The sequence below is a fragment of the Heteronotia binoei genome, chromosome 2 (assembly GCF_032191835.1).
Source record: "Heteronotia binoei isolate CCM8104 ecotype False Entrance Well chromosome 2, APGP_CSIRO_Hbin_v1, whole genome shotgun sequence".
Classification (NCBI taxonomy): domain Eukaryota; kingdom Metazoa; phylum Chordata; class Lepidosauria; order Squamata; family Gekkonidae; genus Heteronotia; species Heteronotia binoei.
The window spans coordinates 127,331,140-127,403,228 of NC_083224.1; the positions used below are offsets into that span (position 1 = coordinate 127,331,140).

General features: G+C 44.7%; 1 protein-coding gene across 1 annotated transcript; it reads left to right on the plus strand.

The window, feature by feature from the left end:
- Positions 1–5,016: 5,016 nt before the first annotated feature.
- Positions 5,017–45,523, plus strand: CTH (cystathionine gamma-lyase). Its single transcript, XM_060232016.1, has 12 exons — positions 5,017–5,370; positions 9,780–9,861; positions 11,839–11,934; positions 17,838–17,947; positions 20,286–20,417; positions 25,235–25,292; positions 27,112–27,189; positions 28,045–28,197; positions 28,918–29,039; positions 32,314–32,366; positions 40,129–40,267; positions 43,607–45,523. The coding sequence occupies exons 1-12, from the start codon at positions 5,203–5,205 to the stop codon at positions 43,631–43,633; spliced, it is 1,218 nt and encodes a 405-aa protein (XP_060087999.1). The 5' UTR covers positions 5,017–5,202; the 3' UTR covers positions 43,634–45,523.
- Positions 45,524–72,089: the final 26,566 nt, after the last annotated feature.

The window sequence follows — 72,089 nt, forward strand, 5'->3', positions numbered from 1 at the left end:
TCATTACAGTAGTCTAGCCTTGAGGTCACCATAAAATAGATCCATATGGCTAGGTCAGCAGAATCAAGGTAGGAGACCATCTTCTGGACTAAGTGAAGTTGCTAGAATGCCTTTTCTGCAGCTGCATTGGCCTGCTTCTCCAGCAGCATCAAGTATCATCCCTAGTCAATGAAAGTTATCTAGCCCCAACAAAAGTGGAGAGCACCATGACCTTCAGGACTGTGGCCTTCCTAACCAACATTACCTCCATCTTGTAAGGATTCTGTTTCAGCTTGGTTCCCATAGCCGTTTAACTCCAGACATCAGTTCAGAGTCTCTACTGCACCATCAGTAATAAAGAAACATAGAGCTTCACACTCCATGGATCAACATTTGCTGGTGATCCCTGGCCCAAAAGAAGTCCACTTAGCCTCAACCCGGGCCAGGGCATTTTCTGCCTGGCCCCTAGCTGGTGGAACAAGCTCCCACTGGAGATTAGGACCCTGCAGGGACTGTTGAAGTTCCGCAGGGCCTGTAAGGCAGAGCTGTTCTGCCAGGCTTTTAACTAAGGCCGTGGACATTTGTCAGTCTAGGGCCTCCCTGCTGCAGTGGTCCTGTTGAAATCATTCTGTTGACTTGACCAACTACATTAAGGCTATGTAATCTGTTTTATACCAGCTGGAGGATGTATGGGAAGAGTGGATGCAATTTGATATTGCCATCTGCAGAATTTGACTTGTTTTTAAGAGTGTCATATTGCTTTGTCATATGAATTAATTTTAACTTTTTAAATTGTTGTTCCCGCCCTGAGCCCATTGAGGGAAAGGGTGGGTTATAAATAAAAAAAATAAAAAAATAATTGGCATACATATAGCATTCTATTCTAAGTCCACGAATTATTTGTTCTTTTGAATTCTCTGATAAGGGAGGTCACACACTATAGAAAACATGTCCCTAGTGGTAACCTTCTAAGGCCTCCTTTAAGGAACAATTTGAACCAATCCAAAGCACATCCCTTAATCCCTACTTCTAGCTCCATGCATTTCAACAGGATAGCATGGTCATAGAATCACAGTTGGAAGGAGCCATACTGGCCATCTAGTCCAACCCCCAACTCAATGCAGGATCAGCCAAAAAGCATGCATGACAAGTTTTCATCCAGCTGCTGCTTGAAGACTGCCAGTGAGGGGGAGCCATCTCCCTAGGCAGCCAATTCCACTGCTGAACTATTTCTCCCAAATTTCTCTCCAGCCTGTGCCTTTCCATCCATAATTTAAACCCATTATTGTGAGTCCTTTCCTCTGCTGCCAACAGGAAGAGCTCCCTGCCCTCCTCTGAGCAACAGCCTTTTAAATACAAAAAAAAGAGCAATCATGTTCCCCCTCAGCCTCCTCTTCTCCAGACTGAACATTCCCAAGTCCTTCAGCCTTTCCTCATGGGGCTTGGTTTCCAGGCCCCTGATCATCCTCATCGCTGTGTTCTGCATCCGCACCATTCTGTCCACATCCTTTTTGAAGTGAGGCCTCCAGAACTGCATGTAGTACTCCAGGTGCAATTCAATGTACAGAGGTACTGTGACATCTTATGATTTGGTTCTATTCTGTGCAGCTGATAAGTCTAGTAAGAGCATGTTCATTTCTATTAATTGTATTTATATGTTCTTGCACAGCTGCCTGGACAAAAATGTATTCAGTTCTGAGCATAAATTGTACTGAATGCTACCAACTGATTAATGTCATTGCACAGGTATAAAGCAATGCATGTATCCTACTTAGCTGATTTTAAATTATGCATGACCTGGGACATATGTCCTACAAACACACGAGTCATAGTCAATGTGTCACCAGTTGGGTATCTGGCACTCACCATAAGGAGTGGAACAACTCCACAGATGCAGCAAGACTTGAAATTCCATTTGTTTTTAATTGTGAGTAATCATCAACATGAGGTGTTCAACACAAAGCAGCCAATGCAAGCAAGGTAAATCTGAATTCCAATCACATTTTCTGTTACATTCTCCAACATTCCTTGTAAACATGGTTGTGTAAGCATGACAAGATTATCAAATGACTATGAATAAGGCCCATTGTGGAAATAAATACAATGGGCTCTAGAAATAGACTCTGGGCATGTGCCCCATCCTTGGGTACTCAGCATCAATTTGTGTGGTGTCATAGCATGACGATGATCATGCAGACAGTGAAACTCAGCATTTCTTTCATCTGCAGTGCATTGTCACCTCTTCCTAACCCCCTGACAATTCAGCCCCAGAACAGCTCTGCCAGTCCCAGGGGCTGGCAGTCTATCCTGTCTGCTGGCAATCCAGTCCCAGAACACCTGTGGTAGCCCCAGGGGCTGGCAAGCTCCCCTGTACCCTGGCAATCCCATCCCAGAACTTGTAGGTTACCTGGGCTTAATTCTGGGAAATCCATCCCACATTTTGTTTGCAACCGTTTTTGTGCTGCAATATATTTCAGTGAAGTTCAAGCAAGTCAATTGGCAATTTTGGCTCACATTATATCCAATGACTTCAATGCCAGGAAAGTCTGACTTCAATACCAGGAAAGTTGGTGAAAACCGTTATTAAAGAGAGAATTAGTAGACACATTGATGAACAAAAGTTATTGAGGAAGACTCATGGGTTTTGTAAGGGAAGATCTTATCTCACTAACCTGTTAGAGTTCTTTGAGGGGGTGAACAAACATGTGGACAAAGGGGACCTGAAAGATGTTTATTTTGACTTCCAAAACCTTTTGATAAAGTTCCTCATCAAAGGCTTCTAAGTAAGTCATGGGGTAAAAGGACAAGTCCTCTTGTGGAACAAAACCTGGCTAATTAATAGGAAACAGAGAATGAGTATAAATGAGCAATTTTCAGAGTGGAAGGTGGTAAACAGTGGGGTACCACAGGGCTCAGTACTGGGTCCAATGCTTTTTAACTTGTTCATTAATGATTTGGAGTTGGGAGTAGGCAGTGAAGTGGTTAAGTTTGCGGATGACACTAAATTGTGACAATCAGAGAGAATTGTAAGACACTCCAAAGGGATCTGTTGAGACTGGACAAGTGGGTGTCAACTTGGCAAATGAGGTTCAACATGGCCAAGTGCAAAGTAATGCACATTGGGGCCAAAAATCCTAACTATAAATACAAGTTGATGGGGTGTGAACTGGCAGAGACTGACCAAGAGAGAGATCTTGGGGTTCTGATAGATCAGCGTTTCCCATTTGCAGGGTTACGACCCGGTACTGGGCCACGGAAGCCTCAACACTAGGCCGCCAGGGGCGGCCCGACACCCCCTACCCTCTCTATTCAGTGCTGCATGCCATGCTGCGGTCCAGCCTCTGCCTCCCAAGCCGCTGCTGCCTGTAGCAGACACTGTGCTGTAGCAGACACTGTGCTCTGGCCAGAAGCCCTCCCTCATCCCTCTCTGATGTTCAGAAACATCAGAGAGGGCAGGGGAAGCTCCTGGCTAGCGCACAGTCTCAGTATTGCTCCCTGATTGTCCTCCGCCTGGAGGACAATCAGAGAGCGATACTGAGACTGTGTGCTGGCCAGAAGCCCTCCTCTATCCCTCTCTGATGTTTGAAAACATCAGAGAGGGCGGGGAAAGTTCCTGGCCAGTGTGCAGTCTCTGTATCACTCCCTGAGTGTCCTCAGCCCAGACCACTGGGAGAGAACCGGGCCACGGAGGGAAAAAGTTTGGGATACCCTGTGGTACATAACTCACTGAAAATGTCAAGACAGTGTGTGACTGCAATAATAATAAAAAAAGGCCAACGCTATGCTGGGAATTATTAGGAAGGGAATTGAAAACAAATCAGCCACTATCATAATGCCCTTGTATAAATCGATGGCTCAGCCTCATTTGGAGTACTATGTACAATTCTGGTCACACCTCAAAAAAAAAAAATATAGCATTGGGAAAAGTCCAGAAAAGGGCAACTGGAATGATTAAAGGATTGGAACACTTTCGCTATGAAGAAAGGTTAAAATGCTTGGGACTCTTGAGCTTGGAGAAACATCGACTGAGGAGTGACATGATAGAGGTTTACAAGATTTTGCATGGGATAGAGAAGGCAGAGAAAGAAGTACTTTTCTCTCTTTCTCACAATACAAGAACTCATGGACACTCAATGAAACTGCTAGGCAGTTGGGTTAGAACAGATAAAAGGAAGTACTTCATCAAAAAGGTGATTAACACATGGAATTCATTGCCACAGGAGGTGGCGGCGGCTACAAGCACTGACGACTTCAAGAGGGGATTGGATAAACATATGCAGCAGAGGTCCATCGGTGACTATTAGCCACAGCGTATTGTTGGAACTCTCTGAGGCAGTGATGCTCTGTATTCCTCATGGTTGGAGGGGGCAACAGTGGGAGCACTTCTAGTGTCCTGGCTCCACTGATGGGACCTCGTGATGGCACCTGGGTGTTTGGGTTTTTTGCCACTGTGTGACACAGAGTGTTGGGCTGGATGGGCCATTGGCATGATCCAACATGACTTCTCTTTGTTCTCATGTTCAATGGGCAATCCAGCCTCTCCCATTGTTTCCAAGGGGCAATCTTGTCATTCATTTTACAATGTCCCAGCATGAGTACGAGTGAGATGCACGTGCATTTAGAATGGGCAAGTGCCGAGAATTCTAAATCTAAAGTATAAAAGTAGCAATTCCGCTTCTCAGCTCACTTTCAGTGAACGAGCAAGCCCTATTGATTTCGGTGGAATAATTAATCCAGACCCAAAAGTTGTTTTCTGGCACTAATAGCGATTTGCTGAACTGGTCCTTGACCAGCTGAGTGCGTAGAGCTTCCTATTGAGGATTTAACCGAGGAGACGCCCTATGCGACGCGGACGACGCCACCCTCTGGATCCGCATGCTCGCCAGTTCCTTGACCTCACTACCCCAGCGCTCGGCGTGACACTCCTCCGTTTTACGCCAATGAAGGGCCTTCGTTCACCCTCCATCCGGGGGATAGGTCCTCCTGGTCTCCACCCCCCTGCTGGATAGCGTGGCTATGCGCTGGCCGGCCGGCCTGGGCGGAGTTTGCCTACATTAAGGCCGCTGCCCTTGTCAGCCACGCCAGAGCCGGTGAATGAGCAACGCGTTGTGAGTTTGCATCAGCAGCATCGCCGGCGCTTCAACCTCAGACCCGCCGCTTCGCGTCTGTGTGTCTCGAGGGACCAGTTTGCTGCTGCTGCTGCTGCTCCTCCACCACCACCTGATGGAAAAGGCAAAGGAGAACATTCCCGGCTTCTTGCCTCCTTTCAAGCATTTTGCTACACAGGCCATCCACGTGGGGCAGGAGCCTGAACAATGGAAGTCTATGGCTGTGGTGCCCCCTATTTCCCTCTCAACGACGTTCAAGCAGCGTGCGCCGGGAGAGCACTGTGTGAGTTGAGGGGTGGGGGGATATAAGACTGGGATGTGGTTTAAGTGGGGGGGGGGAGACTGTGTTGGGGTCCCATTTTTTCTTTTCCCAGGCTACTGCCCTGCCTCCAGCCTGCTCATTCCAGTCCTCCTTTCATTGACTCTTTGCTCACTTCATTAATTCTTTCCTTTACTGCACTGTACAATCTACTTATTTCCTCTCCTCCCCCAACCTGCTTCTACACACACAGTGCCCTGTGGGTGTATCTTTTGAAAATACAAGTTTCAGTTTTGCATTAATTAGAATCGTAAATCGTCTGAAGTCACAACACTGATTATAAGAGATTGTTTTTGACCTAATAATAATCTTTTAATTTTTAATCACACTAGGGAAAAACCTAGAGTCAAAATAGCTGTGAGGTAAACTTCCATCCTTCTGAGTTTGGTAAAATGAGTACCCAGCTTGCTGGAGGTAAAGTGTAGATGACTTGGGAAGGCAATGGCAAACCACCCTGTAAAAAGTCTGCCATAAAAATGTTGTGAAAGCAAAGTCACCCCAGAGTAAGAAACGACTGGTGCTTGCACCTTTAGCTTTTTTAATCCCACTCTGTTCAATGGGACACTCTCTTAAGTAAGAGTATCAGAGAGGTGAAATGATGATGGTGATGTTCCCTATTTTGGCTAATTTTTCTTTATCATTTTTACATTATGAAGTTCAGAGAAGTTGTAGCTACTTTGATCCCAGGAAGCTTTTAGGAGTAAAAAATTGCTGTGTATTACAAAATCAGGAAGTGAGAAATTTCCTGAGACATGTTAACGTTTGGATAACTGTAGCACACTTGAAAGCAAGCATTCCTTAATTTTCAGGAAAACTCACTGTGAAGAGGATTTGTATTTGGGGAGGTTATTCACTTCCAAAGCAACCAATCATGTATATCTAATTAAAGTTAAATGAACAGGTTTTTAATTACCACAGAAGGAAAAAAAATATGGATTATTCACATTCCCCTTGAAATGGCAGACCTTAAAATACACCCCCTACCTGGATTCATGTTTAGAGAAACTCCATGTCAAAGAAGCTTTTCCTCTTTGAAATTATTGAAAATATTTTTGCCATTTCTTTCTTACTCCAGAAATGTTTATTTATTTATTTTATGATTTATATCCCGCCCTTCCCACAAAAGTGGCTCAGGGCGGCTCACAACAGATAATTGAACATAATTTAAACTAGCATTAAAATATAAAGATTTAAAACATTCAAGAATTTAAAACCTAAAAACATTAAACAGTACAGGAATGTGCATAACAGAGAACTGGTAAAGCTACATATAATTTCCCGTATCAGTTAGATGTGGAATAGGTATAAGCTAGCCGGAAGAGGGTTGTCTTACAGGCCCTGCGGAACTGAATAAGGTCCCGCAGAGCCCTCACCTCCTCCGGCAGCTGATTCCACCATGTAGGGGCCATAGCAGAGAAGGCCCTGTCCCTAGTTGATTTTAGGCGGGCTTCTTTTGGCCCAGGGATAGCGAGAAGATTTTGAGTTCCCATGGAGCAATGTTGCCATGGAGCAATGTCTGCCGTGCATGAGGTTTCATTAAAATGGGATTATGGAGACCTTTCACTAACGCTGCATGTGTTTGAATTTAATTTGTGCAGGTTTTACTCAGTTGTATCCAGGGCTTTTTTGGTTAAAAAAGCCCAGCAGGAACTCATTTACATATTAGGCCACATCCTGTGATGTCACCATTGTTTCACACAGGGCTTTGTTGTAGAAAAAGCCCAGCAGTAATTCATTTACATATTAGGTCACACCCCCTGACACCAAGCTAGCCTGAACTGTATTCCTGTGCGTTCCTGCTCTAAAAAGGCCCTAGTTGTATCTGTTTGGTATATATCAGTATTCTCAGCGTAAATGGATAGTTCTGCAGAAAAATCCACACTGTGGGTTTTGGTAGGCAATGATATGGGGTGAAGAAATTCTGTGAGTATTTCAAGAAGTCTCTCATCTTGAATGTGTTCTCAGAGGGATTCTTGGCTGTACATCACATAATTGGTTGTTGCTCTATTCTTGAACTTAAGGAATCATTTTCAGATGGATTTTCTTGTGTGAACAAGACAGTCCAGTTACAAATTAGTGCTATCATTCGAAGTAGCATAATATTGACGAGTGTGTAGAAACAACCTTAGTGTGTTGTATCTGAAATATTTTCAACCATCACCCAAATGAGCTGTTACATTTGTGGTAATATAGATCTCCCAAATGAAATTGTTTTAAAAGAGATTGTGTGTGTGTGTGTCTTTCTGTGTAAATTAACAGGAACTCAGTCTCCCAGTCATGACACACATGCATGCCAACCCTTTTAGTCAAATGAGAATTTCTGGGTTATTGTCAAAGTTCCGAGTAATGTGAATAGCTTCAAGGCAAAAAGGTAACAAAGTAAGGCTGACTCATTTTAACTTGCAGATTCCAATGGACTGCACAAAACAAACCTGCTTTGTCACCTACCTAGTTCTTTTCATTATACAACACTGTACAAAAATTGCATAAGCAAATAGGCAGCTTTTCAAAATATTGTATTGTTTGGTTGTTATTTCAGGTTGAAATCAAAGAGCATTGTTGTGTTTTAAAAGCCTTGAAATTTAATTGACGACTTAAAGTTTAATAAAAATTCCTAATGGTTTACTAGTTATCTCATAACCATTAAGCCGGACAGGAGCAATTGAAGTACAAACCTAAGAAAACAAAAGTATTCTTCCAAGACATTTCTGCACAGAACAGTCTGTTCTGCTGTAAGGCACGATCTTTCTCCCTGGGCACAGCCCAAATTTATTCCAGTTGATATGAACAGAAGTAATATATATTCTAAAGCAGGAGTACAGTTGCTTGAATAAGGGCTATTCAGGTAGACAGAATTTCTTTTTAAGGTTTTCGCTATATCAGCTCATGTTGCCAAAGAAGCAATCCACCACCATTCTGTTCAAACTAGCAGCTTGCCTCCTTGATTGTGCTAAAAACATTGAAGAAAGTGGCTGCTGCTGCGTGTGGTTCTTGGTGGCACTTGGCTGTCTGCATACAGGTACTTTGCCAAATAAAATATGTGAAATTTGTAAAGTATATTTATAGTCCTTTCAAGAAAACTAAGAATGGGATTAAATAACTTAACGCCATCTATAGAGAATTTCTCTGCTGGGATTATGCAATAACCATGAGCCTACACTTTGTTATTGTGCAGTCTGACAGCTGAACTAATACTTTACATTTTTAGAACAATGTAGTCTGTCTACTGATTATGACTTTTGGTATTTTTACCAATATATTTTTCTTTCTGGTTGGGCAAACATTAGATGTATGCTCTCTTTGTTAAGTTTTGGCCTCTTGTTGGGGCTCTTATCAATTCTACTGGTCCCTTGGGCTCTTTGTATTTGTTGGCCCATGTGCCCTCCATGAGGTCATCATCAGTGGGTTCTTCTTTTATGAAACATGGACTCCCTGGCATTCAGGACTCCCTGGCAACCCCCTTAGACTCTTATATCCATTGGTACCATGGTATGTTCCTGTGTAAAACTACACTTCTCATTCCTTCATGAGGTTCTCCCCTAACCCACACCTGTACTTGCCTCTTCCTGAACTCTCAGGGTTTTCTGCTGCAGGCATGCAGTATACGACTCCTGATTTCTGACAAGTTGCCACAAGTTGAGCAATCCAGCCGTTCATGTGGCAGACTAAAAGGCAAAGTCCAAGGCTGCAGTGCCTTATGATAACAGGCAACTCAGCTTTGAGCTTTGCTTTATACCAGGGGTGGGGAACAGTGGCTCTCCAGATGTTTTTGCCTACAACTCCCATCAGCCCCAGCCATTGGCCATGCTGGCTGGGGCTGATGGGAGATGTAGGCAAAACACTTCCGGAGAGCCACTGTTCCCTACCCCTGCTTTATACCATGGCGTCTTTTCTGCATCCTTTTCCCCATCAGGTGTTTTCCTCCATTTTTTTACTTCATGGGAATTAGTTTCTGACAGCCCTTTTTTAGACCACCATTGGAGTTACTCCACTAATGTTTTAAGTTCCTGAAATGAAAAATGCAGGTCTTCTGGAGGTCATGTTTATTGTCAGACTTGAAAGTCTGCTTAAAACTCTGGGCAGAACCTTTCTTGTAGTCAATACAGAAAAGAGAAAGCTCCTCCTCTAATTATGCTTTGAATTTAGTCTAGTTGCCTGGTCCTGGCATGCAAATGCATGTCTAGACAATATTTTCATGTTAGCAATGTGTGTATGTAATCATCAGGCAACACTTCATATCCTGACATTTGGTTATGCTCATTAGCAGATTTTTTTGTATGGGAGAACCATGGGAAAATAAATCTCATCACTGTTAATAATTCATATCTTCCACAAGCATTCCATCAGCTACTGAATTTTTCTGTCTCTCCTAGGGTTTTGAGTACAGCCGTTGTGGAAATCCTACTCGAGATTGTTTGGAAAAGGCTGTGGCAGCACTGGATGGTGCAAAGTACTGTAAGCTATCAACATTTTTAATATTCAAAATAATGATTTTATATATTGTGGGGTCGCAATTTGGAACAGTAGTGTCCTGGAAAAGAAGCCATAGCACTGGTTTATTTCGGTACTGTGCTTTTTATTTATTTATTTATTTATTTATTTATTTATTTTATGATTTATATCCCGCCCTTCCCAACAAGTGGCTCAGGGCGGCTCACAACATAAGAATTTGACATAAATAGAATTTAAGCATAAAAACAGTTAAAATAATTAATACATTTAAAATTTTAAGACATTTAAACCATTTAAAACATTAGGGACAGCAGACATCTAGTGTAACTACACTCAGTTTTAACAGTTTTGTTCAACCTGATGGACTGGCTCCCTCCCCTCCCCCCCCCCAAAAAAAGAGACCTAGAGGACTGAGTTTTGTTTCGTTTTTAACAGGAAGCATCAGTCATGAGATATAGATGCTTGTCAGTGATTTCAATCAAATGTGAATAACCAGTATTTGGGCTCAAGTACTCTACACATAGTAGAAGTTATGGATTTAAGAGGGTGGCACCACCAAGGTGCTCTTCAGGCTCCTATGTCTCTCCTGCTTAGTGTTTTCCAGCTTAGTTTTCCAGCTCTCCTGCTTAGTGTTGGTGTTCAGCTTCGGTGTGCGGGGGGCATAGTCATTGGGCAGATATTTAGCCATCCCTTACAAGAATTTATATTGATACTCTATCTGTAATTTCTGTTTGGGCATTATGCTGGCATAGGTGCTTCATTACCCTCTTAATTTATTTATTTATTTATTTTATTCGATTTATATCCCGCCCTACCCCACCGAGGTGGGCTCAGGGCGGCTTACAACATAAAAACCAACAGAATCCATTTAAATACATTCATGATAGATTAATAATTATACAATAAAATATATAAAATACATATAGAATACATAAAAACATATAAAACTTACTACAATATGTACTATGCTAACCTTCCAGTTTGGTGTAGTGGTTAAGTGTGTGGACTCTTATCTGGGAGAACCGGGTTTGATTCCCCACTCCTCCACTTGCACCTGCTGGAATGGCCTTGGGTCAGCCATAGCTCTGGCAGAGGTTGTCCTTGAAAGGGCAGCTGCTGTGAGAGCCCTCTCCAGCCCCACCCACCTCACAGGGTGTCTGTTGTGGGGGAGGAAGGTAAAGGTGATTGTGAGCCGCTCTGAGACTCTTTGGAGTGGAGGGCGGGATATAAATCCAATATCTTCTTCTTCTTCTTCTTTTCTTAAGTAGTTCCTCCCCTAGGATTTATTTTTACAGTCATATTATAATGTAATTTGTTTATTAATCCAGTCTAATCCAGATTTGAAATAGTGCAGATATACTTATGGTCACCACTGCAAAAGTGGTGTAGTCTGGAAATGGTTCTTGATAAAATCATTGCACCAACTTTGAATCAGTCACCAACTTAATGCCAGATTCTATGAAAATGTGTGATTCATATGTTGCCTGCTTTTCCCTCTGTGATACAGAAGAAAGCCTCTTCATTATCTTTAAAATGTCCTATTTATACATTAGCCAGGAAAAATATCTCCCCCAGATGTTGTTGGGCAAAAGAAAACTGGTCTGGTCCTCAAAAGCTTGAACACATGTGGGCTGATAAGCATCAGAAAGTAAGAACTCAGTCAGCAGCCTTTGCTTTAGTGTTGTCAAAACTTCATGCTATTTTTTTTCAGTCCAGTATATTGCCAATTGTTTTTATGGCTGTTTTATGATGAAAGGTAGTCCGTTGCTGTACTTTTGCTAATCTTGTTCTTTTTTGTGCTTGTTCCTTTTATCTGTTATGGAACATAAACGTGATCTAGAAAACCTGCATAGCTAGGTATCATTTGAAAATAAATAAGTGGCAGAATCTAGGTCTTTGAACACTGGTGATATGTGCTATGAACAAAGGGCAATTATTTTAAATAAAATATTAATTTAAGATGTCTTTATTTTCTTTCAGGCTTAGCGTTTGCTTCTGGGTTAGCAGCTACACTGAATATTGCACATCTACTAAAAGCAGGAGATACTATTGTATGCACAGATGATGTCTATGGAGGTGAGCCAAGTATCTGCATTTGGTAGATCTTGATTGTGGTAGAGGGGTGTTGCAATTTGTGCTCACTGTATTTTTAGACTCTGACTCAGGCTCAGGACACTCTCCCAGAACCACAACCAATTTGGGGGCGTTAAGCTCATTGTTAGGGGAAATCTGTTCCCACTTGCATAGCCTGGCTAGCTTGGAAAACTGACTCACTCACCAGTTAGAGCAAGCAGAACATGTGATTTATGGATCTTTACTTGGATAGTGTACAAGCAAGCTCAAAGTGCTTCTAGAAGGCTACCAGTAACTGCTATTCATTTGAAATGTAGCATTGGAGGAGAGTTTTATGGATACCATAGACAAATAAACTGGTTCTAGTTTAAATCAAGCCTGAACTCTTCCAAGAAGCTAAAAATATTAAACTAAGGCTATTGTACTTTGGTCACATTATGAGAAGACAAGACGCACTGGAAACAACAATAATGCTAGGAAATACAGCTAGAATATGAGTTCATCTGTCCTGTATATTGGATAGTGGAGTGATCTTGGATGTCAAATGGCATTAGCAGGCAAATGACAATAGAAGATGTGATTGGATTAGGTATGATATACAGAGAAGTAGTAGGTATGAAGAAATCAGTATTGGCAATGAGATAGGAAACCTAGGTCTTGATTCAATCCAGATGGATGCATTGTCTTGAAGTTAATTTTCTGTTGCCATTCAGCAGTCTTTCTTTCTAATTCCCTTTGAAATTCCTTTGTAAGATAATTGCTACTTTTAGATCAGCAACTGAATGTCCTGGAAAGCTAAAAAGTATCTCCCACTGGTTGGTGAATATTGTGGTTTCTGATGTTGGACTTATGTCCATTCATTCTTTGTCAAAGGGAATGGCCTGTTTTTTTCAGGATAGAGAGTGGAAGGACATTGTTGATGTGTGATGGCATAAATCACATTAGAGGGTGAACAAGAATAGGAACCTGAGATGGTATGGCTGATGTTACTGGATCCATGGATGTTGTTGCTAGGATCTATATGAAAGCAAAGCTGGCATTTTGGTTTGTTTCAGGTCTTGGTACCAAAGTCCAGGTTACTATTAAGTAGCTTTATCATTGTGGGCAAGAAGTTGTTTTAGGTTAGCAGGCTGTCTATAAGCAAGAAAAGGTCAGCCCCCAGTGTGAGGGAAGTGTCACTATCCAGCATGGGTTGTAGGTCATTAATAATGCATTGACCAGGCTTGAGTTGTGAGCTGTAGGTGACCACCAGTGGTGTTCTGTTATCATTTTCTTTGGGCTTGTCTTGTAGCAAGCTGTCTCTGTGTATCATTCCAGCTTCTTCAATCATCTTCCTTACCTTATCAGGTGGATATTGTAGTTGCAAAAATGCCTATTACAGATTTTTCAAGTGAGTATCTCTTTCTGAGGAGTTGGAGCAGATGTGAGTATAGCATAGGGCATGGCTATACACAGTGGATTGTTTGAAGTGATTGAGGTGGTAGCTGGAGGCATGTAAAGATGTTTGCCCATTTATCTGTCAGTTTCCAGTATAATGTGGTACTTATGTCTCCCTTGTATATCCATACTGTGGTGTCCAGGAAGTTTATTTCTTCTGTAGAGTAATTCATATTTAGACTGATGGTGGGGTAGAAGTTGTGGGAAGCCTGGTGAAATCTCTCAAGGGCTTCTTTGCCATGGGTCTAGACTATTAATAAAATGTATGTATCTGAAGAAGTGAGCAGTGACTCACAAAACTCATATCCTACCACAATTTTTGTTAGTCTTTAAGGTGTTACTGGATTCTTTTTTCTACATCCTAAAATGTTTTGCCAAGGTGAATTTAGCCAAGATGGATTGGCCACACAAATGTAGGAAGGGAATAACAGGCTGGAATTCAGAAGTCTCAAACATATTTTGCTGGTTTGCACATTTTAACCTTGAAGCTGGCTTGTATGTCAACAGCCATCAAAAGTAAGACACCATAGAAGTTGCTTTCATATCACCTCAGACACAGGACAAAAGAGGCATTTGTCACATCATGGCTTTGCCAGGTATTTGAGCATGTAGGTCCTGCTGTGACCACATAATACAGTTTTGAAGGCTTTACCTTTCCATCTCCAGCCCTTGAAAAAGGCACTTCTTTCATATTGAAATGACTGTTGGGTGAGGGACTTTGGCGTTGCTTAAGAGTATAATTCCAGTCTTCCAGTCTGTCATTTTGGAGAGATCTTTCCTGTCTTTCACCTGCCAGTTTTCTTTGGACTCTGTTTGAAAGACTTCTTTTGTCATTGAGTGGTTTGCACTTGAGCAGTATGGATTTGTTGTCTATTAGTGTCTTTCTGTTGTAATTTTGCTATACGCATTCAATAGTTTATTAGTCTTCCTGCATTTTCAGACTCTATGTAGGATTAAAGTAGACATTATGACTTTTAAGAAGTCAAGTTCATGTTGGCTGGACCTGACTCATGTTCCCTGCATTCACTCAGGAGCTGGGGTTTTAAAGGGCCTCAGGATCCCAACTCTGCTTGGGGCTGTGGTGTAGAAAGGAATTTCTGCCTTCCTCCTATGCCATTTTCCTCAGGTGAAATGGCTACATTGGGGTATTAATTGCCCCATTTTAGAGCCACTGGTGCGAAGGCAGCGCTGATGAAAGCGCTCAAGGAGTCGCAGGTGATGACGGTATAAAACCCACGATTCGGAGCCATAGATGAGGGTTGTCATCACAACCGCTTTGTAAACATTGATCTTTGTGCCTTTTTTCAGATGCTTGTTGCTCCACACTCTTTTGTGCAGGCGGCCAAATGCACGGTTTGCCTTTGCCAGCCTGTTGTCAATCTCCTTGTCGATCTTGGCATCTGAGGAGATGATGCACCCCAGGTAGCTGAACTGCTGGACTGTCTTCAGAACTGATTCACCCACAGTGATGCAGGGAGGGTGATAATCTTCCTGGGGTGCAGGCTGGTGGAGAACTTCTGTCTTCTTCAGACTAACTTCTAGGCCGAATAGCTTGGCAGCCTCTGCAAAGCAGGACGTCATATGCTGCAGAGCTGATACCGAGTGGGAGACGAGTGCAGCATCATCAGCAAACAGTAGCTCTCGGATGAGTTTTTCCATTGTCTTGGAGTGGGCCTTTAGTCGCCTCAGGTTGAACAGGCTGCCATCGGTGCGATAGCGGATGTAGACACCATCGTCCTCATCTAGATCTACTGCGGCTCTTTGAAGCATCATGCTAAAGAAGATCGTAAAGAGAGTTGGCGCGAGAACGCAGCCTTGCTTTACACCTGTGCCTATTGGGAAGGGCTCCGAGAGGTCGTTGCAGTGTCTGACTTGGCCTCGCTGGTCTTCGTGTAGCTGGATGATCATGCTGAGGAACCTTGGGGGACATCCTAAACGTTCCAAGATTTGCCACAGGCCTTTCCTGCTAACGGTATCGAAAGCTTTGGTAAGGTCGACAAAAGTCACATACAGAGCCTTGTTCTGTTCCCTGCATTTCTCTTGGAGCTGCCTGAGAACAAATACCATGTCGGTGGTGCTCCTGTTAGCTCTGAAGCCGCACTGGCTCTCTGGGAGGAGTTCTTCTGCAATGGCGGGCAACATCCACTGGAGTGACTTTGTGACCAACACTGAAGTCCTCAAGCGGGCAGAGGTTACCAGCATCGAGGCACTGCTGTTGAAGACGCAGCTGCGCTGGGCAGGGCATATTTCTAGGATGGAAAACCACCGCCTTCCCAAGATTGCCCTGTATGGCGAACTCTCCACCGGCCATCGAAATAGAGGGGCACCAAAGAAGAGGTACAAGGACTCCTTGAAGAAATCCCTAGGCACCTGTCACATCAACCATCACCAGTGGCCTGACCTAGCCTCAGATCGCAAAGCATGGAGGCACACCATCCACCAGGCTGTCTCTTCCTTTGAGAACACACGCATAGCTGGTCTTGAGGACAAAAGGAGATTGAGGAAGAATCGCACTGCTACAGGACCAACCCTAAATCAGACTTTTCCCTGCAGCCGCTGTGGCCGGACCTGCCTGTCCCACATTGGTCTTGTCAGCCACCAGCGAGCCTGCAGCAAACGTGGACTATTGCACCCTTCTTAAATCTTCGTTCGCGAAGCCAAGCCGAGAGAGAGAGAGAGAGAGCCACTTCTGCAGTATACCTCCCATATACACAAAGGAAAGCCAGACTTGATGTTATGACTTTTGTCATAACATCTAATTTAAGACTGTACCCAAACCTCCTGAATCTCTCCTTAATCCCTCTTTCAGCTACTAATCCATTAGGATCACTGTATGCCACATGCCAGTCAGTTGGATCCAGCAGAGTTTCTCTTTGGATCCAAACCACTAAGCGGTGGTGGAGCAGTTTCAAGCTTTCCTGGAAGATACATCTGTCCTTGATCCCTTCCGGTCTAGATTCTGTCTTGGTCATGGGATGGAGACTGCTCTGGTCAACCTTACAGATGACCTTAGAAGACATTTGGATCAAGGCGGGATGGCGCTGCTATTACTTTTAGATCTTTCAGCAGCATTTGACACTGTATAGACACATAGGGAAAGAAATATCCTTAAAGTAGCTTGAGAGGTAGTTCAAACACATAATAAGAGAGTACTATGTTTTTTTCAGCTGATATTTTTATACAGTAGTTGCTTTCTTGTATGATTTCACTAGATAAAAGATTAGAACTCTTTCTTATCAGGGTTCTTTGGGCTGCTGACTTTCCTGGTGTTAGTGCATAGAGCTGCTGGGACAGAAGCCAAAGGCAATCGAGCAACGTATAGGTATCTTCTTACCCTAGGCAAGAGCTGGTATAGTCTAGCTACGTGTCCCTATTTGACTGATCCTTTCAGATAGCAATAGGAGAAGGGAAAACATGTTTTCCACAAAGGAGGACTGACACCACCAACAAAATTTCTGCTGTTTTTAAACTGATATTAAAGTGACGTTATCCCTGAGGCACTAGAATCCTTTAAGCCATGTAAAACAGATAGTAATAATAATAACTTTTTATTTATATCCCGCCCTCCCCACATAGCAGGCTCAGGGCGGCTTACAACACATAAATACAGTATACAATAAAACCATAATACATAATAATACATTTAGATAAAACCATCATTTAAAACAGCTTATATTAAATTAACATTAAGGTGCTGTAACATAGATCTTATGAAATTCAGTGGCTAATAACATCTTCAGCGTATCTATCTTATCTCAGCATTAAGTGAAGGCCAATTTAAATAGAATGGTCTTGCAGGCCCTGCGGAACTGGTCCAAGCATCGCAGGGCCCACACTTCCTCTGGGAGTTGGTTCCACAGTAGTGGAGCTACGACAGAGAAGGCCCGTTCCCGGGTAGTCTTCAATCTGTCCTCCCTTGGCCCACGGATATTCAGCTGGTTCTTTCCAGCTGACCTCAGCGCTCTCTGGGGTTCATATGGGGAGAGACGGTCCCTCAGGTAGGCCCCTCAGATCAACTACATATGTTTTCCAGCCAAGTGTTTTATTTCTGTCTTCAGTAATTCTGCATTGCTTTTGTTTTTCTGTATACTTTTTCTGTTTTAATAATACAGAATTTAAAAAAAAGGAAGACATATGTCAGAAACAAGAAGGAAACCTGAACTCTTCGTTTGCCAGCATGAGAGGCCTTTTTATAATATAGTAACAAGATTTTGGTAATCTCTGGCACATGGAGTACCTTGGAATGTGAATGTGCATTATGTTAACGTGTGATCAAATGTAGACAACATGCAAAATAGAGAATTTTGCACTAACATTGGATTAATATTGGGTGTTAGAAGCTTCCGCTTATATCTCACAGTTGTTGGCTGAAATTTCAGGAGTTATTTTATTTTTTTATTTATGTCCTCCATTTTTCCCATAATGAAATTAATTTAGCAAATCATACATATGTCTCTTTCTACCCTTAGGTACCAATAGATATTTCCGAACGATAGCATCAGAATTGGGTCTGAAGGCCATTTTTGTTGATTGTACCAAATTGGAATGCCTTGAAGCTGCAATCACACCAGAGACTAAGGTGACAAATCAAGATGGGTAGCTGTGTTAGTCTGTTTGTAGCTGTAGAGAAGAGCAAGAGCCCAACAGCACTTTAAAGACTTAACAAAATTTGTGGCAGGGTATGAGCTTTCATGAGTCACCACTCACTTCTTCAGATATTTATCTGAAAATGAGCGGTGAGTTCTGAAACCTCATGTCCTGCCACAAATTTTGTTAGTCTTTAACATTTTAAAGATTGGACTCTTGCTTTTTACTACTGCTAAAGTGATAGTGTTTGCAGTATGCTTTGAATAACTTTATTTCATACCTTTTGGAAACCCAGTTCACAAGGGCATGGGAATTACTTGCTTTGGCCATGACTACTCAGAGGAAGAGATTAAAATGATATAGGGCACGTATCTTTACTGGCTGTGCTGTAGTTGGTATAAGAAATAAACAAGACTGTATATGATGCAGCTGTGGTCACTGCCTTATTTGATAAAAATCTGGTGACCATTTACCAATGTGAGCATATATGGTATAAATCAGGGGTGGCCAGCGGTAGCTCTCCAGATGTTTTTTGCCTACAACTCCCATCAGCCCCAGCCAGCATGGCCAATGGCTGGGGCTGATGGGAGTTGTAGGCAAAAAACATCTGGAGAGCTACTGTTGGCCACTCCTGGTATAAATGAAACGTATGTATTAAAACTGAAATGTGTGGGAAAATTTCAGAAGCTTTAGGGGAGATGGACAGGTGGAGCAGGCTGCTTTGAATCCTGTTCACTGCTAGCCCTAGTTCCTTAGGGTAGCAGAAATGAATGCAAGAGATTCTTGTATGGATCCATAAACATGTTCAACAAAACAATGCCTGAGAGATTCTTAAGAGTGAGGTTTCCCCAATGTACCTGCAAGATTTTCTGAGAGGAGAAGGAAGAACTTTCAGTAACATAAAAATGGAACTTGTCACCATTTTGCTGGAGCATGCCATGTCACTTGTTCTTTGAGTTCCCATGCACCAGCCAGGCCCACTTCTGCTTATTGTGCAGAATGCATCCTGCCTGTGTCTCCATCTCCTTTTCTTTCAAGCTTGGTGCACTATGGGGCTGCAAACTCATTAAGCGTCTGTGTTGCAGTGCCTGTTCTTCTGGGAGTTACTTTGATGGTCCCTCTTCCCACAGGGGCTTTTCTTGTTCCTGATGGGCGCCAATTATAGCCTCACTGCCCAAGGATACCCAAGGAACAGAGTGATGTCTGTTATTTCCCACAATACATACTAGCATGTGGGGTGTCTTCTGATCTTTACTGCAATGTTCAAGGTAGCATTTGCTAGTTTGGCAGTTCTGGTTACTCAGAAGCAGGAGGTTTTTTGAGCAGGAACACACAGGTACGCAGTTCTGGCTGGCTTTGTGTCAGGGGGTGTGGCCTAATATTCAAATGAGTTCCAACTGAGCTTTTCCTCCAAAAAAAGCCCTGCTCAGAAGTGTTTGCTAGAACAGTCTAGGAAGCCTGAGGCTAGTGAACTCACTAGGAGACCATTTGAATGGAATAGGCTGTAGCTGGTTCTTCTCCTGACTGATGTTTTTCATTGAGCATTAAGGACCTCTATCATTGGTAAACCCTTTTCAAGGTTCTCTCACCTGCCCAGTATAGGGGGCTATCCTGTGGTAGCAAGTGGGAGGTCTGAACAGGAGGATGCCTCCATGTTATAGAAGATGATGATATTGGATTCATATCCTGCCCTATACTCTGAATCTCAGAGTCTCAGAGCGGTCACAATCTCCTTTACCTTCCCACCCCCTCCACAACAGACACCCTTACAGCAGCTGCCCTTTCAAGGACAGTTCTTTGAGAGCTATGGCTGACTCAAGGCCATTCCAGCAGCTGCAAGTGGAGGAGTGGGGAATCAAACCTGGTTCTCCCAGATAAGAGTCCGTGCACTTAACCACTACACCAAACAGGCTCTCTACATATATGAAAAGGTGTAACTACTTGAAAGGTTTACTAAAGCATAATGTTCTGCTATAAATATCCTTTTATCTATGTTTCTGAAAAGACTAAAGTGCCATTCAAAGAATCCTAAAATTTGAAGGGACAAGAGCCATTTTCTTCAACCACCTGTAACCTATCCAAACTGCAAAACTAATAATCTACAGCCTTCCAAAAATTAAACTATATAGGCAAAGTTAAAGTATTGTGTAACACAGGAGAGGTATTATTTCTGTGGGAATGTTTGTGATGATAATGAATTTGCTGAAACAGGAAAATCTGTTATATATAACAATGAAGGATGCATGTGTGTATATATGCAAAAGTAAGGAAAAGATCTAGAATATACAAATTCTATAATTGTTCATTTTATTACCCTCTCCAAATAACAGCTTGTCTGGATTGAAACTCCCACAAATCCAACCATGAAAGTGATTGATATTCAAGGATGTGCAAAGATAGTCCATAAGCATAAAGGTGTCCTCTTAGCAGTTGACAATACTTTTATGTCTGCATATTTCCAGGTAAGCTGATTGCCCAGAGCTATAGTAGAAATGCCCCAGGGTGTGCCTGTTTTGTTTTTCATAAAGGTCATTTCAGGATGAAATCAGCAAGGAAAAAGTTTGATCTCTTGTTCTATTTAAATCTATTGGCTGGATGGGTAATGGGATTTTATCAGTGCAGATATAATTCTAAGCGCATTTTCATATGTTGTGAAATTGAGTCAGCTTGACATTCTTGGCATTCAAAGGCTTCTGGTATGAAAAACCATAAACATGTGACAGGAAATCATGGTGGATATTATGTTTCTCCTTTCATAGAAGGGGAAGGTTGGATATCCTATTTCATCTTTCTTGCAGCAAACTAGAACCATAATCCTAGACTTCTGAATTGCCAGCATGGGAATAACAAGGATCTCTCCTCTTGCTGAGCAGATGATCCATCCTGTTCTCTAACTGAGGCTACCCTTTCCAAGATTATTTTATCCCACTCTCAAATGCAGGTGATAGCCCTGATTATCTGTTCTGCAGTGTATACCTTGCATGTCTGGATACAGAGTTTTTTTTCCTGAATGTTGTACAGTCATTAAGGGTATGTTTTAGAAGAAGAGAAAAGATTGGATTTATACCGCACCCTTTACTTGGAGTGTCAGAGCTACTTAGAATCTCCCTCCCTTCCTCTCCCCACAACAGACACCCTGTGACTGTGAAGTAGATGGGGCTGAGAGAGTTCTGAAAACTGCTCTTGAGAAAACAACTTTGTGAGAACTGTGACTGACCCAAGTTCTCCCAGCAGGTACATATAGAGGAGTAGGGAATCAAACCTGGCTCTCCCAGATTAGAGTCTGCACACTTAACCACTACACCAAACTGGCTCTTTAAGAGGTGGAAAGTCATCTCAGCACTGTCATGAATTGACTGCATAGCCTTAAATTTTTATCTCTGTAGGGTTGTTGTAAAGATTACCAGGATTGTGTATGAGAAACATTTTGAATACTTAGGTAGTACAAAGTATTTATGTATCATTATTCACTGTCCCCTACTGCACTATGTTTCTGCACTGAGGTCTAGTGGTGCTATGCATGTGTGCTGAAATGGATTGCATTTGCAGGCTTACAGCATATTTTGCAAAACTGCCTTGACATAGTTGTTAATATATGCCACCATAAGTTCTTGTGAGCTGGCATTGATGTAGATTGTTACCTACTATTCACTGAGTCGATAGGAAAGTTAGGGTGGAGTGGACCTCTTCTTTCCAGTTTGTATAGACCAGGGGTGTCGAGCTCATTTGTCATGAGGGCCAGATCTGACATAAATGAGACCTTGAGGGGCCAGGCCACGTCGGGTCGGGCCATGTGTGTACCTATTTAAGATTAGGTAGCAGAGATATAAATTTTATAAAGGACACAGAGAAACACAAATATATTTTTTTAAAACCTTAAAACACGCTTAAAATGTTAGCACTCAATGGTCTTAAGGATGCTTTCTTTGTATTTCTCCCATGGGATCCAGGGAAATGGGCAAAGGAAACGCTGGCTCTTTCCTTCCTTCTCCAGGGGACTGGGAGGGGGAAGCATCAGCCAATAGCCAATGGAGAAAAGAAGTTTTGCTCTGTAGCTCCTGAGCAATTGAGCAAGCCTTGCAAAGCAAGCTTTTATGCAGAAAAAAGCAAGAGAGACAGAGAAGGAAGCAGATGACAGCCAGTTGCTCGAGGGCCAGATAGGAGCCCTCTAGGGGCCTGACGCAGCCCCTGAACTGCATGTTCGCCATCCCTGGTGTAGACTGATTGTGGGCAAATCCTTGCTGCCCTCATCTTTGTAGTATTGGGACTGATCTGCACAGAAATGTATTTTTCTTATGTTAGTAGACTAATGCCACCATCCCAGCCAGTTAAATGCCATCTCTTCAGATTACCCACATGTGAAGAGTATTAGCGTTACTAACCTTTCCCATTTTTCGATATAAGACTTACATTGACGAAATAAAGAATATGCAGTAACCTAATATTCTTTCAATAACCTAACTAATATTTCTTCTCTTGCATATAGAGAGAAGTTATATTGCAGCATCTAATTTTATTGTATTATCTGACTAGTATTGATCAGAAATGGGCTTGGCACTCTGATGGCCCTAAGTAAGTAGGTCCTTAGTTTGGAGAATCTAAATTACTGGCCCAACTCCAGAGATAAAAAACAGACATCAGAACAGTGTTTCAATGAGTTTGTTTCTGCGGTAGCATTTAGGCTGTGTGAGAGGGGTTATTATTCCAAGATCATGACGACTTTTGGGGAACTTTTTGTTGCTTCATTTTGATATGCTGGCAAAAGCTGCACATCCTTGGGACTCTTTCTACAGATGACTCTCATTTATAAAGTATGCTTCAAGCATAACTATAAACCTTACTCACCTATGGGATTTGAGTTTGACCTTGCAGAGCACTTCACAAACTATTACATCTGTCTTTACTACAATATAATGTCCCTTTTTTATAGCAGGGAATTTAAGGCTAACAAACAGTGATGCTCACACAGTGAGCTGCATGGAGAAGTGATTTGTGTCTTCCAAACAGATCTAGGTCTGGCTCTGTGATTAGGAGAGCTGAGGCTGCAGCCTTAAGCACTGGGTTTTGAGAGGTGGCATCTTCCACCATCACTGTTATGGTGTCTTCTTCACCTATATTGCCTTTGACTCACCTCTACCTGTTCTTTGCTTGTCCCTTTCCTCCTCATTATCCCTACAGCTGTAATTTTCGTTTCCTGGCATCTTGAAACAGGATGGCAACCTTTCATGCACAGTAGGTTTTCTATACTGTTGCAAGATGTAAGAATTCAGGAAGTGCTATTAGGCACACACTGTGCTCTAAGATGCCAGGAAACAAGGACAATAGGGTTGCTAGCTGTTCCTGAGAAAGAGCCAGAGAGCGGGTGACTGAGGGCAGCCTCCAGCAGCACCCTCTGTCAAGCCTACACTCTATTGTGCTATGCTGGCTCCATTGTGAGAAACAGAGGTATTCACATGGCTTGGCTTGTTAAAATAAAATTTGAGAGGAGCTTTTTAAAACTTTTTTTCTAATTGAAAGAGCAACTAGAATTCCATCCATTCTTTCTAGCACTCAGAAGAAGCAAAATACAGGGTTTAAAGGTGCAGAGTTAGTAATTTAATAACTGATGTGCAAACAGGAAGATTTGTCATGGATAATAATACTGCTGCACTAAGCCCTTGGAAAAGAGGAGGACAGTAAAATGGAAAGACTTTATTTCATGGAATTAAAAGCCTGAAGATGATGTGGGCCTACAGTTGTGTCCATTCTCATGCTCTTAATTCTCTGTGACCAAGCATTCATAAATTAGTAGAAGAGAATATTTACCATTACATATATAATTCCCCTCTTTCTAAGGAAATAATACTTAAAAAAGAAAGACAAAAACTAATGTTGAATTAAACAGATTATACTACATTCCCCATGTAAATGTAAGGAAACCCCAAGATTTCAGTTGCAGTTTCTCTGAAGAAAACTTTCTTCCCTATTCCATATATGACAGCTGAACTTTAAACATCCTGAGAAGGCTGAAATGGATGTAATGAAGAGCATGGCATCAGTGGCAGTCTGTATTTGTTTTTCCCTTTCCCCTGTAATATAGAATATATGAATTTGAAGTTTCTCTGTCTCTCATAAGTTGTTGCTGGTTGGCTGGAGAAAAGCCAATGATGTCATGCCATATCATGCATTCTACCAGGAAGAAACAGAAGCAAAGATGGGGAGGCAGCAATTCTCTGTTTCTGTATATGTGTGTGTTTACAAAATTAGATAGTTCCAAGCAGACAGCACTTAGTATGTAGGTCCAAGAACAGTCCTGATGTCTTTTCTAGATTAGGGCTGTGAAGAGCATTTTCCTGCCATCCTTACAGGCTTTTTCACCAACAAAAACATGGTCACACAAATGTGACTTCAGCTTGCTTGCTCTCTTGATCATGTTTATATTCCACCCTTTCTTCAAAGAGCTCTGGGCAGCATATGCAGAGATGTCCCATTTTATCCTTCTTGCAAGATGAGGAATTAAAGTCACAGGTAATGGCTTGCCTAAAGCCATCTAGCAAGTTTTAGTATTGAGTGACGATTTAGACGTGGACTGGAAAGACCAGAGTTTATCTGCTACAGCACCCTGTTGAAACCTGCTGATTCCTGAGAGAACAACCTTTGGGCTGAACCCAGACATGACGTCAGCAGTTGGAGGGCTGAGCTGCAATCCTGCATGCTTCTTAGTGGGGTTAGAATTCAGTTCCTTCTCCCAGTTTGTCTCTTCTCCTTGTTTTATGGCTTTCTGTTTCCTGGCAATTTCTTATCCCCCTTAAAGTTTTCAAGCAAGAGCTCTTGCTTCTCATTCTTACAAGTCAGCAATGCTGAGAAAGTGGCTTACTGAACCTTTGCTGGGAAGATGGCATCAGTTTCTTTGTAACACAGATTTTGGTGGCACTCTACTTTCAACAATAATTTGTCAGATTATTTTATTTATTTAACAAATTTTTAAGCCACCTCCTCAGGGAGCTTGTACCGCAGGTTTTTCCCCTTCCTCTTTAACTTTACAACCCAGGTGGTAAGTTAGGCTGAGAGAGAGACTGACTAGTTTAAGGCCACCCAGTGGACATCATAGCTAAAATAAACAGATTCAACCCCAGATTTCTGTGGTCCAATTTAGCATTCCTAAACACTACCCCATAGATACTCTTGACTGTGATAAATATACTTCAGTATCCAGTGTATATTTCCTACTGATTCTTTCAACATGAAAGTAATGGAGCCTTCTATCCAGTTTCATTCATTTGCTGTCTTTCTGTTTCAGCGTCCCTTGTCTTTGGGAGCAGACATTTGTATGTACTCAGCGACTAAGTACATGAATGGTAAGTGTCTTCATATGCAAAGCAATTGTGTTACCTTGGTTTTCTTTAAAAGCATAAACTATGTATTAAGTTTTACTTTCTTCTTGCCTCTTACAAGCCACATTCCTGTTTTTATAGTGATGTTCATAAAAGCATAATGTGGGTGCCTTTCCTCCAGTATATTATGTGTACACAGTTTCTAGTCCAGACTGGTTTCCCTTTGAAGTGTCTCTAATTAACAATAAAGCCTCAAGGCAGTACTGTATTTGTACATCCTCTTGTTGAACTTGGAGCTTTTTCATTCTTGGTCCAAGATAAAAAGTATTCTTCAGATGATATTTAAAAACCTTTTGCAAAAATCCTGTCATCCATGACAGCAGTAAACATTTCAAGATTCACTCTGGGCATTATTTGCATCTAAGGGTAATTTGGACCATTTTCCATTGAACAGTACACTTTCCTAGTACATCACAAGCTACTTTGGGAACTCTTGTCAGTTTCAAGTGTGGTTTGCCATGTTGTGCTTCTTATAGAGCAACCAACTGCATAAGTCCACAGACCATCTGAAGTGCAGGGTAACTGTGCTCATGAGAGCTGGTCTCATGGGTCACAGCTTCTCAGGTTATTTGATGCTGCTCTTTTAAAATTTTTCTGGCTAAAAATAAAATACAAAATTAGCATATTTCTTTGGCAAAGTATACATATCTTGCTTGTTAAAGGTTATGGTCAAAAAAGGGAAGCTATTTCTCAGTGAAATTAGGAGATTCAGTAATAAGTAATTGAGTTGCCACTTTATCCATCACTGCAAAGTCCCAGATGTTTTGCAAGCCAGCTAGTTGTTTGTTCATATTAGAAAGTTAAGCCTTAAAGTGTTTGCCAATGTTACTTGGACATTTATTTGTAATTACTGAGTTCATTTTCAAAGTTTGTATAGTATTGTAGAAAATTAATAAAAAATTTTAAGTATAAAAATATTTCTGGCTAAGATAAAATTAAACGTGCAAAACAAAGAATAATTAAGAGAGTGTATTGCAGGAAAATCTTACATGTAATCCAGTTAACAAGAATATTTTACATAAATTATACAGATTGCAACACCAAGTACATTCTAAATTTAAAACAAAAAAACATTTGGGGTACATGACCATTTTTTCAATGAATTTAACCAACGTGAGTAACCTTGCAGGCATTGTAACTTCTCTGTCAGTACTTCATTCTGCACTGTCTTGTACCAGCATTCAGCCAAAAGCTTGTCATTGTTCTTAATTTTTATCTCTTCCACAAGGCTATTTGCTATCTTTTATTTGCAAATAGCACTTTACATCAGAGGAGCATTTTGTTGTACCCAAACAAAATCAGCTGGATCCTGCCAGTCTTACCACACTTACAGTGCAGTTCTAAGAAAAGTTGCCTGTGACTAAGCTCCACTAAATAGACCTGAGTAGAATTCTTAAAAGATCTGCTTACGATTTCTCTCTTGAAAACAGGAGTAGAGCTGCCCACAAAGCACCAGTCTGGTCCTAAAATTGCCAATAGGCATGGAGAAAAATGCCTGTCCCTGTATGGTATTCATGCCATGAAAAGCTTCAGCTGTCCATTTCCATACATTAAGCTTCTATTAAAGGGACAGGGCATTTTTTCTCCAAGCCTGACTATGTTACTCTGTCTTCAGTGTAAGCAGTTCAAAGAAGATAGCAATGCTCAGAAGATCTTTGTCCTGATTAAAATCACGCTTGTGTAGGGCAGTGAGGGGGGCAGTTATAACAAAATGCACTTGTGTGTTCTCCTTATGTAAAATCCCCAAATTGTTATTGTTTCCTTTCCCTTCTTGTGTCTTCAGGGCACACTGATGTTGTAATGGGACTAGTGTCAGTAAACAACAGTGATCTCTATGAAAGGCTCAAATTCCTACAATATGGTGAGTATAAATCAGACATGGAAAGCAACAAATGGGCTGCTGCAGCATGCTGAAAAATGTGTTAATTATGCAGGTTTTTCAAATCTGCTCAGTCTCAGAAATGCCCTTTTGCATTTTTGTGTAGAGTTCATTTCCAAAGTTTATCTTGCTTTTCAAAAACCTCCAGTGAAAGAGTTCCACTACTGCTATAGACAGTATTTTTTCTTAATATTTAATCTGAATCAATGATTCGTCATAAACCAGTTACTGCCAGTCAGAAATGAGTTCTGATGGGCATATGAATTCCCGTCCCCATACTTAAAGAAGGCACTGAGGTCCACACTTGCACAGTCCATCTTTGGTTCAGACCTCCAGACTTAGAAGTCCTAATTCAAGCCATAGAATCCCCAACATTTAAAATGCTAAGACCCCTTTGCTATTTTGCTTTTCAATCACCTCTTAAAGCGAGCAGCTGACGAGCAGACCCACTTTTGCTTTTTGCTTTAAGAGGCAGTTAGCCATTGCAGGGCTCCTTCTCACTTCCCCCCACTTGGCAGTGAAGGGGAGCCAAAGGGAGGCTTTTTTTCTCTCTCTGTTTTTCTGTCTTTTTCTTTCATTCTGCCTTCCTTTCTTCCTTCCATTTTTCTCTCTTTCACTCCTCTCTCCCCCATTTTTTCCTACCTCTCCCTTCCTTCCTTTCATTTTTCATTCTTTCATTCCTTCTGCCTCACTTTTGGTGATGTCAAGGGGCATGGCATATGCTAATTAATTATGCTAATAAGCTCCAGCACCTCTTTTTCTACAAAATGACCCCTGGAGTAGACTATAATGCTTAAAAGTGGCAAGATAGAGTTATTTCTCTTGTATCTTGTGCAGCCCTTGGAGCAGTTCCATCTCCTTTTGATGCCTATCTTTGCAATCGGGGCTTAAAGACACTGTCAATCCGCATGAAACAACATTTCCACAATGCGCTTGTGGTCGCTAAATACCTTGAGTCAGATCCAAGAGTGGAAAAGGTCCTTTTCCCTGGTAAGTTGATTTTGCAGAACTTGGCAGTTGCATTTCTAGAAAAGCAATGTCATTGACTGTAATTATGCCAGTTTTGGCCACTACAAGCTGGAGAGAGCCCAGTAAGTAAAATGAGTCAGCAAATGTGTAAATCATTCTGGAGGCTGAATGACCAAGTTGGAAGCAACAGATGCTGGCTCTCAGCTTATAGTTGATTCTCAGCACTTTACTGCCACAGTCCTTCCCCCATAAATGGCTCCATTGCTTTACTTTCCAGTGTCCACTGTCATTCCAGGCAGAGCCTTCCAAAATTTAATGACAACATAATATAACAATTGCAGTTAGAATGATCCTCTCTTTGATTTCTGACAAATTATTTTGGAGCCTGTACAATAAGGTTCTCAACACTACTAAGGCCTGCTGGACATCCACTTATTGGTTGTGTGTGTGTATGTTTAAAGTGCTGTCAAGTTACAGCCAGCTTATGGTGACCCAGCAAGGAGATTTCAAGGCAAGTGAGAAGCAGAGGTTTTTTTCCAATGTCTTCCTCTGCATATTCTTTCTTGATTGTCTTCCTTCCAACTACGTATCCTGCTTTGCTTTTGAGACCTGATGAGATTGAGCTTTATCTTGCTGGCTTCCCTCCCCATATCTTTGGTTACCTACTCCATATTTAATAAACTGTTTAATAAACTCATAGTATTCAAAATCAGGTGATTTGTTTTTAATAACTCATTTTAGGATTAACCTCGCACCCGCAATATGAGCTGATGAAGCGTCAGAGCACAGGCTGCCCAGGAATGATTTCCTTCTACATTAAAGGAAACCTTGAACATGCCACCACATTTCTCAAAAATTTAAAGGTAAAACTCTGGAATATACATTGCCTTTAAAAGAAGAACGTTGAATGGTTAGGGTGTGGAAACTAAAGAAGTGGCTGATTTTGGAGGGAAGGAGCTGCCTATCTATTATGGCACTAACGTAGTAATGGTTCACATCAGCATGTAAATAACTGATATAATTATGGGAAGTCCACTAATGATAGAGAAGGAAAAGGGTGTCTCAGAATTAATGGGAAGTTTCAATCAGATATCTGGTGCTTGCTTAATAGCTTTGAGCTAGATAATTCTTTCTAGTGCCAACAGCTCTCTAATTTTGCTCTGCAATTATAAATGACATTTTGAAAGCAGTGGCATTTTTTGCTGATGTAACACCAGCTCAGTGTTTTAAAACGGATTAAATAAATGCTTTGGCTTCAGAAGACTAGAACAAATCACAGTTGTGTCCTCACTCATCACTGGGAAGGCATTGCTTTAAATACAGTTGTGCAGTTTGTATGAGCTTCCTTTTTCTTAACTGCCAGCAAGGTATCATTAGGTGTGTGCCTGTTGGCATTTACAGATTGGCACCTGTTTCAGCAAACTCTTTAAACACATTAGAACCAAATTAATAAAAAATGAGCAAATAGCTCCCTTTTGTATCTAAGAATAATGGCTAATAAAAGTGTATTATCAAGAAACACCTAAGAGGAAAAGGAAAATTATATTCTTTGCCTTATAGCATAGCCTATTCCAGGGGCGCCTAGCAGGTAACCATATACTAATCATAAATCCAAACCTTGTCCCAGGCAATTAATTCCTTTCCTAGTAAATAGATTACTCTTTTGATTATTGTTTAAACTAGCCACTCTCTGTAACATCCCCCCTCCCTCCTGCTTTCTGCTGTCTGAAGCTTTGGATATAAAGTTGTCAGATTAATAGTAGAATACTTCATGCATCTGATAAAGTGAATATTGACTCAGAACCCTGGAATTCTTGTGTGTGAAACTACAGCAGAAGAGAGAGATCTGAGTTCAGTAGCACCTCAGAAACCAAGAAGATTTTCAGGGCATGAGCTTTCAAGAGTCAAAGCATCTTTCATCAGATACAAGGAGAAAAGAGGATAGCTTCCATGTCACAGATATTGCAGCATCCTGTTTCTAGCACATGGAGCTAAGCCAGAGGGTTGTGGCCCTTGCACAGTGCAGCAATATTAATATTAATAATAATAATAATATTAATATTATTATTTTTATTTTTTTATTTTTCCACCCATTCCCCTGTAGGGGCTCAGAGCGGAGAACAACATAAATAATAAAACCACAATAAAATCATAACAGCATAACAGTAAAAAACCCAATTTCAATATTCAGTACAACAAAATGGTCCGGCAGGACAGTATAATAAAATGATGTAGCAGGACAGTACAGCAAATCATCTCAGTAAGATAGTATAGTAGTGCAGTAGGGGAGGCCAACCGATCTAATGGATAGATGCCCACTGCCTCACCCAAAGACTTGGCGGAACAGCTCCGTTTTGCAGGCCCTACGAAAGGTTAACAAGCTAGGCAGGGGCCGAATCTCCATGGGGAGCTGATTCCACCAGGTTGGGGCCAGGACCGAAAAGGATTTGGCCCTGGTAGAGGCAAGGCAGGCATCTCTTGGGCCGGGGACAGTCTGCCTATCTTGGGAGGCCGAACGAAGAAATCTCTAGGGCATAGATAGGAAGAGACTGTCCCGCAGGTATGTTGGTCCCAGGCCATGTAAGACTTTAAAAGTCAAAACTAGCACCTTGAAACTATAACATACTTAATAATAACATAACATATCACTATAACAAACTTTTTTTCATAGATTTTTTACACATATGCGAGGTAGAATTTCATATAGACCATATAGTAGTTATTTCCAACTTGAATTACACATATAACAATGTCTCAACAATATCAGTCTCTTACTAGAATGAATTCTAAAATTCACATAGGAACATTGAAAAATATTTCAGAAGCACCCCTCCAGAGCATACTCTGACATGGAGCAGAGTTCAGTATCTTCTTTGTGCATGTGATGGAACCAGTTTTGATATGAATCTTCCTCAGCACTTGGCCTCAGATGCTATTAATATCCAAACATACATATCCAAAATACATTCCAGATATCTTTACTGTTCTGAAGCACCAGTCCTTCTTCAAAAGACTTCAGTTCAATAAATTACATGGGTGGTATAGCTTCTCTTAAACTAGTAGAGTGCTATCTCTGAGCCAAACTATGTGTTACCTTTTTTTCATGTGTTTTCACATGTTCTTCCAGTAGGCTGTGGGTAACTGCTTTCAAGGAAGAGAATGGCTCCTGCACCTCTCAAGCACTTTTCTTGCATGAAAACCATGTTGAGAGAGGGGGAGTTAATTTGTTGATTTTGTTGCTCCATGAGTGCAGGTACTCACCCCTAGTGAGGCAAAATTGCTGAAATAACTCATTCCTCCACCCCACCCCAATGCTGCTTTTTCATGAGAAAATTTCTTGGGTGGAAAGGAGCCCTTCCTCCTCCCTACAGTGATGTTCTGAGCCTGTTTGGGCTGCCTCTTTTTTAAGATGCAGGTCCCTGCAGCTGCAAGGAACACATGAAAATATATGAAAAACATACAACATACTTTGGCTCTCTGTGCAGGTCTGGCAAGTGCAATTCTCATAGTTCTGTTCTGGAAGAGAAGGTGAGTTTTGTCAAGCATCCTCCTGCCATGTAAAGTTTTCTATAGCTAGGTGAGAAGTATATACAATCATAAGTTTTTAAGCTTCATCCTTTACTATCTTATTGGTTTCAGATTTGAACAGTTTAGAATTATATGCCTGGCCTTGCTTATTTCAGCAGTATTACTCTATCATCTCTGAAAGGAGGCATAGTGTGATTCATTGATTGATCCAAGATAGATATAGGGCACTTTCCCACATGCTAACAAGTCAGTGACTGCTTGCAAGTGGATCTTGCAATTTCACACAGTAAAATCTTGTTCCAAAGTGCATTGAAAGTGGTTGAAATGCATTAATTAGTGTGCGTGTGTGAAAGCACCCATACAAACAATCTTCCAAAACTGCAGACAAATAGGGGCTTTGTTTCAGTTTTTGTTGAAGTGGCAGCTTTGTGATGTTTATGCATCCTTAGCATTTATTTTCTCAAAATAGTTACTTCCGTGCTTCTCAGGTGCAACTAATTCTTTCTAGGTTCTAATTTGTCATTGAGCCATACATGTAGATTTTTTTTTAAAAAAACCCTAGGGGTTACTATTTGTTCAAACATAATATTTTGCATTTTTTTTCTCTAGCTTTTTGCACTGGCTGAAAGTCTGGGAGGATATGAAAGCCTGGCAGAACATCCGTGAGTGAAGCTTCATCTGAAATCTGTGTTGAAGTTAATCTGGGGGTGGGGTGGGGGGGTGGAATTAAATATATAAGTATAGACTACTGAATATATGACACATTTATCACAATATCTAATTGAGAGTTTGCCTAGTGAGTTACAGTCTAATTTGTGGATTCAACTCATTATTGCACATTGTGTCCCCAGTGCTGAAACACAAAAATTACTATGTCCTACAAAAATCTGGCAATGTAGAATGGCGATGTATAGCTTGTTCTCAGAAGCTAAACAGGGCCAGTGCTTGGATGAGAGACCACTAGGGAAAGCAATGGCAAACCTCTGCTTATCACTTGCCTTGAAATCTTTTGCTGGGGCTGTCATAGGCATTGTTTCCTCTAAGCTGCAGAGTCTTGTGAGCAAAAAGTCTACTTTGTAAGCTACTGGCATTAAAGTTGTGAGCTATTGGCATTAAAATTGTGAGTTTCTGCATAAATTAGTGTGCTCTGGGGTCATCCTTCCTGAGCTAAGACAAAAAATGTGTGAGCTGGAGGCTAAAAAAGGTTCCCCTTTCTGTTTATTGTGAAGTTGTGAGAGCAATTGGGAATGGCTAATGCCTTCTGAGATGAGGGCTGCTGTAAAAACAGCATTCCATGGGTTTGTGTTTGTTTGTTTTCTTCTCCCTTGCTTACTTTTTCTCTTTTCTTTTTGAAAACCCATCCTTTTGTTTATTAAAGAGAGCTAATTGTTCAAGTAGATGCCTAAAATTATCAACATTTGCTAATAAGACATGAGTATCATAACTGTACTCATCTAACTCAAAAGCCTTTCATGGTTAATGAGAAGCTTGTTTTATTTTCGTTTAGCCTTGAGATTCCTTTGTAAATTAGAAAGAGATGCTGCTGCTGCTGCTGCTGCTGCTACATATTGAAACCTCTTGGTTAATAAGCTAGTACTGAAGACCAGAATTTGAACCTTTCTTTCTCTTCTTTTTTTCTTCCTTCTGTTGCTTTATGTAGATTAACTAAATAGTTGGTAAAACAGGAGGATTTTACAGTAATATCAAAAGATCATAAAATATTTGTAGACTTTAAAGGTAATATCTGTGTATTAATTTTGAGTACTTGCAGTTATAATGAATTATATTTTTTCTTTTGTTTTTCTTGATGTAGTAATAACTGTAATCTGTTCTTTTATTTTCTGTATCCTATCCCTGATCCTTCGCCCAATTCCCTAATTTTCCCCATTAAATTTAATAAAACTTGTTATCCAGGTAAAAATCTGTGAGCTAACTCACGCCAACTCAGCTTAGAGGGAACACTGGTCATAGGTCAGTTGTGACATAGCAACACATACATACAGAAAAATGGTCCTGATCAGTGTTCCCTCTAAGTTCTGAAGCTCTGTGTGGGAAAAAAAAATCTTTGAACCATACCATAAAAGTTGTGAGCCACCTTAAAGCTACCTTTCCTTTTTCACAACAATTACATACTACACATACAGAGTGAAAGAGAGAGAGAGAGCATCAGAAAAGAGTAAAAGCAGCCCTGAGCTGCTGTTACATCTTTGGCAAGCAATATTCTCTAGCTGCCACACCAGACACCACTTGCAGGGGGGAGAGCACATTAGAAACCGTCTAGGGCACACACCTCCTCTCCCATCACAATCTTAAAATTCTGGGTAGCTGAGGATAAGGGTTTTTTACCATTGAATTCTTAAATCTCGATAATTCTGTGGGTCTCTGTGGTGTTCTGGACTTAAATCTAGGTCTTATACTGTAGTCCAACACACACACCCCCTCTGAAAAAGTCAGTAAAGTCACTTTCATTAATACTGATATTGTAAATTAAAATTTAGCCTTGATACAGTTCATTTAAGTCCTTCACCTTCATTTTCACAGTGACCTCTACAACAACCATGTGAGGAAGGCCAGTATTATTTTGTTCCACAATGTGGATTACATAAGAACATAAGAAAAGCCATGTTGGATCAGTCCAATGACCCATCCAGTGCAAAACTCTGTTGTACAGTGGCCAAAAAAACCTGGTGCCATCAGGAGGTCCATCATTGGGGCCAGGATGCTAGTAGCCCTCCCACTGTTGCCCCCCCAAGCACCAAGAATACAGAGCATCACTGCCCCAGACAGAGTTCCATCTGTACCTTGTGACTAATAGCCACTGATGGACCTCTGCTCCATATGTTGATCCAATCCTGTCTTGAAGCTGTATGCTTGTAGCTACCACCACTTCCTGTGTCAGTGAATTTCATGTGTTAGTCACCCTTCGGAGGAAGAAGTCCGTATTTTTTGGACCATAAGACGCACTTCCCCCCCAAAAAAAGTGTGTGGGGGGGAAGTGTGTGCGTCTTATGGTCCGAAGGTACGTACCTTCCGGGGGGGCGATCCGCTGCCTCCGATCCGGCACTTCCCCCGCACCTGCCTGCCTGGCTCCATCTTCTTCAGGCAAGCGCTGGGATCGCTCCATGTGGCCCCACCGCAAACCCAGCGCTTCGCAAGCGCCAGCTGCGGAGGGGGCAGCGTGCTTCCTCCTTGTCTGTCTGCCTGGCTCCACCTCTGATGCTTAAAGCAAGCGCTGGGATCGCTCCCTCCGCCCTCCGATCCCAGCGCTTGCTTTAAACATCACAGCTGAAGCCAGGCACACAGGCAAGGAGGAAGCACCCGCCCCTTCCGCAAACCCAGCGCTTCGCGAGCGCCGTCTGTGGAGAGGGCAGCGTGCTTCCTCCTTGTCTGTCTGCCTGGCTCCACCTCTGATATTTAAAGCAAGCGCTGGGATCGGAGGGCAGAGGGAGCGATCCCAGTGCTTGCTTTAAGCATCAGAGGTGGAGCCAGGCAGACAGACAAGGAGGAAGCACGCTGCCCCCTCCGCAGCCGGCGCTTGCGAAGCGCTGGGTTTGCGGTGGGGCCACATGGAGCAATCCCAGCACTTGCCTGAAGAAGATGAAGCCAGGCAGGCAGGTGCGGGGGAAGCGCTGGATCGGAGGCAGCGGATCGCCCCCCAGGAGGAAGGTGCGTCCTATGGTCCGGAGCGCCTTATGGACCGAAAAATACGGTACTTCCTTTTATCCATTCTAACCCAACTGCTCAGCAAATTCATTGAGTGCCCATGAGTTCTTGTATTGTGAGAAAGGGAGAAAAGGATTTCTTTCTCTACCTTTTCTGTCCCATGCATAATCTTGTAAATTTCTATCATGTCACCCCTCAGTCATCATTTCTCCAAGCTAAAAAGCTCCACATTGCTTTAGACTTTCTTCATAGGGAAAATGTTCCAACACTTTAATCATTCTAGTTGCCCTTTTCAGCAGTTTTTCCAATGCTATAGTATCTTTTTTTTTTTTTGAGATGTGACCAGAATTGTACACAGTCAGGGCTTTTTAGGTAGAAAAAGCCCAGCAGCATCTCATTTGCATATTAGGCCCCACCCCCTGCTGCCAAGCCAGCCGGAACTGCGTTCCTGCTTAAACAAAACCCTGTACACAGTATTCCAAATGAGACCACACCGTCGATTTATACAGGGGCATTATGGTACTGGCTGATTTGTTTTCAATTCCCTTCCTAATAATCCCCAGCATAGTGTTAGCCTTTTTTTAAAAAAAAAAATTGCAGTTGCACCCATTCGTGACATTTTCAGTGAGTTATCTACCACGACTCCAAGATCTTTCTCTTGGTCAGTCTGTCAGTTTGGAACCCATCAACTTGTATTTATAGTTAGGATTTTTGGCCCCAATGTGCGTTACTTTGCACTTGCCGATGTTGAACCTCATTTGCCACATTGACACCCACTCGCCATGCCTTGACAGATCCCTTTGAAGTGCCTCACAAACTTCCCTGGTTCTCACTACTCTGAACAACTTAGCCACTTTGCTGCTTACTCCCAACTCCAAATCATTAATGAACTAGTTAAAAAGGATCGGACCCAATGCTGAGCCCTGTGGTACACCATTGCTTACCACCCTCCACTGTGAAAATTGCCCATTTATACTCACTCTCGGTTTCCTATTAAGTAGCCAGTTTTTGATCCATGAGAGGACTTGTCCCTTTACCCCATGACTATTGAGCTTACTTAGGAGCCTTTGATGAGGAACTATCAAAAACTTTCTGGAAGTCAAGGTAAACTTGCCAAATTTACTTATTTCCTGATAGTAGCCATGTTGGTCTGCAGTACGATTCAAGTCCAGTAACATCTGGACAAGATTTCCAGGGTATAAGTTTACAAGAGTCACAAAAGCTTATACCCTAAAAATCTTGTTAGTCTTAAACCAGAGGGAAAACAAGAGTAAGAGGGCTTCTAGAGTTCTGGCACTGCAGCTAGGACTCTGATGGCACCCGAGTTTTGGCCACTTTGTGTGATACAGACTGTTGGACTAGGTGGGCCATTAACCCATCTTATGTCCTAAAACTGCTACTAAAAGACCTCCCCCAGGACCTCCATCCTCCCAGCTTTCCCCTTATATCCTACTTTGTCCTCCCCTCTCTAACAAATCTTGAGAGGCCTTCTGCCCTGCTGGCTCTGGGACACACTAAGCAATGAGGCAACTGCCGCCCACTTGTCTCCAGCACACTGCTGAGGCTGGTGCCTTCCCTGTCTCTTCAACTAAGCTCAAGGGACCTTCTGCCCTGCTGGCTCCAGGTTCACCAAGCTACCCTGCAATGCTGCTGAGCCTTGCTCCTTCCCCCACCCCTCCATCTGAAGAGCCTCCTACCACAGTTAATTTTAAAATCCATGGTGAAAGAGTAACATGCAGCCTGCCTGCCCCCCCCTGACTTGCCTCCCAGGTAGAGGGGATCTCTCTCAATCCTCCCCCCCCCCAGGTGCTGGTAGCAAGAGGCCCATGAAGATCCTCACTCTGCTTTTAACTTTAAAGCCCATTGAGGGGGAGAGAAATGTGTGGTCTGGCTGGGGCCCTCCAGTCCCAACCTCCCTCTTGGCCATAGAGAGGTCAGGAGGAGACTCACCTGATGTAGCTGGGACAGGGCAGCAGCAGCTTCCAGTTAGTCCCAGCTTGCACAGCAAAAGGGCTCTTCCTGGCATACTGGAACAGGAAGAAGGGTTGGGCCTCACAAGTGCCTCCCTTTATAGGGACTGCAGCTCCCTCCCACTGCTGCTGAGCCCAGCTCAGATGACCAGCCAGTAAGCTAGGCAAGTTGATGAATGGCAGGGCAAGGCCATTCACTCATTAGACCTGCACACTGGTGATGAAAATTCTTGCACTCAGTTCCAGAAATGTGTAATCTAGCACACACTAGCACAGTTTACAGGGAACCTTGGTCATGATTATGCCATAAGATTTGGTTACATATATAATAGAGAATAGCTGTAATTCAGTGGCACCATGTTGAGCCACCTTCATGGCCCTAATGAGGTCATAAAGGCAGGGTATAAATTTTGTAAAATAAAAAAGGCAATTTCAGAAGACCATTCTTATCCACAATGCTTTAGCCACCATAATATTGTTTCCATTCTTTTTTTTAATGAGAAGTCCAGAAACTATGTTTTGCCAACTCCGTCTTTTGATTGTTTCTAAGTGAAGGAAGGTCAATAAAGTGAGATTTTCCACACCCTTATTTCAGTCTAGCCATAGGAAGATAAAATGTCTGCTGTTGAAACTTTGCATACAGGAGGACATACTTGGCACAACTTAGCTGTACTCATTATCCACAGTAATAAAAGCAGGGAAGCTGCAAAGGCTTGGGGGAGGCATCTTGTTTTCCCCTTCCCCACTATTTCCTCTTCCCTGAAAGCCCCCAGAGCTGGAGATCTTTTCCTGATTCCTTCTCTTCTTCCCACAAATCATGCAATCTATGTTTATCTCTCCCCCCCCCCCATCTTCTGCTTTCCCTCCTTCTCCATGGGGACAGCTTACTGCCTTGTGTGCCCCTGGAGGAATAGCCACTTGCTAAATACCTGCCTTCCCCATGACACTCCTTTTAAAATAGCTTGTCCGAGACGGTGGAGGCCTATGTGATACAGAGACCACTCCCAGCATCAAAAGTTATAAAGTATTCTATAAAAGAAAATGTTTACAAGCATACTTTTAGCACAGCAACGGATTAAACAAGGAATCCCAAAGTTATAAAGTATTTTTATAAATGAAAATGTTTACAAGCGTCCTTTTAGCACAGCAATGGATTGAACAAGGGATCCTAAAAGATATTGGTAAAAATGCAAATCCTCTATCCCTTTCTCTACACACGCCTCATCAGATGTTAAAATATAGGGTGGGCCCCTTTAGTTTAGATGGTTACAAATCCCTACAAAGGGCCATTACCTTGAAGCTCCCTTCAGCTCTCTAGGCCAGCACATGGTCAAAAATTGCTGGCTTCCCAGAGGAGAGGTCTGTGTCCTCTCATGGACTCAACATCCAAGGAGAAGCTAGTTCTTTCCTGCAGCAAGGAGTTTTTATTACATCTGTTTGTCCACCCACTGACCGGGTCACACCAGATCAAAGAGGATTATCATGGACATTTCTAGAATTCTCTTTTCTAAAGACTTTCTAGCCTTAATCCATCCAAGTATCTGTTCCCTGCTTGGAGAAGGGGAAGAGCATGACCCACCCATTATGAGAGCCAGTTTGGTGTAGTGGTTAAGTGTGCAGACTTTTGTCTGGGAGAACTGGGTTTGATTCCCCACTCCTCTACATGCACCTGCTGAGGTGACCTTGGGTCAGCCACAAGTTCTCTCAAGGCTGTTCTGCTTGAGAGCAGTTCTGGGAGTGCTCTCTCAGCCCCACCTACCTCACGAAGTGTTTGTTGTGGGGGGGAAGGAGATTTGTAAGCTGCTCTGAGTCTCCTTTGGGTAGTGAAGGGCAGGGTATAAATCCAATCTCTCCTTCATTATCTCCCCTGTAAGATCTACTAGCATTTGTATTAAGGTGCGAGGCAATTGAACAGATTTCCTCCCCCTCTCTGCCCAGAGGGAATAAACACTTTAAAAACACAACTTGGAGGTTTTCCCATTTCAAACCTCCCAGGAGAAAATGCATTTCCTCACACAGGATAAGGAAGGTTGGTATCACACAGTGAAGGGCAGGGATATGATTCCAAAGGCACCCTCACTATTGTCAAAATGGAAGGTTTTTGTCCCAGGTTAAGCTCTGAAAAAGATATTTCTACAGGGTTAAAGGAGATGTAGTCTGTATGACTGTTTAGTTAGCCAGCCCCATGATATCACGAAGATTTTTCTGCCTTTCAGCACAGATACCTTGAGGAGCTTTGCACTTTAAAAAAAATGATTTTTTTAAAAAAATAATGATAAGCAGGTTAACACATACATGTATCACTTATAAAAATTGCTGCAAAGCAACCATCCTGTCCAAAGCGAGCGCTAATGGCTGTGCTGGTATTTACTGGAAAGCCTGTCTATACTTTCAGTTGCCAACCTGGTCCTGGTTGTGAAGTATATCATGTGAGATCTGTTTTTATGATGCCTGTATTCAGCCTCTGCTGTGGCTTTTTGCCAGCAGATTCTGTGTGTGGTGTGCCAGAGCCAAGGTTCATAGAGTCAGCTGCTTGCCTGTTTATATTGACACAGCAAGTCCAAACCCCCAGAATATGTGACCTGTGGGTTTCAGGCAGTAGCCTGGCATGACCCAAAAGTCCATGTTTAACTAGGACCAGACTAGTGAATTGACAATATAGTGTATGTGCTCATATAACTTTTTGCAATACATTGTTCTTTTTAAACTGTTGTATTACTGGCAATTGTTTGGTCTGTATCTAGCCTTTGATTTATTAATCTGAAACCATGAACTGTTTGTTCTTATTCAGTGCCCTCATGACTCATGCCTCCATTCCAAAGGCAGAAAGGGAAGCCCTTGGAATCTCCGATACATTGATTCGCATGTCTATCGGCTTAGAAGACTGTGAAGATTTACTGGAAGATCTAGACCAAGCTCTGAAAGCAGCAGTAAGTTACTCCATAGTTTAAGGCTCCAAGTATGGACATTTTGTTTTTCTTTTTTTAGATCCTTTATTGCTTAAGGCATTAATTGTATTTCTGGGTTGGTATTTCATGCATTAATTGTATTTCTGGGTTTGTATAAAGGCAGACCAGGGACTTCAGATCTCCCCTATCTTGGATGGGGTTATACTCCTTGAAAAGCCAGGTACACAGCTTGGGAGTGCTGCCTGACAGCAGTTTTGACCAGCTCCAGCTGGTGTGTCAACTGCATTCCTGGGTCAGTCAGATCTACCCACAGTGATCCATGCCTTGGTTACAGCTGGACTGAACTATTGCAGTGCACTCTACTTGGTGCTGCCCTTGAAGAGTGTTCAGAAGCTGTAGCTAGTACAGAAACTGTAGCTAGACTGCCGGTTGGGGCCAACTATCAAGACCATATTTTCCCAATAGTACAGCAATTATACTGGCTACCAATCTGTTCCTGAGCCCCGTTCAGGGTGCTGTTTTTGTCCATTAAAACCCTACATGGCTTTGAGACTAAGGTACCTGAAGAACTGTCTTCTCCTATACATTCCTATGCAGGAATTACAGTCTGATACCAAAATAGCCATGCCCGAATAACAGCCAATATTATTTGGCTTTTATTCAGGTATGGTTAGAAGGCATTTAAAGTTTAAACACTTTTTGAACTCCATTATACCATATGAGGATGGGCCCTGTAAAGTATAATGGAGCTGAATAAAATGGACCTGAATTGGAAAAATATTGATTTTTTTTTTTTGCTCATTCCTAGTAGGTACATGAGAGAGGGATTTTTCTGCAGTAGCCCCACAGTTATGGAATAACCTTCCCAGGGAGGTACTCATGGCCCTATCACAGTCAACGTTCAGCTGAAGACAGTTTTATTTAGAACTGTATGGTGAGCAAAGGCTTCTTAGTAAGCTCGAGAGTCATGGAGTAAAAGGACAAGTCCTCTTGTGGCTCAAAAACTGGCTAATTAAGAGGAAAAAGAGTGGGTATAAATGGGCAGTCTTCACAGTGGAAGACGATAAGCAGTGGGGTGTCGCAGGGCTCAGTACTGGGTCCCATGCTTTTTAATTTGTTCATAAATGATTTGGAGTTGAGAGTAAGCAGTGAAGTGGCTGAATTTGCAGATGACACTAAATTGTTCAGGGTTGTAAGAACCAGAGAGGATTGTGAGGCACTCCAAAGGGATCTGTTGAGGCTGGGTGAGTGGGCATCAACATGGCAGATGAGATTCAATATGGCCAAGTGCAAAGTAATGCACATTGGGGCCAAAAATCTGAGCTACAAATACAAGTTGATGGGGTGTGAACTGGCAGAGACTGACCAAGAGAGAGATTTTGGTGTCGTTGTAGGTAACTCACTGAAAATGTCAAGACAGTGAGCGATTGCAATAAAAAAGGCCACTGCCATGCTGGGAATTATTAGGAAGGGAATTGATAACAAATCAGCCAGTATCATAATGCTCCTGTATAAATCAATGGTGCAGTCTCATTTGGAATACTGTGTACAATTCTGGTCACCGCACCTCAAAAAGGATAGTATAGCATTGGAAAAAGTGCAGAAAAGGGCAACTAGAATGATTAAAGGTTTGGAACACTTTCCCTATGAAGAAAGGTTAAAACGCTTGGGGCTCTTTAGCTTGGAGAAACGTTGACTGTGGGGTGACATGATAGAGGTTTACAAAGTGATGCATGGGATGGAGAAAGTAGAGAAAGAAGTACTTCTCCCTTTCTCACAATACAAGAACTTGTGGCTATTCAATAAAACTGCAGAGCAGTGGAATTCATTGCCACAGGACGTGGTGGTGGCTACAAGCATAGCCAGCTTCAAGAGGGGTTTGGATAAAAATATGGAGCAGAGGTCCATCAGTGGCTATTAGCCACAGCGTATTATTGGAACTGTCTGGGGCAGTGATGCTCTGTATTCTTGGTGCTTGAGGGGGCAAAGTGGAAGGGCTTCTAGCCCCACTTGTGAACCTCCTTTTTTTTGGCCACTCTGTGACACAGAGTGTTGGACTGGATGGGCCATTGGCCTGATCCAACATGGCTTCTCTTATGTTCTTTTGTTCTTAATATTGGCAATCCTGTTTGGAGTTTTTCAACTGTGACTTTTATGGGAATTTTTTTTGCTGTTTTTTAATGTTCTAGTTATGCTGTGAACTGCCTTGAATTCTTCAAGGGAGAAATGCTGCTAATAAATGTTTTAAATAAATAAAAATATTTTCAGTGAGTCCTGAAACCTCTGAGAAATTTAGTTGATCAGACAACTTAACAAAATACACTAGCTCTGTGAAATCTGTTTGCTTTTGTTTAGTTTACATGCAGGAGCTTAGATAAAAAATGAATTGAACAGTCTCTTCCATATCAGATTTGGCTCATCTGACATGCATATAATTTTTCACATGTATACAAATTCCTCCTGCCATATGCAGCTGATAAGCAGAACCAAAATATGTTTCTTTAATATTGTGGAATATATATTTGATATTCTCATGAGTGGCAAGAAACCTGGGTTTAGACTTCTCTAGGCCTCAGACAAGACTTCACAAGGTGCAGACATTCCTTAGTGTACATTCATGCAGAGTCCATGTGCTCTGTCCTCTAAGTATGCACACAAACTATTTCAACACACTCATCTGATCTGCATACTCATGTATATTCATATTCACTTTCCCTCTTTCAGTCCAATCTTCCCTCCATGCTCTGCTGAGGTAAACTCTGTAAACAGATAGTCTATTCAAGCCTAGCCAGTTTCCACTCCACTGCTCAAACTATCATCCTTGCTCTCTCCAAATTATCCTCTCCTAGCTCATTCACTATTTATGGACTTTGTTTCCTGAAGTTGAAAACACCTGCAGAAGGTGGGGCACAGTGCACATTACTCTTCCTCCACCTGTAACTTTTGATGGCTCAGCCTTTCTACTGACAAATTCTACAAAAGGACAGGAGGGAGGTTTATTCCTAATGTATCATACATACTATTTAAAAGTTTTTCGCCAAAGAACTGATGCGAGTAATAACAATAAGGAGAACTTAGAATAAGCCCCTAAAGAAAAATGTGTGTAATTTTCATGGTAATTCCTTTTCTTTGCAAAGTAGTCAAAATTACTTTAAAACGTAGTAAGCATTCCGCCGCTGTTTCCTGTGTTATTTTACCTAATTGCTGTTATTTTGATGTAACTGAAGAAGGCAGTTAGGAGTTTAAAAGCCTAATTTGGTGTATAAATGTGCTTTGTATACCAAATGTATCACTTCTGTGATTATTCAAATCATGAAAGAAAAATAGTGACACGATTCCGCTTGTTTTCTGTTATTACAGTTTCCTGATTATAAAGTCCGTAACTAGAAGATTTGATCCCTGTGCATCTGTAATAAAAGGAAAAGGAACCAAAAGCTTTGTTGCTCATGAATTTTCTGTGATTCAGTTCCTTAAGAAATGAAAAATTATCTTTAATGTTTTGAAAGCAAGCCAACAATGGAGACCTCCACCAAATTACTTGACTTAAACCGATGCCTTCTATCAACATTGTGTTTATTGGTCTAAAATTCTTTCCAGGATTGTTTCAGATTGGCAGCTCTGTTGGTCTGCAGTAGAAGAACAGATTCGTGTCCAGTAGCACCTTAGGGACCAACAAGATTTCCAGAGTATAAGTTTTCAAGAGTAAAGGCTCCATTTGCTAGATGAAGATATCTGGGGGAAAAAGGAGCTCAAAGGTTTGCACTCTGAAATTCTTATTGGACTCTTAAGGTCATCCTGGCCAGGTCCAGCCGGGACTCAGCCCCTGCTGCCGCACCCCCCCCCCCAGCTCACCGCAGAGCCAGCATTGCTGGCCAAAGACATCAGGCAGCCCCGTGCCCCTAGGCTGGGGGGCAAGTGACACCGGGCCACCAGGCAAGGCCCCAAATCCAGGCAGGCCATGAGGCTCCCGCCAGCCCCAGGGATGCTCCACCAGCACCATCAGGCCCCCACAGCCCCCAGGAAGGTCTGCCACCCACCGCATCCTCTCCCTTGTGGCCGGAAGCCACAGCAGGCCCACAGGGCTTGCCACAAGGAGAGCAAGCTTCAGCCCATCATGGGCCCGATGACGGAGCACCAGAAGACACCCCGCCCTCAACCTGGGCATCTTCCCTTATGTGGAGGGTGGGACCTGGAGGAGGGCGGAGGGGTGGAGCCAGAGGAAGACTGAGAAGTATAAAAGGAGGGGATGCAACACTGAAGGGGGACCAGTGATGACAGAGGCGCAGCTGATCAAGGCTGAAGGGGCTGTACAGGAGACGAAGAGAGAGAGGGATGGGTCGCACCTGTGCCAGCCAGTGGGGTGGCAGGTGCGCTTAACCTGCCCCCTTCGCTGATCTGAGGCCCCCTTCGCTGCCATAGAGGGGAGAGCCTCCCCCACAGGGAAATAGGCAATGGCCACCCGAGGAGGTGGGGCACCACAAAGATGCTACTGGAGTCTACTCTTTCCAGGAGTAGATCTGACATGGATGTGAATGGGACATCTAGTAATATCTGAAGATACTTAAAGCAGTTCATAATGCTTGACCATGTTAAAAGGATATAGCCATTACATCAGTACCTCCTGTTCCTTCTGCTCCTCTTTAGGTTGCTGAATTTTTAAAAACATACGGAGCTGTTTCTTTTTTTAAAAACTTCAGATGCAAAAAGTGGTATCAGATCAGTTCCTTCAATGATGTTATTTCTTTCTTTTGTGCAATACAGAAAAAATGAAGTTAAATGAGTTGCATGGTGCTGCATGCATTGGGTTGAATCCAAACATGCACAATCAGAAGGATCTCAACAATTACATCTTTCCTGCCTTCTCTCAGTAGCCCCAGATCCTCTGAGTGAGCTGGAAATCAGGCAAATCCCCCCCCCCCCACCCAGGTCTTGTGTGAATACAGCAAAGCTGGCTCATTGAAAGCCACTGGGGAAGGGGGATGCAGGAAGTATTCACAGGCAAGTACCTTCTGCTTACACAAGTTTGGATCCAACTCATTGTGTTTAAAAATTGAATCTTGAATATCTTCTGGTTTTAATTTTAGAATTGCCAGTCTATGTTTATGTTTAATTATTCAAGTTGTATCTTTAAATTATGTTTCTTGATTTTACTTTGAGCAGTTTTAATTTTGTATAAATCTGTTGTTCCAGTATGAGATGAATTAACTGTAGTAATAAGTAATAACAGATTTCTGTTTATTTCCACAGCTCATAAAATAAAGCAAAGTTGATTTTTGAGTCTAGTCTCTTGAATAGTTACGGAACTGTTCAGCACATAGAAGAACAGAACCAGCTGAGGGGAAATCAATTTGGCCTCTTCAAAGGAAACTCCTACCTCACCAGCCTTTGGAGTTCTTTGAGAAGGTTTAAAACATTAGATGATGATATTGGATTTATATCCCGCCCTCCACTCCGAAGAGTCTCAGAGCGGCTCACAAGAGCTTTACCTTCCTCCCCCACAACAGACACCCTGTGAGGTGGGTGGGGCTGGAGAGGGCTCTCACAGCAGCTGCCCTTTCAAGGACAACCTCTGCCAGAGCTATGGCTGACCCAAGGCCATTTCAGCAGGTGCAAGTGGAGGAATGGGGAATCAAACCCGGTTCTCCCAGATAAGAGTCCGCACACTTAACCACTACACCAAACTGGCTCTCCATATACACAAGTATTAGTTTTAAGATGTCCCCAAACTGTTGATCCATTCAAATAATGAAAAGAGGAACTACATAGTAAGCTTCATTTATTTATTATTTTATTTATTTATTTATTTGGTGACTTCTATCCCACCCTTCCCACAAGTGGCTCAGGGCGGCTTACAACGACAATAAAACAATAAAACAGTAAAATCAGAGCAAGTTATTACATTTAAAATCAGACAATTAAAACCTAAAAACCTTAGAATTATAACATTAAAACTATACAGTATAATCACAGAAATCTGGTAGCTACATTATCTAATCAGGCATAGGCTAACCGGAAGAGGGTTGTCTTACAGGCCCTGCGGAACTGAGCAAGGTCCCGCAGGGCCCTCACCTCTTCCGGTAGCTGGTTCCACCACATAGGGGCCATTGTGGAAAAGGCCCTGTCTCTAGCTGCCTTGAGACCCACTTCCTTGGGCCCAGGGATGGTGAGCAGATTTTGAGTGCCAGACCTCAGTACTCTCTGGGGAACGTGTGGGGAGAGACGGTCCCTCAGGTAGGCAGGTCCCAGGCCATATAGGGCTTTAAAGGTGATGACCAGCACCTTGTACTGGACTCGGTATATTATTGGAAGCCAGTGCAGAGCCCGAAGGCCCGGCCGGATGTGCCCCCACCTTGGGAGGCCCAATAACAGCCGGGCCGCAGCATTCTGCACTAGCTGCAATTTCCGGGTCCGGCACAGGGGCAGCCCCATGTAGAGGGCATTGCAGTAATCCAACCTCGAGGTGACCGTAGCGTGGATCACTGTTGCTAGGTCGTGGGGGGCCAGGAAGGGGGCCAACTGCCTTGCCCGTCTAAGATGAAAAAACGCGGACTTGGCAGTGGTCGCTATCTGAGCCTCCATCTTTAGCGACGGCTCCAATAGCACCCCTAGGCTCCTGACCCTGTCCGCTGGCCTCAGCGGTACACCGTCAAAAGCTGGCAGGGGGATTTCCCCGCCCGGTCCCCGACGGCCCAAACAAAGGACCTCTGTCTTCGCAGGATTCAGTGTCAGTCCACTCAGTCTGAGCCACTCAGCCACGGCCTGTAATGCCCGATCCAGGTTTTCTGGGGCGCAGACCGGTCGGCCGTCCATAAGTAGATAGAGCTGGGTGTCATCATCATACTGGTGACACCCCAGCCCATACCTTCAGGCAATCTGGGCAAGAGGTCGCATATAGATGTTAAATAACATCGGTGAGAGAACCGCTCCCTGGGGCACCCCACAATTAAGTGAGCGCCTCTGGGACAGTTCCCCCCCAATCACGACCCTTTGTCCCCGACCTTCAAGGAAGGAGGAAAGCCACTGCAAGGCCAACCCCTGAATCCCCGCGTCGGCAAGATGGCAAGTCAGCAACCGATGGTCGACCGTATCGAACGCCGCCGATAGGTCCAACAACATCAGTACTGCCGAGCCACCCCGATCCAGATGACGTTGAAGGTCATCTACCAGGGCAACCAACACCGTCTCCGTCCCGTGACCTGGACGGAAGCCGGACTGAAGTGGGTCGAGGATGGAAGCGTCCTCCAGGAAAGTCTGTAGCTGCCTCGCCACTGCCCTCTCAATAAGTTTGCCCAGAAAGGGCAGGTTTGAGACCGGGCTATAGTGTGCCAATTGGGCCGGATCTAAAGATGGTTTTTTTAAGAGGGGCCGGACCACGGCCTCTTTAAGGGGCGCCGGAAAAAGCCCTTCCGTTAGGGATCTGTTTATGATATCCCGTATAGGATATCTAAGATCCCCCTGGCAGGATTTAATAAGCCAGGAAGGGCATGGGTCCAATTTGCAAGTTGTTGGGCGGGCAGATGAGAGAATCCTGTCGACTTCCTCCAGGCTGAGGGGGCTGAAACCGTCCAGGATATAATTCGAAGACATGCTCGGGGCCTCGGTTACGTTAACTGTCTCAAAATTGACAGGGAGGTCGTGGCGGAGTGACGCGATCTTGTCCGCAAAATAGTTCGCAAAAGCCTCACAGCCTATCTCTAATTCAACAGAATTTGGTCTGCCCTGGGGCAGAGTCGTCAGGTCTCGAATTATTTCAAACAATTGTGCCGGGCGCGAAGTTGCGGACGCAATCTTAGCCGCAAAGTATGTCTTCTTTGCGGATTTGATTGCCATCTCATAGGTCTTCAAACTCTCTCTATAAGATGTTCGGGTCACTTCGTCTCGAGTACGCCACCATTGCCTCTCTAGTCGTCTGAGGTCCCGCTTCAATTGCCGCAATTCCTGGTTGAACCAGGGGGACGGTTTGAGGCGGGGGCGCAGAGGACGCCTAGGCGCGATCTCCTCGATAGCCCTGGAGAGTCCATTGTTCCAGGACTCAACCAGAGCTTCCAGGGAATCGCCAGTGGGCCAGGTATCCCGTAGAGCCGTCAGGAACCGTTCCGGGTCCATCAGGCTCCGCGGGCGAGCCAAAATATGCTCTCCGCCCAAACGGGTTTGGGGTGCCATATCCATACGAGCCTTGAGGGCAAAGTGATCCGACCATGGCACTGCTTCTATTGCAATATCGTTCACTTGTACTCCCGCCGCGAAGACCAGGTCTAACATGTGTCCCGCCTGATGAGTGGGCGTTGTAACAACCTGGGAGAGTCCTAGTGTTGCCATGGATGACACCAGATCCATCGCCCGGTCGGAGGCCGCGTCGTCGGCATGAACATTGAAGTCACCCAAGACCAATAGCCTTGGGTACTCCAACGCCCAGCCCACCGCGGCCTCCACCAGGGATGGTAAGGCGGCGGCTGGTGCGTTAGGCGGTCGGTACACCAGCCAAATCGCCAACCCCTCCCCAACGTCCCACATCAGGCCGGCACATTCAATGCCTGGAATCTCCGGGGCCGGGAGAGCCCTAAAGGTGTAAACCTCTCGTATGAGTAATGCCACACCTCCCCCCCGCCCACTAGTCCGGGACTGGTGGAGGACCGAGTAACCCGGGGGGGTCATCTGGGAGAGAGCCACAGTCTCCCCATCTCGGACCCAGGTCTCGGTCACGCAAGCCAGGTCCGCGTCCTGTTCCAGTAGGAAGTCTCGAAGGACACCGGTCTTATTATTGATGGACCTGGCGTTGCACAACACCAGTGTCGGAGGCGGGTAAGTTCGTCTGGTCCCACTACCTGTCACCGTCGGGATGGGACGCAGGCTGGAAGGTGGTCGAGCACTCTCATGTCTCAGCCTCCTTCGCTTGTAGATCTGCCTGCTCCCACCGTCATACCTTCCCCTCCCCAGGAGTACTGGAATCCCCAGGCCAGTCATCGTCTGTGGTGGATACCAGTGTGTCAACTGATGATAACGGAAATTCGGTAGGCAAAGTGCTGCTGTATCCCAGAAATACGGACTAGTAAGTACAGAGTGTTAAAGTGCAAAATTCTACTACTTATATTATTATTTGATTACAGCCCTACTGGATCAGACCAGTAGTCTATCTAGTCCAACATCCTGTCTCACAGAGTGACTAATCAGTTCCACCGGAGGGCTGTGGAGGCAGAGACATTCCCCTGGTGTTGCCTCCTTGCTCTGGGATTCTGAAATTTAGAGCCTCTGAACATGGAGGTTCCCCTCAGCCACCATGCTTAGTGGCCACTAATGGACCTATCCTCCATGAATCTATGTAATCTCTTTTTAGAATTGTGGCCATCACTACATCCTCTGTCAGCAAATTCCACATTTTAACCACTGTCTGTGTAAAGAAGCATTTCTTTTTGTCGGTCCTGAATCTACTGCCCATCAGCTTCATTTGGTTTCAGCTGTTTGATTTGTTAATAAATGATACAGAGTATAAGGTGATACATATTGGAGCAAAAATCATAACAGGATCTTAACTGTTACGGCCTGAATGGGGAAAGATTGTGGGTTTGTAGTGGTCAGTTTGGTGAAAATGCCATCTCAGGTTGTGGCTGTGGTAAAAATGCAACTCTGTGCTGGGCGTTATTAAGAAAGGGATTTGAAATAAAACAACTTCTGTAACTCCTCTGTATAGATCTGTGGTATGGCCTCCTTTGGAATAATGTGTGCAGTTATGGTCACCATATCTCAAAAAGAACATTGCAGAAGGCTACCAAGATGATTAAGGAGTTGGAGCACTTTTCCTATGAGGAAATCTGGCGCTTTTCAATTTAGAAAAAAGGCAAGGAGGGATGTGATAAAAGTTTATAAAATTATGCATAGGGTAGAGAAAATTGATAACTTTTCCTCCTTCCTCATAACGCTAGAACTGAGGCTAAAAACAAGGAGAAAACTATGCAAACCAAAAGCAAACAAGAAGAAAACTATGCAAACCATGGACAACTGCTGCAAAAATATGTCTATATTGTCACAAAATTTTAAAGTACTAAATATAAATTGTGTTATTTTTACAAAACCATTACTACACGGGCTGTGTGCAAACAGCCTACAAATAATGCTCTATTTAGGCTCAAAGAGAGATAAATAGTTCATACAAAAACTCCCCATAGCAGACAAGGCTTGAATGATTTCTTCTTAAAGCTGATAAGATCTTGTCAAATTCAATCCCTCCATCCTGAAATGGAGAGGCATGAAAGTGTGACAGAAAGCTGGCAAAACCAAGCTGTTTTTCCCCTTCAGGGCTTGGTCAGACGCATAATTCTAGGACAAAACTTACAGTCAAAAGCTCACATTGAGTCTAGCAACAAAGCTGGCATCTTCAGAGCGATCTGAGGACAATACAAGAACACATGGGCACTCAATTAAATTAAGGAGCAGTAGGTTTAGAACAGATAAAAGGAAGTACTTTATCCAAAGAATAATTAACGTGGAATTCACTGCCACAGGAAGTGGTGGTGGCTACAAGCATAGACAGCTTGAAGAGGGGATTAGATAAGCATGGAGCAGAGGTCCATCAGTGGCTATTTTGTACAAGGTATACATGGAATACTATGTTTGAGGCAGTGATGCCCTGTATTTTTGGTGCTTGGGGTGTAACATTGGGAGGGCTTGTGTCCTGGCTCCACTGGTGGGCCTCCTGATAGCACCTGTTTTTTGGTCACTGTGTGACACAGAGTGTTGGATTGGATGGGCCACTGGGCTGATCTAACATGACTTCTCTTATTTTCTTATGGACAAGATGACTAAAGGGTTGTCCAGAGGAGAGTAATGTGAGCCAATTTGGGCTCCCACTGGGGAGAAAGGCAGGGTATAAAGTAAAATGTCATGTGCCTTGGCACCTTTTGTTCTATACTGATAGCACAGTGTGCTCCGGGTAATGTAGGGCCAGTTTTTAAATAATACTCAGGACTTGTGGAATGAATCTACATATGCTTGCTAAAGTATACTTGGTGCAACTACTTTCTAAATCTGGAAAAGCAGCAAGTATTTAACTTCATAACTGTTACATATTTCTGTGATCATAGGATGAATGAGACCCAGTGTGTTGCACTGGTTAGTGTGTTAAACTAGCCTTGGTAAGACTTTTCAAATCCTTATTCAGCCATGAAGTGGGTGACCTTAGGTCATCCATAATCTCTTGACCTAATCTATCTGTTAGGGTTGTTATAAGGATGAAAGGGAAATCATAACCTTGGGTAAAAGGGCAAGGTAAAAATGTGATTAATCAAAAGCTGCACAGTCCATGCACTATAACACTAAGGAAGTTTTGACCCATGATACACTATCTACAAAGACTCACAAATTTCCATCATTGTAATCTTTTCAGTGGGTGTGCTTCCTCATGAAATAGTGACAATAGCAACCTTCTAGGAGGTATATAAAGATGTGGGGAATACAAGCATTCCTGATTAAATGTGGGAGGAAAGTTGCTGGGTTCTGTTTGATTCTGGTTTTCTATGTTGTTCCACTGCACTCAATATGGACTAAATTCCCATTTTAGATTATGAACTGGTAGCTTAAAAGGGAGACTGAAATGAAAAAATAAGGAGTAGATTAAGACTGGGAAGGGCAGCCATGAAGAAGTTTAAAAAGTGTAATTATGTGTCTCTGATGACCAGGATCAACATATTTCATACCATAGTATTTCCCATTGTTGTGTATGGGCATGAAAGTTGAACAATGAAGAAAGGTGATTTATTTGGAGGAGAATTTAACAGATGCTACAATTTGTAAAAAAACCAAAACGACCCAAAACAAATAAATGAGTTCAAATCAAGCCTGAACGCTCCCTAGAAGCTTAAATGGCTAAACTGAGTGAGGCTATTGGTAACTTTGTCACATTATGAGAAGACAAGAGTCACCAGGAAAGACAGTAATGCTAGGAAAAGTTGAAGGTAGCAGGAAAAGAGGAAGTCCCAACATGAAATTGACTCAGTCAAGGGAGCAATGGCCATCTGTTTGAAAGACCTGAGCAAATCTTAATGACAGGACATTTTGGAGGTCATTAATTCATAGGTCACAAGTCAGAAGCAACTTGGCAGCATTTAACACACACAGCCTAAATTGTGACTTCAAGTCTTTGCAAATTTACCACTGATCATGGCAGGATTTAATAGTAAATGTGTATCATTTCATCTGTGAATAGTTGAAGAGAAAGTAAAAGAAAGAATCTTGTGGGGCTGTTATGGATTCTACTCTCCTTTTCCTTGATGAGACGTCTAGCGCAAAGGAGCCAAACTTTAGAAGAACAGACTTCGGGAGAACATTCTGAAAGACTTAATTCTTCCTTATCAGGTTTTAGCTTGTGAAAATTAAAAATGGAAAAGTTTATTACAGCTGGCTAAAGAGCCTTTGTTAAACAAACACATAATGTGTTTTACAGATCATTTGCATGTTGACTCAGAAGTGAGTCCCATTTTGCTCAGTGGTGCATTCTCCCATATGATTGTAGCTTTGGAAGCATATGGTAGAAAGTCAATGTTTGCAGACAAGAACAGTTGGATGTCAGGAAGTGTTGTAAGTGAAATACAGTAAATTTTCTCCATACCTTTAACACTGAGACTTTATTGAGTTTTTAAAAATAAACTTTTTGGGGCTAATGAAAATATAACAACCTTGGCTGACAATCTGAGAAATGAGTTCTGCTCTTTCTTGATAATGCATGGATTTTCTCATTAAGCATTGACATTGAATTTTGTCAGTTCTGACTCTGAGACAGACTGCTGGAAGAAGAGATGGAATTAGAGCCTATGAAGGCCCTAACTAAAGATCTGAGGGGCCAGTAATGCAGTTTCATCATGAATTCTGATTATAGTAGCTTTTGCAGACCCTATGGGCAGAGATTTTTTTTAAAATCTAACTTGTCAAACTGTGTCCGAGATTTAGACCGTAGCCCATGAAAACTCATATGACCAAAAGTTACCACATAACTCATTGGGAATAAAACTACCATTCCCAGAAAACAAACTTTAATAGAGACTCCAAAAGTAAAGATGCTGAATTAGGATCTAACTCTACATTACATTGTCCTTGCATCAACAATGTGGCTTTCTGGTTCTCTCAACCAGTAATGTGCTGGGACTTCTATGTTTAAAACTTAATTCCCAGGTGTGCAGGGTCCCAATTTGGCATCAGCAGTGAGGAACCTTAAGACCTCCCCTATAGTGCCTTTGTGTCTTGAAATGGCCAGGACCACTAGTTGGCCTATTATAGAATCTTATGTATATTTTAACAGAATTAGTGAATTATCTTTATATTCTTTATTAAAATTGAATTTACATTTTATTCTATGCTTAGGGTTGTCAAATGGCTTGGGAAATTCTTAGAAATTTGGGGTTGGTGATGGAAGAAGGGCGGTGGACTTTTCCAAATGACATGCCATGGCAGTGTAATATTACTTTTGGCTGCATAACTGATCTCACAATGCTGAGGAATGCTCTAGGATTCACCCAAAACTCTAGTAAAAACCACAACCTTTCAGGTGTGTCCTAAAGTGTTTCACAAGGCAGTGATATCTCATACAGTTATACAGTGAAAGTGATGGTACAGCATTTTGGGACCCTGTTTCTCTCCTCCAATTTCCTCACCTTCCTGCCCTGTGACAGCATGGTGCAAAAACATGGCCAGCCTACATGGAGAGATGAAGTTTGGGAAGAGCTCAGTAGGGATGTGATGAAGTTTGGGAAGGGAGCTCAGTAGGGATGTGATGCCAGAAAGTCCACCCTCCAAAGCAGCCACTTTCTTCTGGCAACTACTCCCTATAATTTCATGAGAACTTCAGGCATCGCTTGAAAGTTGAGCAAAACACAAAAGGAAACATGAAAGAATAAATGTACAGCTTACTCTTGCTATATAGTATTACATTTATCACCATTAAGTCAACCAAGCCAATGTGATAATTCACAAAATTAACAATTACATAAGCACAAAACAGTTGCTTTTATTTTAGAGAATCCCAATCAATCCACTATGAAGAATGACAAAAAAAAGGACCCACAGACTGGGTCAATATAATTGCTCACAAGAAGAGTGGCTGCATGCGAAGAAACGTACCAGGAAAATTCTTGTCCTATTGTAGATTATGCTTGTCACCCCTCAGATTTAGCAGGAGCTGACAGGAGCACAGCTCCTGAACCTTTCTGAGGGTTTCCCCTCTTCCTCCCCACCTATCTTGTCCATTGAATAGTAAGTGCAGCTGTATAACAATCCCTGGATTAGGAAAGCAGGTAGCCAGCCAGCCACCAGGAGCTTTGCCACACCCCCAGCAGCCCTCATTAACCCCTGGAGAAGCCCATGCCACCCTTTCTTCACTTATGTGATTTTGGACAGCGGGTGGCTTGCTGACTTTTTGACTGGGGGGGCAGCCCAGGAGATAGGTGGGAAACCCTCAGAAAAAGCAGGTAGCCAGCCAGCCACCAGGAGCTTTGCCACACCCCCAGCAGCCCTCATTAACCCCTGGAGAAGTCCATGCCACCCTTTCTTCACTTATGTGATTTTGGACAGCGGGTGGCTTGCTGACTTTTTGACTGGGGGGGCAGCCCAGGAGATAGGTGGGAAACCCTCAGAAAAAGCAGGTAGCCAGCCAGCCACCAGGAGCTTTGCCACACCCCCAGCAGCCCTCATTAACCCCTGGAGAAGCCCACACCACCCTTTCTTCTCTTCTTATGTGATTTTGGCTCTGCCACCTATTTTTTTTTTTTTACAAAACAACCTCTTATGCTTGTAGTATATGATAAAAGTTATTACAGTACATGGATGTGATGCCAGAAAGTCCACCCTCCAAAGCAGCCACTGCCTCCTGGCAATTACTCTCTGTAATTCCTTGAGAACTTCAGGCATCACTTGAAAGTTGGCAAGCCCACCTGTACAATGCATTTTGTGGCCACTAGACCCTTGGTCTTTTCTTTTGATACCTCCTACATACGTCTGCCTGTAAGAAGTCAATACATTGTAGGACTGTCAATACCTTGCTGAGGGTGAGGGAGTCTATTCTCTCATTTCCTTCCACCAATCCACATGGCCGAGAGAGAGAAAAAGGTCAGAGTTGGGCTGACAGTGTGACCTCACTTCAGGGAAAGACCTGGAAGTTATGTTAGTCATCTCTAGGGTAGCATGACATCAGGTGCAAGTTACCCATGGGAGCTCAATTTTAAAGCAATGCAGGTACCTGATTCAGACTGGGACCACAAGATGGGCAGGAGAGACAACAGTTTCCCCCTTATGCCATTTTTCAGAACTTAAAATTTTATATGTTCTAGAAGGGGGCAGTGCTGCATGTGCAAGCATTAATTGCAGGTGTGCACCCCCCCCCCTCAATGTGGCAATAATTATTCCTGGGTCTGGAAAAATGAAAATAGGGAAAGGCTGTGACCCCCCCCCCCAAAAAAAAATCATGGTCCAGATCCAAATGGCCCCCTGTGACACTTTAGAATTGCATTCCCAAAGGGAACTCACAGTTGCTATCTAGCTGCAATCATGGTATGGTGATCATGTGCTAAATATAAAGTAGCCTAGGCCTTAGGTAAGCAAGCGTTAGCCCCATTAGCAATACTAGAATAATAATATTAGCCTACTTTATAGGGTTACTGAAGCAATTACTGTGGTATTGTATGTAAAATACTGCTAACCTGAAAGAGCCATATAAATGCCAAGTATCATGACTATTTTCCAAAACAGATTAAATGTGGGAAAATAACGTTTTACCAACATTATCAAAATTGGGACCACTACAATATAAACCGAGATTCTTAATGATGTTTATATTGAACTTTTAATATTGGGTTGGATCCTACCAATCTTTTTTGTTAACAGCAGACCCTCCTTCCAGTGTGAGGCTCTTCTGCCAGAGGAAGACTCTGCTATTAGTAGAGAAGATTAATAGGCTCTGATTTGTTTTGATGGCAACATTTTCTGTCATGCTTAGGTAAAAACACAGAAGCACTATGAGGTAAAACCAGTCATTCAGCTTGAAAGAACACACAGTGCTTGCTAACCTTCCAACTAATCTGGAAGATACAGTACTACAGGGGTCCCCAACCCCCAGGCCGTGGACGAGTACCAGTTTGTGGCCTGTCAGCAACCGGGCTGCAGCCTGGACTCCTTGCCCTGCCCCCATGCGGCGCTGTGCAGCCTCGCCACCCCACCCCCTTGCAGCGCCTCCTCCCTTGTTTGTACAATTTTAAGGTCAAGGAAGGGGTGGTGGGGCTGCAGGGAACCGCAAGGGGACAGGGGGTGCGGCATGGAGCCACTGGGGAGGGCAGCGAGGTTGCACAGCACCGCAGGGGTGGGGCCAAATTTGGTGCCCCCAGCCCTGGGGCCGCGTTGGGCGGGCTGGTGCTGGTCCCAAAAAGGTTGAGGACCACTGAAGTACTACATCTATCATTCATTCAAGAATATTTAGGAAATCAGAGAAGAGGGGCCATAATTTCCTAGATGGCCCAAGCAGAAATTATTTTTCTTTCCTTCTCCCTTCTCCCTTTTCACCTGTTTATTGATGCTTTTATCCTTCTCCTAAACAGTATGGGATAGCTTAGCAGGATTCAATGCCATTAGCCAGAACTGAAGGGAAAACATCCCACAGTTTGTTTAGCAAGTAGTGTGTCTGCCTGTAAATTTAATGGCTTGGCTTATACACCTCAGTGTGCTGCTGTTAAAGGCAGTTTGAGCCTTGGCAGGTCTGCTATAACATAATAAAAATATCCACTTACAGGAAGCACAGCATATAAAAGGTGATTTGTGTGAATTTTTTGCTTGATTTTCTTAGGGCTGCAGAAGGCCCTCAGCCGCCTGAATGCCATATGGCTAAAGTCAATTGCTGTTGCCCCTTGGTAATAATGCACATGTAAATGTTGTCATAAGTCGTGACAATTTTGAAATTTATGTTCATTTGAGTCACTCATCCACCCAGCCACTGATTGTATCATTACCACTTGTGCAGTGTTTCTGGCTAAGAAAAAGTGCACATTGATCACCCGTATTGAACGGGCTGGTGCAAGACCAATTTTATCAAGGTAGAATTACATGTTGTAGTTGTGTGTCATTCCAAGGTTATTTTTAAAAGGTGGTCTTTTAAAAAAAAAAATTCGGGGGTGGGGGTGTGATTTGAACAGGGATCACCATCTGAGGATTTTTTTGGAGTGTGTGTGTGTGTGTGTGCGTGCAGGGTGGGGGTGGGGGTGGAGAACAGCCTTTCTATTCATGGCACATTGAAGCTGGAAGTCCATCCACAAAGCAGCTTTATTGGTAATATTTCCCTCAATGGATATAAAACTCCCTTGGGGTGGCAATTTTCAGAAAGGCAAAAACAAAAGCCTCCCCCACCTGCCCCCAGCCTAAGCTGTGAAGGAACAGATTAATGATGCAAAATATGGAGGGTTTAGATGAAGACAGTGGAGAGACCATCTCATCAGTGGATACGGTGGGGAGGGGGGAGAGGTTTGGAAAATAAGGGGGAGAGATCAAGCAGGAGAGCAAAGATTACATCTATTCTGCAAAGAAAATCAGATGAAAGAAGGAGAGATGCACTGTGTGTTGTTGGAAGTCTCTGTTGCAGTTCATTTGTAGGCTTGCCAATTCCCAGGTCCCAGCGGGGGTTCTTCTGCTTTCCCAGGATGCTTCCTGCCCCCAGTCAGCTGACTGTTGGGGGGATGACCCACCCCCAAAGCCACCATGTGATTATCCCCCTCTGGAGGCTCCAGTCTCCGATTGGAAAGGCTTCCTCTTGGGATGGGGTGTCTGTGTTACTTGGAAGAAGTTGGCTGCAACTCATGAGTAGAGAGGCCAATCCCTCACTTCAGAGTCACCAGAAACTGGGGGTGGTGGTAAACATCTGCTGAGCACTTCATTATTCCCTATGTGGAGATCAATTCTCATAGGGTATAATGTGGAATTGATCTGGAGGTTTCGGGGGCTCTGGGGAGGCTGCCTTTTGAGGTAGAGGCACCAAATTTCAGTATAGTATCTAGTGCCTCTCCCCAAAGTACCCCCCCAAGTTTCAAAATGATTGAACCAGGGGGTCCAATTCTATGAGCCCCAAAAGAAGGTGCCCCATCCTTTATTATTTCCTATGGAAGGAAGACATTTTAAAAGGTGTGCTGTCCCTTTAAATGTGATGGCCAGAACTCCCTTGGAGTTCAATTGTGCTTGTCACACCCTTGTTCCTGGCTCTGCCCCAATGTCTCCTGGCTCCACCCCCAAAGTCCCCAGATATTTCTTGAATTGGACTTGGCAACCCTATTCAGTTGGTATCCAGAATCAGACTCCCATTACTGGTTCTAAAGCCAGGCCACTTATACTGTTTGTTCCCATAGCATAAAATGGATTCATTTCAAGAAACAAAGGATTATGACAGAGGATAAATGAATACTTGAGGGTAGGTAATTTATTGGGGGGGGGAGGCTATAGAATTGACCAGGGTTTTTTTCCCCTGGAAAAAGAAATGCTGGAACTCTCAATAGGAAAATGAATAAGAAAGACATAGGTGCCCTTCATGAATTTTTGAACATTTTTTTTTGGGGGGGGGAGGGGGTAATTTTGCTTTCATGAAGAAGTTCCGGAATTCTGTTCTACTGTGTTCCCCCAGAAAAAAGGCCCTGGAATTGACTAAATGGCACCAGGAAGGGGAGTTTTTGATTGAATTACACTTCAGGATTACAAAACTGGAGACACAAAACTGAGTTATATACTCAATAGGAATTTTGGGGGCAATGGAAAGATCTGAACAGAAGGTTCCAGAGTCCAGACTATCACAGGGTATTTAATGTCTGAATTGTGTTAATGGTCGGTGATTGCATATCATGTGAAAGACAATACAGGAAGAGGCATCTTTGTGTTCTAGCCTGGTGTGGCTTAATAGTGGTCCTGTTGGCAGGCACTCCCTGATTTCTTCCTAAAAGGCTTCTATGACAGACCCGTCTACTTCCCTCCCTCAGAAGCTAGATTTTCCCTCTTGTTTTTCTATCCACCCACTGACTTAGCAGCCCTAGTAATGTATTTTCTTCTCCCCTGCAGAAACTTTGCCTGTCCCACCCTGTAAGTAAGATATATTTTGACTATTTACTCAGCCCAGGAATCTGAGGGAAGTTATAGGATTGTCCTTTAATTTAAACTCTTGGAAATGGCACTTGAGATGCTTTTAAAATTTAGAAATAACAAAAGGATTTATTTAACATCAAAGGGAAATATCAACTGAAATCAGGGGTTGAAATTACTGAGGTAAAATTAGTACAAGCACAGACTTTTGTTCTTATATCTCCGGCTAATGAGAGGTTCTTAAATTATTCACAGTTTCTTTGATCTTTTATATTGAGAGGCTTTTGTTCCAGTGTTTTCCCAAACACACTTTATTTGAGTAATCACTCACTCTTTTGCTGCCCAGAAGGCTTGTAAGCGATTCCCAGTACGCGAACCTCTTCTCTTGGAACATCAGTACTCTTTTAAGGTCTCTACATGTAGTTTCTAATCACACCAGACCAGGAATTCTGTACTCCTCAGAAATAATTCTGTACTTCTCTCTACAGTACAGGAATTCTGTACTCCTCTCTCTGTTTGACTGGGAAGGAAATCTTCTCTGTCTAGAAGATCTGTCTCCTTTTCTTTGCCCTGAAGGGGACTGTTCTGTACTACCCAAACTTCCTTGCCAAACTTTCCCCCAGTTCTCTGTCTGTGTTCAAACTGCTCTCAGCTAATACTGAATTCTGAATTCAGACTGCATTCAGTCAAAACTGTAATCTGAGTCTGCCAGCACTAAATAGGGTTGCCAAGTCCAATTCAAGAAATATCTGGGGACTTTGGGGGTGGAGCCAGGAGAAAGGGTGTGACAAGCATAATTGAACTCCAAGGGAGTTCTGTCCATCATATTTAAAGAGACAGCACACTTTTTAAAATGTCTTCCTTCCATAGGAAATAATGAAGGATAGGGACACCTTCTTTTGGGGCTCATAGAATTGGACCCCCTGGTCCAATCATTTTGAAACTTGGGGGGTATTTTGGGGAGAGGCACTAGCTGCTATACTGAAAATTTGGTGCCTCTACCTCAAAAGACAGCCTCCCCAGAGCCCCTGATACCTCCATATCAATTCCCCATTATACTCTATGAGAATTGATCTCCACATTGTCAGAACTTGTAACTTTCTCTCTGTCTGCCTTGGCCAAACCGACTCCATGCTGTAACTTAACACTAACACAGAGTCCATAGCCTGAGCAATTAACCCTGCCCTCATAGCTATTCCAAATATTTAGGGCTGCAGGACGGGCGACAGATAGTCTCTGTTCAACATCCACAGGTGCCCTTTTGAAGACAGGCCGTTTGGCCTTCACCACAGGGAAGCATCCTCCCTTCTGATAACGAAGCCTGGGAAGAGAGTCACTTGTCTGTAACCCGTGTGAATGATAGCTTTATTGTACTTTACTGATGGCATAAAATGTAACCAACTGCCGGGACTCGGCATTACTGTTATCTCGTTGCTCTAGCACTGTAGTTCTTCAATAAAGATCCTAACTTTGTAACAAGTATTGGAATCGTCTGAAGTTCGTTCCAGTTCTGACATTATAACAGTAATCCTTTTATTTTGGGGCTTATCTGGACTGGCAACCTGGCCCAATGGCGGCAAAGGCTCCAGACAACGGAGAGCCCAGCATCCCACCGGAGGAGGAACCTTTAGACCCGAAGGTAACGGGGGCGAGATGCAAACTCAAAGTCCCCGCACCCTTCTCCGTCGACGCCTTCCCCCCACGGACCTGGAGCCCGAGGAAATCCACGGCCGCTATGGACGCCGCGGAGCAGCGATACCGGGTCCTCGCCACAGGCGGAGGGGAAGGAGAGGAGGACGAGGCCAGAGACGAGGGACTCGGCACCTACGGCGGTGGGGACCCGATCCGAACGCTGCGCAACGAGCTGTTCGATTGGGTGAAAGAGATCCACGACGAGGTCCGCGCGTCCCGAGTGCTGATGGCCGAGGAGATGCAACAGAACATAGGCGCGATCCGCAACCAGATACGCGCGCTCCAGGGTGCCGTGCCCGCAGCGCCGATCCCTCCGCCCCTGGGCCCCGCGGGCGGAGGGGGGGTGGTCCTGCGGGGCCACCGCCGGTCGCCCCTCTGGCCCCGCCGCCGGGTGGACCGGCACCCCCCGCGCCGCCCGCGGCTCCAGCGGCCCCGGTCGCCCCAGCGGCGCTGGCACCTCCCACCCCCGCCGCCCCGGCAGCCCCGGCCGCGCCGGTGGAACTGGTGGTCCCCGCTCCCGCCGCTCCGGTGATGCCGGCCCCAGCGGGCCCTGCCGCCCCGGCGGGGGCGGATGGCGGAGGGACCAGAGAACTAAAGATTACGTTCGACGGGGACGAAGTCGAATACTTCACCATCCAGTGCAACACGTTTTTTACGCACTGGGGAGCGGGCTACCCCACTGAGGCGAGCCGGGTCGACCACATCGCCTCCAAGTTGAGGGGGCCGGCGCGGAAATGGTACGTGGGGCTATACACGGGAAGGAAGCCTGAGCTGGCCACGGTAGCCGACTTCCTGCAAGCGATGCTCCGTCAGTACGGGGATCCCTTGAGGGAGGAGAAAGCCATCGAGGCGCTGCAAAGGATCGAGCAAGGGAACCGCACAACGCGCGAGTATGCCACCGAGTTCATGGGCCACTGCGCGGCGGCCAGGGGCTGGAACGAGGTGATGAAGTACACCACGTTAAAGAATGGACTGAACGTGAACATCCTTGACCGATGCTACCACCAAGGGAGGCCTGATACCTTGGTAGGGTGGATCCAGCTGGCGGGAGAGGTGGAAACCGACCTCCAACACGTCGGGATGCAGCGTCAGCAGCAAGGCAAAAAGGGGGGGGAAGCCGAGTCCTGCGTCCGGCAAACCCGAAGGAAAGCGAGCCCCCGCAACCTCGACCCCCACCACCGCGGCTCGCAAGTGCTTTAGGTGCGGGGACCCGAACCACCTAGCCGCCAACTGTCCGGTGAGACAGACGCCGACCCCCACTCAACCCAAGCCGGCGACCACCGCGCAGAAGAAGAAAGGCAGTCGCTCCAAGGAGCCCAGTCGGGGCGCCATCGCCACCTCCTTGGCGATTGACGAGGATGTTACCACCATAGAGGAGTCCAGCGAGGAGTCCTGGGACCAGGAGTCGGCGGGAAACGGCAGCGACCTGCTTTAATCAGTGCCGCAAAGCAGGTCCAGGAAACGCCGGCACTACTGACGGTGAGAGTTACCGGGGGGCTATTGTTCATGGCGGTCACCCTCCTGAACCCCAACCTTAAGCGGTTTATGCACGCCCGCACCCTGATTGATTCAGGGTGCACTCGAGACATTATTACCCCGCGCCTAGTAGAGGCGTTAGGACTGGCCACGTCCCCCCTACCCCACCCCATCCAATTCGAACAGATGGACGGGTCCACCATGAGGGGGGAGCCCTGCACCTTGGAGACCCAGGCGACCCCCGTAGGGACGGAAAATCACTAGGGGATAGAGACTTTCGTTATAGCCCCTTCGTCTTCCTTTGACGTGGTGGTGGGGGCAGGGTGGCTCGCCCGGCACCAACCGGACATTCGATGGGCTGAACAGATTGTGCGATTCCCTGATTGGCGGTGTGAGCACCACCACTGGAGGACTGAGTGGGGCCCTAAAGCCCCTCCCCAGAACGAAAGACTCTGCCTCACTCTTGAGGAGATAGGGGCGATCCCCAAGAAGTACAGAGACTTGAGGAAAGCTTTTAGTGAGCGGGAGGCGGACGAACTCCCCCCGCACCGCCCTACCGATTGTGCCATCGAACTAATCCCAGGGCAGGAGCTGCCCAAGGCAAAACTTTACTCAATGGGTTGGGTGGAGAAAGCAGAACTGAGAAAATTCATTGACAAAAATTTGAAACGGGGGTTCATCCGGCCGGCCACGGCCCCGCACGCAGCACCGGTCCTATTCCGCAAGAAGAAGGATGGTAGTTTGAGGCTTTGCACAGATTTTCGCGGGATAAACGGGATTTCCATGTCAAATGCTTACCCGATCCCGCTGATAAAAGATCTATTGAGCACAGTGGCCGAGGGTAAAATCTTCACCAAACTCGACCTCCGCGACGCGTACTTTCGCATGCGGATTAAAGAGGGGGATGAGTGGAAGACGGCATTCAACACGCCTATGGGACAATTCGAATACTTAGTGATGCCCTTTGGACTTCAGGGGGCGCCGGGGGTGTTCATGAACTTTATCAATGAGGTGTTGAGAATTTTTGTACAAGGGGGTGGTGGTGTACCTGGATGACATCATTATTTACTCAAAAGACCTTGAGTCGCATGTACCATTGGTGAGAAAAGTGTTAGCAACCCTATGCCGAAACAAATTGTATGCTAAACTGTCAAAATGTGAGTTCCACAAGACGGAACTAGATTACCTTGGGTTCCGGGTGTCTGGGGAGGGACTAGCGATGGACCCCGCAAAAATTCAAGCGGTCCTAGATTGGCAACCCCCTCGAACCCGACGGCAGCTCCAATCATTTCTCGGGTTCGCAAATTTTTACCGCGGGTTCATTAAAGGGTTCGCCCGGGTAATGCTCCCCCTCACTGAGCTCCTCAAAACAAAGGGAAAAGGGGACGAGGCGAAAAAACCCAGCGCACGCCTAACGTGGACGCCGGAGTGCCACCAAGCTTTCAATGAGCTCAAACAACTTTTCACCTCCGAACCGATACTAGCCCACCCTAATGAACTGAAACCCTTTGTGGTGCAATGTGACGCCTCCGACGTTGCCGTAGGAGCCATATTGATGCAGAGAAATGAGGGGGGGGGGGAACTTCGTCCCTGCGCCTATATCTCCCACAAATTCTCCAATGAACAGAGGAACTGGTCGGTGTGGGACAAAGAGGCTTTTGCGGTCATGTTTGCTCTCAAAACATGGAGATCCTGGCTAGAGGGAGCTCGAGTCCCTTTCGAAATTTGGACCGATCACAAGAACCTGGAGGCCCTCACCGGCCGCTGCAAACTGACCGCAAAACAGATCAGGTGGGCGGGATTCTTCGCCAAATTCGACTTCGTGCTAAAGCACATCCCCGGCACCAAAAACTTTTTGGCCAACGCGCTATTGCGCATGCCCCAGCACGAGAGCCAGAGGGAGGAAGTAATCGACTCTCTCATTCCCCCCTCTGCCATCGCGGGGGGGGGGGTAACCACCCGTTCAGGGAAGCAAACCGGGGCCCCTGACTCGCAGCAGAAGGAACGCTTCGCGACAGAGGCGGAGCTAGAAGGGCCGGAACGACCCGAGGGCCTCGAGAAGGGGGAAGGGGGGCTCTGGCTTCACAAAGGGAAAATTTATGTGCCTAAGTCTTTGAGAAAAGAAGTCCTCGAGCGGGGTCACTCCAGCCGCCTTGCTGGTCACTTCGGGTATGTAAAGACTCTCAACTTAATTACCCGACAGTTTTGGTGGCCCAAACTAAAGAGGGATGTCTCTGAGTTCGTGCTTGCCTGCCCCACATGTATCATGTCCAAGTGCAGAGGGGGGAAACCACCTGGCCACTTGGTCCCCCTCCCAACAGCGAGCCGCCCCTGGGCAGTAGTCTCCATGGACTTCATCGTAGAACTCCCTCCTTCCCAAGGGAAAACAGTGATATTGGTGGTGGTAGACACGTTCTCCAAACAAGCCCACTTCATCCCATGCAAAAAACTCCCCACTGCCAAAAAATTGGCCCAGCTGTTCTTTAATCACGTGGTCCGCCTTCACTCGTTCCCCGACAAGGTCATTAGTGACCGCGGGCCACAGTTCGTTGCCAACTTCTGGCGGGAGTTTTGCAAAATAGCAGGAATTGAGCAGGGGCTTAGCTCCGCTTACCATCTGCAAACGGACGGACAGACGGAGAGAGTGAACGGGCTTCTCGAGCAATACCTGAGATGCTATATTAACTACCAACAAACAAACTGGGTGGAATTGCTCCCCTTCGCAGAATATGGGTACAACAACAGCCTCCATAGCTCGACCAAAACCTCCCCCTTCCAAATAGTCAACGGCTACGAAGGGAAACCCTTCCCCAACCTCCCTCTGCCGTCCGGGTCCCCAGAACCCACTTCATGTCAACAATGGTGGGAAGGGGTACGGGGGGGGTGGAAGGTGATCCAAGAAAACCTAGAGGAGGCGAAAGAGGAGTACAAACGCCACTTCGACAAAAAACACGCCCCCCAATGGGAACTGAAAGAGGGAGAGACAGTCTTTCTGTCCACAAAGAACTTGCCCCTCCCGCAGGGGTGTCGCAAACTCGCTCTGAAATACCTGGGACCCTTTAGAATAAAAAAGGTTATCAATAAAGTAACTGTAGAGCTTGAGCTGCCCAAATCATTAAGTAAGATCCACCCTGTTTTTCATTGCAGCCTTCTTCGCAAAGACCCTGGAGCTACGTCCTTTCACCCTCGCCCTCCGGAACCGCCTCCGACGCTAGTGAGGGGTCAGAGTCACCATGAGGTGCAGGAGATTTTGGATTCCAAAATCCAGCGGGGTGTGTTGTACTACCTTATCAGGTGGAAATACTTCCCCCCGAGCTGTGATGAGTGGGTAAAGGCTAGCGATGTATCCGCTCCGCAACTGCTTAAAAGGTTTCACCTGCTGTACCCACAGAAGCCCAAGGCGAAGAGCTAAGGGGGGGCAGTATGTCAGAACTTGTAACTTTCTCTCTGTCTGCCTTGGCCAAACCGACTCCATGCTGTAACTTAACACTAACACAGAGTCCATAGCCTGAGCAATTAACCCTGCCCTCATAGCTATTCCAAATATTTAGGGCTGCAGGACGGGCGACAGATAGTCTCTGTTCAACATCCACAGGTGCCCTTTTGAAGACAGGCCGTTTGGCCTTCACCACAGGGAAGCATCCTCCCTTCTGATAACGAAGCCTGGGAAGAGAGTCACTTGTCTGTAACCCGTGTGAATGATAGCTTTATTGTACTTTACTGATGGCATAAAATGTAACCAACTGCCGGGACTCGGCATTACTGTTATCTCGTTGCTCTAGCACTGTAGTTCTTCAATAAAGATCCTAACTTTGTAACAAGTATTGGAATCGTCTGAAGTTCATTCCAGTTCTGACACACATAGGGAATAATGAAGCGCCTAGCAGATATTTCCCTTCCCCCTGTTTCTGGCGACTCTGAAGTGAGGGATTGGCATCTCTACTCATGAGTTGCTGCCAACTTCTTCCAAGTAACACAGACACACCATCCCAAGAGGAAGCCTTTTCATCGGAGACTGAAGCCTCTGGAGGTGGAAAGTCACATGGTGGCTGTGGGAGCGGGGCTTCCCTCTACCGGCTGGCTGACTGGGGGCGGGAAGGAGCCTGGAAAAGTGGGAGAACCCCCACTGGGACCTGGGGATTGACAAGCCTAGCACTAAACCCGTATTCTGTCAGGGCTATTCTCAGACGATCTCAGTACATATCAGTTAAGGCAGGAATTTGACTGAATCTCCTCAGCATCCAACTCTCATAAGACTTTTTTTTTTGCTCAGCTGATGCTAACCAATCAGATTACTTAGAGCAGTTTGTCACTCAAGGCTCTCTGGCTCTTGGAGGAATCAACACTCACAGTCCTTTGTTGATACAGCACTTCTAAGCCTCTTAAAAAGTGCAGTCCATCACAGCTTCTTTGGAAGCATTTGCTGTGGTCATTGTCCTAAGGTCTTCTCCTGTATTCACCTCTGCAAGGTTTTTGGTGAGACACAAAACATGGCCATTGCTCCTCGTGTTTTGCATGTGCCTTGTGGAACTTGCTCATGATGTTACAAGTGTAGTACTACATTCTGGCTGGGAAGGAGGATGTGCAGATGAAAATTGGGGGAGGGTTTTGGAAGCACAGGCAAAGGATATAGGAAATGGGGAGAGGGGAGGAATGATACTTCTGTGAATGCTATTGCAGCTATAGACTTCGATTCATAGAACAGGAGAGAGACAGAACACAGGAAAATGGGAAATTGTGCAATAATAAAAGCTACAGGGTCATAGTTGTACAGGATGGGGGTATTCTGTGTCAGATATCTAGTACATTTTTAGAGAACAAAAGATCAAGAGACTACACAGTGCAGTAAATGTGGCTGTCATTTAAACCTTCAGGTGGAGAGGAAGATGTTAGGGAGAGAAGGTGAGAGGTAGCTGAATTAGACTGAACACAAATGCAAATGTCACCAAAGAGCAAGCTGTGGATGTGGTCAAAGAGGAAGGACAGACACAGTATGTGTTACATTTTACATGAGTTTGCCATGGAGACTTACAGCCACACTGCTGCATAGGCCTGATTTGGATCAGAACCATGTCAAGGGAGGATGAGGGGCTCCTGCCTTCCCCTTGTACTATTTTCTGAATCTGAAACAGCTCAGGGATGTTATTTTCTCCAGTAGGAGGCTGTATTTGCCCTGAATGCTTGCATGTGCATCCCCTACCCCCCTTGTGGGACAAAAAGCACTCACTGGGCTGCTTTGTAGACTTGCCAGCTCCTGGTCCAGAAATACCTGGAGATATTGGGGTTGGAGCCTGAGGAGGGTGGGGTTTGGGGAGAGGAGACACTTTGATGGAGTAGCATTTTTATGCAGAGTTGCCATGGTCTCTCAGGGGCAATTTCACCATCAGTCCTCTTAGGAACTTATGTAAACTTAAATTTATAGTTTGGCTCAAGTTATGTGTCAATGTGAGGTAAAAGTGCAGGGGGATCAGTGACAATGTAGTGAGTGAGTGTGAGACAGATTTTTAAAAGGGAGTGTTCTCTCAGCAGGCACACAAAAGCCATTTCTAGACATCAGAGTTTGTAAAGCAATTCCAAGGTGTCAAAATACAATTCTGGTTCAGGCACAGGGTAGACAACACTAATAGTTTCAAGTCCAAAGGGCAATCCAAAAACAAGGAGACAAAGAAGACAATCCAGAACAGAGGCCGCAAGGTCAGTAACTAACAAATGAGTTGTTTCTACACAGCCACTCCCTTCTCTGCTGCTTTTAAGCACCATGTTGCCCAGCAGCCTGCACTAAGTCATGCAGATGCTGGCTCCCTCAGACCTGCTCCTGCAAGCACTCATCTTCACCGTTGGTGCTGGGCCAGGGCCAGTGCCAGCTCACCCACTAGGCAAAGTAGGCGATTGCCTAGGGTGCCAGGAGGAGGAAGCGTCAAATTGGGCTCCCCCCCTCCTGGTGCCCATGACAACAGCCTAGTTTGTCTGCCTGCCTCCCCTGCCCACCTGCCCTCTGCAATGCTGCAACGCTCCGTTGCCTTCCTTTTCAGAGCATGCCATGGCTGGGCCCTACTGGCTTCGATGTGTCTGGTGTGCCATCTAATCCTTTGAAGCATGTGTGGGAGAAGGTTTCACTCCCCCTCACTTCCAGTTCCAGGAAAGAAGGGGGGAGAAACCTTCTCCCGTGTGCACATCAAAGGAATAAATGGCGCACTGCCCACATCGAAGCCTGAAGGGTCCAGGCCCAGCCCGGCATGCTCTGAAGGGGGGCAACAGAGCACAGCACTGCATTGCAGTGATGTGGAGGGAGGGAGGGCGACAGCAGGCAGGAAGCCTGCCTGGGTGCCATGTGCCTTAGAGCCTGCGCTAGCCAGTGCTGTGCTGCCAGTCAGGTACTGTGTCTTCTGTCTTGAAGGGGTCTCATTTTCTTCCTATGGTGTTCCTGTGGCTCTGGTGATAGGGGGTGAACTGACCAGCATCTGACTCTCTGTTGCCAGCTCAGGACTGAGGGGTCAGTGTTTTAGTTCCTGGTAGAGGTCTGATGTCTGGCCCTCAGAAACTGCCTCCTCATGCAGTGCTTCCACTGCTGGCTGTGGGCTGGAGTCAGGTCTAGGGATGTGCAAAAAAAAAAAAAATTCGGAATTACACAGATTCAGAAGTATACGGGGAAAAAAATTCGGAATCCCTGTATACTACTGAATACCGTATTCGGAATAGCCGCATATACGGTAGATGCGCGGCTATTTCCGAATATACGGCCCAATTATACCCTATGGGCCATTGAAATCAATGGCAAATAGGGTATATTTGAAGCCGCCTGGAGGGGAGGGGGTTTGAGGGAGAGCCCCCAAATTTGCAGGGGACCTGCAGGGGACTCTCCCCTCCAACCCCCTCAAGTCCCAAAAGGATTGGGCCAGGGGATCTCATTCCAGGGGCACCCAAAGAGGGTGCCCCTATTCCATCATTATACCCTATGGGCCATTGAAATCAATGGCAACATAGGGCATAATTAGAGGCTACTGGGGGGGGGGGCAGGGGGGTTGAGGGAGAGCCCCCAAAACTTCTGGGCAGCTTCAGGGGACTCCCCAGCATGCAACCCCCCTGGCCCCAAAAGACGGCACCCATCTGTGGGCACCCCAAAAGGAACACTGCTCCCAATGGTGAGAAAAAACCAATTAGAGCCACTTCCTCACTGCAATTGTCATGGAAAAAGTGGCTCTAGGAGCAGGAGGTTTTGAGGAGAGCCCCCCAAACTGCTGTGCAGCTTCAGGGCACTGTCCCACACAAAACCCACAAGGCCAAAAAAAAAATTGGACCAGGGGGTCCAATTCCTGGGGCACCCAAAGCCAAACCTAACTTCACACCAGAGAATCTCTATAGGACCCAAATGCACTACGTCCCTTTATCTACTCTATGAACCCCGCAGGCCTGGAACCAATGTAAACCCAGTTGCCAACGTCACTGCCACACAAAACACAATCTGCTCAAGGTCTGCTCTGCAGACCTGGCTGCAGCAAACCCAGATGCCAGCTCTCCAGCCCTGCCCCAAACAACATGGGGAGAGCTGGCCAACCACAGCAAGCATGCTGGCTCTGGGTCTCTCACCCAGGTGCCAGCTTCCCTGCCACAGAACACACAATCTACAGATGCCAGCTCTCCAGACCTGCCCCAAACAACACGGGGAGAGCTGGCCAACCACAACAAGCATGCTGGCTCTGGGTCTCTCACCCAGGTGCCAGCTTCCCTGCCACAGAACACACAATCTACAGATGCCAGCTCTCCAGCCCTGCTCCAAATAACACGGGGAGAGCTGGCCAACCACAACAAGCATGCTGGCTCTGGGTCTCTCACCCAGGTGCCAGCTTCCCTGCCCCAAACAACACAACTCTAGTCTCAAACAAGAGAAGTGGTGGACCACCACACCTAGCTCTACATCATTCTGCAACGCAAAGCAAGAAGCATTTTGACTTACCTTGAGTGATGGATGGTTGGCTGGTCCCGGCTCTTTCGCGATACCCAGGGTGCACCACGAGGAGGCAAGCCAGAATTGCACCCCAAATGAGGAAGATCACTGGGAGGGCCTCAGATTATGTGAGAGGAAGGCAACCATTCCTTCTCTCTCAGCTCAGCAGTAACACACCGGCATCACTGTCCCATTAGAGCGACCTCAGCATTGGTATGGCTGCTGGCTGCCTGTCATCATCACTGGCACCTCCCTCTTTCTTCCTCCTGCCCCTGAAAAAAAACTGGGTGGGTTATCCTGGCTGGGCCTGTGGGTGCTGTCGGTTACAGTTGGGGGTTGCAATGGCCCTTTCAGTATTATTAGGCATGTGTGGATGGAGGACTGGAGAAATTTGGATCGCTTTGCAGTTTTTAAACCAGCATTCACTTTTGGTTTGGGGAGGGATGAGGCGGGGGGGGGGGATGCACTGCCAATCAATTTGTGAGTGAGTTTTTGTGCTGTCTTTGGACTCTAGTCAGTTTTTATTGGAGGAGCGTTTTACAACCATCTTCCAAGCGCGGGCCAAGAGAGGATGCAGGCACAAGTAGGTGCTGACTTCATTCCATCTCAAAGTCCATGTTTGGGGAGCCGAACATTGGCAAGTTGACCTTCAGGAAGATCAACTGCTGAACTGTCCAGGGTTGCAGGCGATTGTGATGTGGGCAGACAATGTCAGCCATATGTGAAAAGACGCGCTCGCTCTGCACGCTCGTCAGTGGGCAGGAGAGGAACGCCTTGGCCACGGAGGAGAGGGCCGGCCAGACCCCCTCCTTCGTGACCCAGTAGTCCAAAGGAGACGCTTCCTGTGGCTCGAGGGGCCCTGTTTGTCTATCCCTGTCTTACCTCTGTGCATTTCTCTCTATTTTTATTAGGTCTGCATGTGTGTTATATGTATCCATTACCTTGTATGTGTGTTCTATAAGTTTCTGTAATAAAAGCATAATTGTTTTACTTAATTAGTGTCCTTGGTAAATTTAGCAATATTTTCTGAAAGTGGAATCCTGTATACATAGATTCTTGGTCCTTTTGAGCCAAAGTTGCCCACCTGTCAATTCCCCAACCTCTTTGGAGGGCATTTTGGCTTCCACACCAAAAAAGGCTCACTGCCCACTGCCCCGCACCCATGGGAGCCCTAGGCATGCATGCACACACACCTCAGGCTGGGCTGCCCCCGCCACCGCCTTTATCCCTCCCTCCCCCCTCCTGCAGCGCTGCAACATGGTGCAATGTGGCACCACACTCCGCCGTCCCCTCAGGCATGCTCAGAGGAGCGCTGCTAGGCTCTGCCCTACCAGCTTTGACACAGCCCAGGCATCTGAGCATTCTCTCTTAAGGGAGTGCTGTAGAAGGCTTCGCTTCCTCCTCCTTTCCAGAACCAGAAGGGAAGGGGAGTGAAGCCTCCTCTAGCAGTCTCTTAAGATAGAATGCTCAGATGTCTGTGTCGAAGCAGGTAGGGTCAAGCCTAGCAGCGCTCCTCTGAGTACAGCGAGGGGGGGGGGCGGCAGTGGCAGGCAATGGAGTGTGGTGCTGTGGAAGGGAATGGGGAAGAGATGGAGTGGGTTGTGGGGGGGATTAGACATTTGTCTTGGGTACTGGGAGGGGGGGGAG

Excerpts from the sequence above, each read along its gene's own strand:
- CTH (XM_060232016.1), top strand. The coding sequence starts at position 5,203 with ATGGAAAAGGCAAAGGAGAACATTCCCGGCTTCTTGCCTCCTTTCAAG. Across the intron at positions 9,862-11,838 it reads ACTGGATGGTGCAAAGTACT|GCTTAGCGTTTGCTTCTGGG; the intron begins GTAAGCTATCAA and ends ATTTTCTTTCAG. Across the intron at positions 40,268-43,606 it reads ACCAAGCTCTGAAAGCAGCA|TTTCCTGATTATAAAGTCCG; the intron begins GTAAGTTACTCC and ends CTGTTATTACAG.